Source organism: Papaver somniferum, chromosome 3 (assembly GCF_003573695.1).
Source record: "Papaver somniferum cultivar HN1 chromosome 3, ASM357369v1, whole genome shotgun sequence".
Lineage (NCBI taxonomy): Eukaryota > Viridiplantae > Streptophyta > Magnoliopsida > Ranunculales > Papaveraceae > Papaver > Papaver somniferum.
In genome coordinates, this window is record NC_039360.1 from 107,833,889 (window position 1) to 107,905,977 (window position 72,089).

General features: G+C 38.4%; 1 long non-coding RNA gene and 1 pseudogene across 3 annotated transcripts; one reads left to right on the forward strand and one right to left on the reverse strand.

The window, feature by feature from the left end:
• The first annotated feature begins 14,594 nt into the window (after nt 1–14,594).
• Nucleotides 14,595–18,245, forward strand: LOC113357041 (annotated as a pseudogene).
• Nucleotides 18,246–24,026: 5,781 nt separating this feature from the next.
• LOC113357042 lies at nt 24,027–29,867 on the reverse strand. 3 transcript variants are annotated; one of them, XR_003363376.1, is made up of 5 exons: nt 29,729–29,867; nt 29,427–29,623; nt 27,559–28,223; nt 26,017–26,170; nt 24,027–24,279 (listed from the first exon to the last, which is right to left on the reverse strand). It is a non-coding gene; the product is annotated as an uncharacterized LOC113357042 (long non-coding RNA). The 3 variants fall into 3 exon arrangements; XR_003363377.1 differs by having other exon boundaries at nt 24,031–24,279; nt 27,559–27,703; nt 28,039–28,223; nt 29,427–29,848; XR_003363375.1 differs by having other exon boundaries at nt 24,028–24,279; nt 29,427–29,852.
• Nucleotides 29,868–72,089: the final 42,222 nt, after the last annotated feature.

Sequence of the window (72,089 nt, forward strand, 5' to 3'; positions counted from 1 at the left end):
TCCAAGTTTCCAACAAATGATCTATGCAATTGGTGAATATGGTAAAGCTATGCCCCCGCCATCTTACCATCAGATTCGCACAAATCTTTTCAAGGACCAGTTCGCAGAAACAAAGAAGTTTGTTGATACATTTAGGATACATTGGAAGAGGTATGGATGTTCTATTATGTCCGATGGTTGGACAGATGGGAAAAAGCGACATCTTATTAACTTTTTGGTGAATTGTCCGAAAGGGTCAGTTTTCTTGAAGTCTGTAGATGCGTCAAACAGAACCAATGATGCTGATTTCATACGTGAGCTTGTAAAGGAGGTAATTGAAGATTTCGGGAAAGAAAATGTGGTTCAATTCATTACTGACAATGGTTCGAATTTTAAAAAGGCTGGGAAAGATTTAATGCTTGAATACCCGAATCTATTTTGGACTCCTTGTGGTGCTCATTGTGTCCAGTTGATGCTAGAAGAACTTGGTGACAAGCTTATGCGAATCAAGACAGCCGTCATTCTAGGTAAAAGACTTGTTACGTACATTTATGCTCATTTTCAAGTATTGTGCTTGATGAGGGAGTTGACACGTGCAGACTTACATAGGTCTACAAAGACTAGATTTGCAACTCAGTATTACACACTAAAAAGTCTTCAAAAGTATAAAACTCCTTTACAAATGGTGTTTGTGAATGATAGGTGGGAAAAAACTAGATTTTCAAAAGAAACTCTTGGAATTAATGCACTTAAAATTGTTACAAGTAGCACATTTTGGGAAGATGTTGATTATGCTTGTAGTGTGCTGAAGCCTTTAGTTAAGGTTGTAAGGTTGGTGGACATCGAGCGCAAACCTACAATGCCTTCTTTTTATGATGCAATGAGGATAGCAAGGAATCAACTAGAGGAGAAATTCAGTGAAGATGATGATACGTGGGGTGTAATTAAGGCTTTCTTTGAGAAAAGATGGAAGAATAACTTTAATCATGCTCTACATTGTGCGGCATACTATTTGAATCCTTCCATATTCTACACTATTGAAGCTTATGAAATGGATAGTGATCCAAAGTACATAGAAATCAAAAGGGGACTTCATACAGAAATGCAAAGGCCTATACCCAATGAAGATGAACTTGATGTTGCTACGGGTGAATTGAGAAAGTATACTGATGTTGTTGGGATCTTGGGAACTCCGCCTTGCAAAAGAAGAAGAAATAAGGATCAACCTCGTAAGCTTGTTTGTTCTTTAAGTTTAAAGTTTGACTACATTTGTGTTAGATAGATTTTATAACTACTTTGTTTATATTTATAACAGATGAATGGTGGATTACATTTGGAGGAATCGATGCGCCAAACCTACAAAAATTTGCAATCAGAGTATTGAGTCTTACTTATTCTGCTTCCCCATGTGAGCGAAACTGGAGCACATTTCAAAATGTAAGTATTCTAATCTTTTACACTGATTAGTAATATTCTGAATATGCACGAACCATGCAATTCCAGTACCTATATTTTGAATTAATTGATTGTGGAGTGTTGTATTACTGTTAAGACTTGACCATAACTCATTTCCCTTAAATGCTCTGTATAGTCGGTCGATTGAACTAGGAACATAACATTCCTGTATACCCCTATGTTCTTATGACAACAAGAAACAAAAAAATTAGCATGTGCTTACTATTAAGTATTTTAGTTGAATTACTTACTTATCTTATGTATTTCAGCTGCACTCGAAAAAACAAAATCGCATAACGCAACAGAAATTGAATGATAGTGTTTTTATCCAGTATAATAAGAAATCGCAGCGTCGTTACCTAGAAATCCAACAATATAACAATAATGATAAAGCTAATGATCCTATTTTTCTGGAGGAGCGTGATGAAAATGATGAATGGTTGGAGTCACGAAATTTGAATGACTTGGAGGTTCATGGTGATTATGTAACTTTTGATGATTTGCAAGAGATAGTTAGTGAAGAACGTGGGACTGTTGGTAGTAAAGGTGCCAGTAGTTCTCTAAGTAAGTCTACGTATCCAACTAACTCGGAGTATGATGGATATGATACTGATGACTTGATGTTGGACACTCAAAATGGGCTACTCGGTGGTGTCGGGAATGATGGACTTACTTTAGATGATGATATCTATGATGAATCAAATTATATTGATTAGAATTGTAATATCCTTGTTGTTCCTTTACTTTGTACACATTTTGTAACGTTTACTTAGAGCGTGAGACTACTTTTCTTGGTTGTGCAATCATGATACATTCTTGATAACCTCTGGAACTGGCTGTGGATGTGAAATGCTTCCAATTTTATTTGTGAATGGAATTAATTGTTACTAATAGTCTTTCAGAATTCTGGCCTCAGCACAATTTCTCATCAATCCATATGAGAGTTACTATTTACGCCTGGTAAGCTCAATTTTAATCTAGCTGGATCCTCGCCAAACGGGATTTTAGTTTGCATTACGGGCGGAATGTTTTGGAATTAACGCTCCATCCCCATGAAATTGAATCTGGAAATAAACACTTCTTATTATAAAAGTTGGAACCGAAATTACATCGAAATTTGAAAACGGAATCTCCCCGAGACAACGTTGTACCAGTGTCTCGCTCGGAACCGAGATAAACCGGAATCCGAAATTAACTACCTTGCTTGAGATAGCAACGCATGCGAGTTCGACCGAGCAATGCTCCAACAATCTCCCCCTTTGTCAATTTTAGTGACAAAACTATCAAAACATATGGATTACAAAATAAATAAAACTTTGTAGCTTCTCGTCCACATGCTTTATCTCCTCGGTGCTTCAACGTTACTTGAAAACTTCGTCTTTTCCAAGTACTCCCATGATTCCATAGATGTTCAATTCAGCATCATAGTTGTTGAAGTTCCGTAGTGAGAAAACAAAAGCTCTCGATCATTGTTATACAATGTCATAGTATTATTACACATCATCAAAGTTCTCATATCACAACTTAGACAACAATATTATGGTGATATGTGTCACTCCCTCTTAGTCAATACTTTCGTCTCAACATGAAAACCACCCCCCTTACATAATGACCCGTAAAGCACGTAAATCATATATATTTGTAGTGTGAACTACACATTAATTCTCTCCCTTTTTGTCAATAAAATTGGCAAAGGTACGAAAACGGGATCCTAATAAAATTTCCACGAAGACGCTTCAAGACCAAAAAAAAGTACATATCAACTTGTTTAGATGCAATCATAAAGTCGAGGCTAAATGCATTCATCAAGGAGTTTATAAAGATACAAGATAACCCCTAAATAATTCCACAGCCGCACTCCCCACAAAGATATGGAAATTAAGCGCAAGTTCAAAAGAACTCTCCCCCATTTGATATCATTCCCAAGAGAACAACAAGAGTGACCTTACTTTTACAAGAAAAGAAGGATTTTATTGGACACCAAAAACCATAAAGAAATGATTTTCTATATCCAAAATTCTCAATTAACTAACCACAAGAGAACCCATGATTAATTTAGTCGGAATACACAAACAAAATAACCACAAACGAATCTATGATTAATCTAGTTGGAAATGCTCGACATAAGAGAGCTTACGGAGCTACGACTAAGTTCACCATAAAAGAATGATTAACTCAATCGTCTTATGCTCAACACAAGAAAAACTTATGGAGCATTGCAGTATACACATAAAATATGGATCAGGGAATGATCAATACTGCGGCATATACAAGGATTCATTCTATTTTCCATCACTATTTGCACAATGACATACAATATACATAATCCTTGTAAACAAAAGATTTTAACCTATCTTCCATGAATAATTGACATAATAGGCTTAACTTTTGTTTGCCAAAAGTTCATCGATCTTGTATCAATACTTGCATATCGACATATAAAAGAGATAACTTTTGACATCATATGGGACAATAATAGTTCACGGACGCAAACACACATATCCCATAACATATGTTTTAACTCCACGCGTGAATGGTGAGGGTAGGCTAGTAATTTCATATGCTTTTAAACCTTTTTGGACTACCGGATAAAAATTGTATCATGTTGGACTAGCCATTAACCCGGGTCGGGTTTAGTGGACTAAACAACAAATTTCTCTTGTTTTTATTTTCCAGAAAAAATGCAACGTGGCATGCTGCATGTAAGGGTATTTAAGCACCCTAGATAATGATTAAAGGTACCAGTTCCCCTCCAAGAACTCATGTTTTGATTTTGGGCAAACTCATACCCTTTAAAGTACAGTCTATCTTATGTTTTTAGGACACTTTCAGAAAAATATTATAATGGGTTGAATTAAACCCGAAAAAAATTTTGGGGTCTTACATAACTCATATGTGTTGCACATGTCCATAGGGTCGGTTCCACTTTGCCTAAAAACGTGTTGCACATGTCCATAGGATCGGTTCCCCTTTCTGTTATAAACCTTGTTGCACCCCATACAAGGATCGATTCCCCTTTGTGGCGTGTTGAACCTCTTACTAGGATCGGTTCCCCTTTACCCAGTGTTAGGTCTTACAAACTACACAAACTCGATCATACCATCAGGTGATTACTTAAGATCGGTTTCACTAATTAAAGTCATACAAATACAAAAGTCAGATCTCATGTGAATAGTTTTACCAAGAACACAAACAAGTAATGAGCGGTTATACTAATCACACATATTGGTCGTTCATAAGATATGCAATGAAGAACAATCCCAATAAACGCTTGGCGATTTCCTTTTCGATTCACAAACAAAGTTCATGAACTTACTTCCTTAAAACACATGTAAAAACATTGTTTCCTAGGATGAAATCCTCACCTCATACCCATACATAATCACAATAGCATTCAAACGATTATTTCGATGTCTTATCTACAAAGTTTAATGGTTAAGCAATAAACCTTGTATTGTATTCCTTAATACTATGTCTATCTAGAGAGTTCATGCTTCGTAGTTTTGTTTTCAATATGCACGACTTGAAAGATACGTTAGGGAATGAAACAGTTCAAGTCAAATATCACTAACCTCAAGTGGAAGGATGATGTTGTGGTTGTAGCTTCTTACTTCTTCACTTCTTCAAGTCTTCGCAATACTTATAATGTCTCAAATCCTAATACTTTCAAACTAACCTATACGAAGTTGACTCTAGTAATTTAATCAAGCGACTCTTAAATGAGTTTTGGTTCACTAAAATATGACAACCAAACTTGACATATCAACGCTTGGTGGGTTCAACCGAGCTATGCTCTAACAAATATATCAATACGAAACATTCCGAGTCTACATCAAATGACTGTCTCACAAAAATCATGTAAGATGCTACCAGGCGATTCTCACAAGATCATCTTTTGACTTTCGTCAAGAATAAAGATGAACTTGGTTAAAGCGAAAGCTTACCAACACATATTTCGATAAATATGTAAGCGATTTAAACTCATCTCGAAATATCAAATGTGTATAATATAAAGTCTATATAGCTATACGACTTTTGTCTCAATAGGAGATAAAATAAAAATAGACTTCTGAGTGATAGCTGAGTTCAAGTCTCCACATACCTTTTGTTGATGAATTTCCACAAGTTCCCCTTAGTAGTTCTTCGTCTTCAATTGATGAACGGCGTGAAGTCTAATTCTCAACTACACATTCTATCCTAATCCGAGACATAGCTAGAAGTAGACTAGAAATCAAGACTTATAGTTTTGGCAACTAAACTTGACAACAAGCTTGAGATAGCAACGCTTGCGAATTTGACCGAGCAGTGCTCTAACACCAGTAACTATCACAAATCTGTAATATTTTCTCCTTAATGTTCTGACACTTTCGGAGCACAAGATCTATAGACTAAAGGTAAGGATCTAAGTCCCAGCCAACACAAGTAGATCAATTTACAAAAAAAAAAAAACCTAAGACAACACAATGTATGGGTTTCTATGATTATTTGTTTACACTTTATCGTGTGACTTTGTGAAATTTATTAAATTTCGATGATTAAAACCAAGTTATAGGTTAGTACTCCAACGACAAAACTGGATTTCTGAGGTGAAAAATCCGTGTTCATAATAATACATGTACATAACACAAATATACGTCGACTTTGTTGAGTTGGTTGCTAAAACATTATGGTTCCAGACCAATCGGACACATTAATTCCAAAATACCTAAAAAGTATAAAAATGAATTAAACAATCTATACGGTTTCCTAAAACTATATTATTTCTAAAATTAATTAGAACTCCTTATATACTCAAGCATACGAATCACAAACGCGGATCAAAAATAGGCTATACAAACCAACAAAATAACAAGGTTTACTGCTACATAAACCGGGAATATAACAGGGTTTTCATATTACAACATCTGAAGTTTGAGAACAATAAAAGGTATGGTTTTGGACAACATTAGAAAGAGAAAATATCTCTCCAAAACAAGATAGTTTATACTTCGGATTAAAATAGTTCAAAAGATGAAGAACATATCGTTATCAAACAACCAATTTTAAGTACGGCATAACAAAATAAACCCTACACCCTATGCCCTTATTTCTTTAATAGAAAGTCGATGGATTCCAACGACAAATAATATGAGTTGGAAGAGTATATACATGGAGAAAGGTATGGGTACGAGATTACGTTTTTGCAGCATTATCCGATTGAGTTTTGTGAATTTAAAAAAGATTGGATTAAAGATCATTACAATATGATCATATATATGTACAGTGAAAGAAAAAGGACAAAAACACGAGCTGACAAAGTTTATACAGTATCAAAAAATTTAAAAAAGGCTGGATTTACATCTCATTTAGCCAATTTTTAAAATTGAATGACACTGACGAAATAAACAATGCAGGAAAAACTTAACAACTCAGTAATTGTCGCGTGACATTAAAATGCTTGAAGCTTATTTACTAGGGAAAATTTTCAGAAAGATTAAGAGTTTAATGAGGGGCCGGATACAAAAGAACTACAAAGACATGTTCACAACTTTAAAAAAAATAGACAATTTATGTTTTCCGGATATTGTTTTGAAGAATAAAATACTAAACAATGACAAAGTTACATGGTACACAAGGCACAAATTATATATATTTTTACCTAACTTTAACTTGGGTGGCACAGTTTGTCGCAAAATATCATCTAAATGTTTCATGCGTCTTTCGGCCGCCATATTGTGTGGTGATTCTATTTATGATTGTGTTTATATGTACCCCCAACTTAATATTCTTGGCTCCATCATTGACAGTAAAAGATAAAGAAGGAGAAATGATTTCATCTCTCCGAAAACAAGTAACATGACAGATGTCTAGATGGCATGATAATAGGAGTCTTTTTCCGAATCATGGTTCTGAAGAGCAAATAAAAAAAAATGGGAAATATTATTACAAAGATGAACAGAAAATAAAAAAAGAAAAAAAAAGAAAAAAGAACACATGATGTTTCAAAAAGCATCTAAAATAGAAATATAATGTAAACATGGATAGAATTTGGGATCGAAGAACAATAAAGATATGCAAAAAAGGGTCTACAGTGTATATAACTGAACAAAGAAGACGGTTTAAATGACCAACATAAGTCAAATAAGATTAAAAGATAATATCATATTACATTTTACGTTAAACTTTATGATTATTTTCATGTCGTTTTAATTAGCATATATCACTGCTTTCTTATTTTAATATGGTCACCAACTATTTGTGTAAATGCTATCACCCTTTCCTCATAAAATTGATAATTTATACTAAATTTGTTTTAATATGAAACAAAAATAAAAAAAACACATGACCATCATTACCAACTCAATTTTACCAATGAGTAAATCAAATACATAAATTAAGCAATTGAAGAAGCAAAATGAACCCTTATTTAAAACTAAGGAAATCATTAATTTTGAGTTCGGTAGAACATGAATTATATTGCATCCACATGTAAGCATGCATTTTGGGGTAGTTGTGTAGGTCGATGACTCAGTGGCCCTACTGTAGATTCGCCTCTGATATAAGTTTACTGTATACTAGACTAAGATGTAATACTTTTAAAGTAATTTAACACTATAAGGAGAGGTTGAGCCTGGGCCGTAAGGCCCGGTGATGCATAGTTTATAAAATAAAATAAGGATAAAAAAGAAAATCAAGCATTAAATTTAGGTGGGACGAAAGCTTATGCATTTGTAGATTTTAAAACCTCTTTTTACCAGCTTTTAAAAGTTGGGTAATTTAGGAAGTATTTTGGATAAAAAACACTTTTACCAAACCCAACCTTAGCTTAGCTTTTTAACTTTTTTAGCCTTTATGATTGCAAATGCGCCCAATAACGAGTTAAATAACATCATAAAACGCCACATGTTTGGCCTTTGTGTTGTTAGATCATATTAGCAGTGCTGCAGTATGCTGGAGCAAAACATTTTCTGCGAGAAGTATAATCTTTCGCCGTGATCGAATGAGAATGGATAAGCGGCTCGTGCGAATGACGTGAGGGGATAGGGATAGCTATATTTGTGGGAGCGAACTCCAGGAGAATATGAAGCGCATGGATACAAGTTATGCCTTGGAATGAAAGAAAATTCTGAATTCACTTTGTATATGAACAAGGAAGCTATAAGTAATGCAATTATGAATCTCATGGAGAGTTCGATCCTGGCTCATCAAATGAATCTTCATAAACCATATGAAGGTTTTACCAATCAGAGCATAGGTTTTGAAGCCTAGTTTATTTCTCAGAGGAATTTCCTTCGAAAACAATTTTTAAGATATCCCAGGCTTCTTTAGACTTAGTGCACGTAGTCACATGGTGCTGAAGATCTGGGGTAGTAGCATGTATGATGGCATTTAGGCCGTCAGAATTTTGCTTTGTAGCAAGGATATCGTTAGGCAGATACTCACCAATATCCTTCGGAAACGTTATATCACCTTCTGTAACAACTGGAGGATCATAGCCATTAACAACACGAACCCATGTTTGAAAATCACGAGCTTGTAGAAAAGAACGCATAGCAATTTTCCACCATGAGTAATTCGAGTCATCGAAGACTAGTAGTACGTTTATAGAGATAACACTTCTGTCCATAGAGTCAGGTTGCTACAAACTCAGACTTATGAGGTCTAAAATGTGTTTGCCTGCTCTGATACCAATTGAAAAACTAGGGGTCTAACAACCACACCCAATATTTCATTTAGGCAATCTGTATGGAAAAACTCCAATATATTTCCAAGAGAATCAACTAGACAGTCAGACTCAATCAAGGGAAATACATCCAAGAGTTATACCTCAGTTTCTCAAACAAATCTGCAATCGAACATATAGAAATCTGTGAACCAAATTAATATGAGAAATAACTTGGATGGTACCAAAGACCAATATCCAAGTATCAATCAATTTATATCAACAACCAAAGGTTGGACTATCTAATTGATTGAACCACGCACAACCTGTGATATTTCAATTATATAAAAATATAATGCGGAAAAGAAATAACACAGACACCAGAAATTTTGTTAACGAGGAAACCGCAAATGCAGAAAAACCCCGGGACCTAGTCCAGATTTGAACACCACATTGTATTAAGCCGATACAGACTCTAGCATACTACCAATTAACTTCGGATTGGAATGTAGTTGAGCCCTAACCAATCTCACACTGATTAAGCTACAGCCGCGTTCCTTACGCCTCTTGAACCACACAGGATTCTGCGCACTTGATTCCCTTAGCTGATCTCACCCACAACTAAGAGTTGCTACGACCCAAAGTCGAAGACTTGATAAACAAATTTGTCTCACACAAAAAAGTCTATTGAATATATAAATCTGTCTCCCACAGAAATACCTACGAGTTTCGTTCCGTCTTTTGATAAATCAAGGTGAACAAGAACCAATTGATACAACGAACTTATATTCCCGAAGAACAACCTAGTAATATCAATCACCTCACAATAATCTTAATCGTATGGAAGTGAAACAAGATATTGTGGAATCACAAACAACGGGACGAAGATGTTTGTGACTACTTTATATTTTACCTATCGGAGATTAAATCTCGATAAAATCATAGAGAAGATAGTACTCAACACGATAGAACAAAGTAAGATCAGAACACGCAACTACAGAGAAAATAGTTGGGTATGGCTTCAGAATCCCAATGAAGTTTTTAAGTCGTTAACCTATAATGGTTTTAGGAAAAACCTAGGTTAAAGGAGAATCGACTCTAGTCGCAACTAGTATCACACATGAGGTGTGAGGATTAGGTTTCCCAGTTGCTAGAGTTCTCCCTTATATAGTCTTCAAATCAGGGTTTGCAATCAATGCTACCTTGGTAACAAAGCATTCAATATTCACCGTTATATGAAAACCTGATTAGAGTCAAGCTAATATATTTTAACCGTTAGATGGAACTTATCTTGTTATACAAAAATGAAATGTGACTTCATTTAGGTATGAGTAACCGTATCCAAACGTGTGCACATAGTTGGCTCAAACCGAAGTTAGCCATATGAACATTTTCATATCAACCTTGCTCATCTTAATCACAACTAGTTCAAATGACTCAAATGTAACTAGTTATGGAGTTGTACAATTGTTTATATTCTCATAGAAGTATACAGGAAACAATTGAAGCAAAATCGATTTTGATTCACTTGAATCAATTCATGAACACTATAGCCATGGTTTGCAAAAGATTGCATTCCTTAATATATAAATGTATTAGATCATGAACGAACCGATTTTAGAACTTAACCCACTCAAGTATGCAAGCGGGTACGCATACTTAAAGTTCCGGACTTGGTCTGGGTTCGCCAGTATGCGAACGGGTACGCATACTGTCGTACACCACCAAACTCAGTTGAATTCCCAGACTTGAACTATTACGGAGGTACGCATACGAGTATGCATACTAAGTTCTCGGACTTCAACTTCCAAACCAGTACGCATACGGGTATGCATACTATGGTTCCCGGAATTTGAATAACTTGCAACAGTTAGCATACAAGTACTCATACTGTGCTATATTCAATCAATGGTTAATCGTTCTAAACACCATCTTAATCATTGAAACATTCTTGGAAGACGGGAATAGCTGTCTTACACAAACTATTAGCTTCAAAGCAATTTTCAAGTGATCAAAAGGTCAATACGAAACATTTCGAGTCTACATCAAATGACTGTCTCACACAAATCATGTAAGATGTTACCAGGCGATCTTCACATGATCATCTTTTGACTTTCGTAAAGAATAAAGATGAACTTGGTTAAAGCGAAAGCTTACCAACACATATTTCGAGAAATATGTAAGCGAGTTAAACCCAGCTCGAAATATCAAATGTGCATAATTGAAGTCTATAGCTACACGACTTTTGTCTCAATGGGAAATAGAATAGAAATAAACTTCTGAGTGATAGATGAGTTTAAGTCTCCACATACCTTTTGTTGATGAAGTTTCACAAGCTCCCGTTAATAGTTCTTCGTCTTCAATTGATAAACGCCGTGAAGTCTAATGCTCAACTACACATTCTATCCTAATCTGAGACATATCTATAAGTAGACTAGAAATCAAGACTTATAGTTTTGGCAACTAAACTTGACAACAAGATTGAGATAGCAACGCTTGCGAGTTCGACCGAGCAGTGCTCTAACACCAGTAACTATCACAAATCTGTAATATTTTCTCCTTAATGTTCCGACACTTTCGGGGCACAAGATCTATAAACTAATGGTAAGGATCTAATTCCTAGTCAACACAACTAGATCAATTTATAAAAAAAATTTAACCCTAAGACAACACAATGTATGGGTTTCGATGAATATCTGTTTATATTTTATCGTGTGACTTTGTGAAATTTGTTAAATTTCGACGATTAAAATCAAGTTATAGGTTAGTACTCCAACGACAAGACTGGATTTCTGAGGTGAAAAATTCGTGTTCATAATAATACACGTATATAACACAAATATACGTCGAGTTTTTTGGGTTGGTTGCTAAAATATTAGGGTTCCATACCAATCGGACACACTAATTCTAAAATACCTAAAAAATATAAAAATGAATCAAACAATCTATAAGGTTTCCTAAAATTATATGATTTCTAAAATCAATTAGAACTTCGTATATACTCAAGCATACGAATCACAAACGCGGATCAAAAATAGGCTATACAAACCAACAAACTAACAAGGTTTATTGCTACATAGACCGGGAAAATAACATGGTTTTCATGTTACAACAGCTGAAGTTTGAGAACAATAAAAGGTATGGTTTTGGACAACAATAGAAAGAGAAAATATCTCTCCATAACAAGATAGTTCAAACTCCAGATCAAAATAGTTCAATAGATGAAGAACATTTCGTTATCAAACAACCAATGTTAATTACGGCATAATAAAATAAACCCTACACCCGACTCCCTTATTTTTTTAATAAAAATTCGATGGATTCCAATGACAAATAATATGAGTTGGAAGAGTATATACATGGAGAACGGTATGGGTACGAGATTACGTTTTTGCAGTATTATCCGATTGAGTTTTATGAATTTAAAAAATATTGGATTAAAGATCATTACAATATGATCATATATATGTATAGTGGAAAAAATAAAAGACAAAAACACGAGCCGACAAAGTTTATACGATATCAAAAATTAAAACAAGGCTGGAATTACATCCCGTTTAGCCAATTTTTAAAATTGAGTAACACTGACGAAATAAACAATGCAGGAAAAACTTAATAACTCATTAATTGTCGCTTGACATTAAAATGCTTGAAGCATATTTACTAGGGAAAATTTTCAGAAAGAATAAGAGTTTAATGAGGGGCCAGATGCAAAATAACTACAAAGACATGTTCACAACTTTAAAAAAATAGACAAATTCTATTTTCCAGATATTGTTTTGAAGAATAAAATACTAAACAGTGACAGAGTTACATGGTACACAAGGCATAAATTATATATAATTTTACCTAACTTTAACTCGGGTGGCACAATTTGTCGCGAAATATCATCTAAACATTTCATGCGTCTTTCGGCCGTCATATTGTGCGGTGATTTTATTTATGATCGTGTTTATATGTACCCCTAACTTGATATTCTTGGCTCCATCATTGACACTAAAAGAAATAGATGGAAAAATGATTTCATCTCTCGGAAAACAAGTAACATGACAGATGTCTAAATGGCATGATAATATGAGTATTTTTTCAAATCATGGTTCTGAAGAGCAAATTGAAAAATTTCGGAAATGTTATTACAAACATAAATATAAAGTAAAAAAAGAAAAAAAAAAAAGAAAAGAAACAAGAACGCATGATGTTTCAAAGAACATCTAAAGTAGAAATATAATGTAAACATGGATAGAATTTGGGATCGAAAAACAATAAAGATATGCAAAAAAAGGTCATACAGTGTATATAACTGCACAAAGAATATGGGAACTCGAGATGGTTTAAATGACCAGCATAAGTCAAATAAGATTAAAAGGTAATATCATATTGCATTTTACGTTAAATTTTATGATTATTTTCGTGTCGTTTTAATTAGCATATATCACTGCTTTCTTATTTTAATATGGTCACCAGCTATTTGTGTAAATGCTATCACCCTTTCCTCATAAAATTGATAATTTATACTCAATTTGTTTTAATCTGAAACAAAAATAAAAAAAAACACATGACCATCGTCACAAACTCAATTTCATCAATGAGTAAAACAAATACAGAAATTAAGCAATTGAAGAAGCAAAACGAACCCTTATTTAGAAATGTAATCGATGTGGACGAAAATTTATTTCTTTAGTTTTTCATATTTAAATATTAAAACTAAGAAAATCATTCATTTTATGTTCGGAAGAATAGGAATTATATTGCATCCACATGTAACCATGAGTTTTTGGGTAGTTGTGTAGGTCGTGGAAGTGGATTTAGGAAACAAGCTAAAGTTAGTTTCAGAAAATTATTATGTACTATACTAGGTAGGTGGTTGTCGTAAATACTAAGGAGGCCGATGACTCAGTGGCCCTACCGTAAATTCGCCTATGATATAATTTATTGTATACTAGACTAAGATGTAGTACTTTTAAAGTATCTTAACACTATAAGGAAAGGTTGAGCCAGGGTCGTAAGGCCCCAGTGATACCTAGTTTATAAAATAAAATAAGGATAAAAAAAAAATCAAGCATTAAATTTAGGTGGGACCAAAGCTTATGCTTTTGTAGTTTTTAAAAGCTCTTCTTCCCCAACTTTTAAAAGTTGGAGAATCTATGAAGTACTTTGGATAAAAAGCACTTTTACCAAAACTAACCTTAGCTTGGCTTTTTTAATTTTTTTAGCCTTTATGGCTGCATATGCGCCCAATAACGAGTTAAATGACATCACAAAACGCCACATGTTTGACCTTTGTATTGTTAGATCATATTAGCAGTGCTGCAGTATGCTGGAGCAAAACATTTTCTGTGAGAAATATAGAGAAGTATAATCTTTCTCCGTGATCGAATAAAAATGGATAAGAGGCTCGTGTGACTGACTTGAGGGGATAGGGATGGCTATACTTGTGGGAGCGAACTCCAGGCGATTATGAAATGCAAGGATACAAGTTATGCCTTGGAATAAAAGACAATTCCGAAATCACTTTGTCAATGAACAAGGAAGCTATAAGTAATGCAATTATGAATCTCATGGAGAGTTCGATCCTGGCTCAGGATGAACGTTGGCGGCATGTTGAACACATTGTGAGTCGGACGGGAAGTGGTGTTTCCAGTGGCGGACGGGTGAGGAGCAAAAGGAGGAATCCGCCCGGGGGGAGTTGTATCCGGGTGTAAGTAGAAAAAGGGTGGTTGTAGATATCAATGTTATCCCTTTAGTCCACTTATACTCTAGTTTGAGCAAACAATTGTTCATGCGGAGATTGATCTGTAAAGTAGGGTTTTTACCTGATTGACTGACTCCGAAAGTGTTTCTGTTGATTGCTGAAGACGTTTGGTGCTAATCCTAAACCTTAATACTCCTTCGTTTCATAAAATTTAAGTTCTTTATTTTTGCTTACGTTCGTTCATATTCCTTTTTAAGCTGAAATAAATTGAGTAACAGAAGCATGAGAACCCCTGCCAAGTTTTTCATTTGTTAGGTGGAATTGATTGAATGAATTTTCCTCGTTTTTTGTTCCGTTCCATATCCAAATTGGGCATGAAATCGTTTTTAGAACTGATTAGTGTATGTGAAATTGTGAATTAGGAATAGTTTAGGCAAGAAAGTTAAATGGAGAATAGTGTGTGGAGGCGATTAAATACATTCCTTCGTCATCTACGGATAGAAAATGAAACTAATCAAGCTCTTCAGTTGGTAAGTCACAATTTACTGATGTGCATTCAACATTGAGCAACAAAATACTAATCTGAGAGATTAAGCTTGTTTTTGGTATTCTCAGAATTGTTCGAGTGCAGTGGATGGAATCTCAGACCCTGTAATTATAGGTGCAATGATAATGGATATTCATGCTACACCTTCTATACCAGCACAACCTCGAACAACAACTCCTGGCATGGTAATCATTTAGTTTTCTGTTGTAGTTTAAGTATCTCATGTTATGTTTGTGCTGAACCTGTTGCATAAAGTGGAATTGATATTCAAGTCACTTGCTCAATAGAAAAAAAATCATAAAAAGCATTTACATGGAGAAATTCTTTTTCAGGTTCACTATATATATCAGGAGGAGTAGCTAGGAATATTGCTGAATGTATGACCAAACTTGGAAATAAACCTTTTATGATTAGCATGATTGGAGATGATATGGCAGGTGATTAATTTTGACACAGTTACTCAATTCAATATCTTTGCAAACCTGCAGGTCTTCATTTGAGCTAGTGGAAGCATTTGAAAACTGGATTGACTTTGTATTTTCTGTAGGAAATTTGCTTTTTGGATATTGGAAATCAGCTGGGTTAGCCATAGAAGGTAACTTTAAAAGTGATCACTTGGACTCACATAGCCAAATTTTTTGCATCTAATTCTTTTACGTTCCTAGTTTCTTTCTGCTCCTTTTCTTTCTATAGGAATTCAAAGACGTCAAGATGTTGGGACTCCTGTAGTGTGCAATGTCTTTGATGCCAATGGAGAGTTGGCCGCTGCAGTTGCAAGTGTTGAAGCAATTCTAAGATTTAACTGATTCTACTACATCAGTGTGACCAGTTAAAGATGTTTGGCTAATTGTGGATTTGGAACAGGAGAAATTTCTAACAGAAGAATGGATTCAGCGATTTAAAGGCAATATTTTATCTGCTCCAATAGTGATGATTGATGCAAACTTGAACCCTTTTTCACTCGAATCTTCTTGCCAAAGTACATACTACTGTTTCCCTTTAGCTTTCTCATTCTTTAGTCTATGAAGGTTTTTTCTTTCTATCGGTCGCTTTGGAAGCTTTATGTCATTTTTGCCTGAGAGCTAGGCTTGAAAGTAAAGGGGTGATTATATATAGATTGAAATGGTATTTTTTCAGCTTAGCTAATACAGGTTTTTATGTTTCTATTTCATTTTCCTTTACTGGCCCTCAGTAGCGGCAGAATCTGGGGTTCCTGTATGGTTCGAGCCTGTCTCTGTTACAAAGTCCAAAAGAGTTGTTTCAGTTGCTAAGCATGTGAGTCAATACTCACTAGCAGTTAAAACATTAATCTCAAAGATCATTTATACCTTATAATGATCATTAAATTGGTTTGTTGTTTAAACTAAAAGTGAGTTAATCTGGTGTTTCTGTTTGGACCCATCTGGTGATTCTTGCAGATAACCTTTGCCTCTCCAAATGAAGATGAACTCATTGCAATGGCAAATGCTTTGTCATGTAACGATCGTTTTTCTCCAATTCAGATGGAAGCTAATGTTGGAAGCAAGTCAGTGGAGTACTTATTTCAAATGCCTAAACCAGCAATGCGGGTTTTGATTGATAAGGGTATCAAGTTGGTGATAGTGACTCTCGGACCAAATGGGGTACTCTTAGGCTCTGTGGCTGGGCAAAACTTGACGAATTACCACCTGAAGAACATAAACCGAAGTTGCTACAAGAAACAACTATACGAAATTGTTACTTCAAGATGTCCGCTGTGGGACCCTTGCATCTTTGTGTGCTGGTTTAGATGTGATGCAGAGTATTGCAGTAGGTATGGCCGCTGCAAAAGCAGCAGTGGAGGTCGAAACTAACATACCTTCAGAATATGTTCTGGCTACAATTGCTGGTATGTTTCAATTTATCTAAATTTCTTAATTTTCCCCGTATCGTTTATATTTTCCATGCCTAAAACCAGTCATTATCCAGCCATATGGTATTGGGTTTCTCAAGTGTCAATATATGGTGGGTCGGCCACCTAATACAGGTGGTGAATGGGGAAACGTTGGAAGCTTTTAAGCTGTATTTATTAAGGAATATATACATCTCCAAGTTTGGATTATGACCTATCCAAGCTGATGTCATGTTTTGTAAGAAACTCATCCAGTTGACAATGTTTAGTATCCTGTTTATTATATGAGAATTAAACTATGGTAATTTGAGCACGCAGATGATGCCCAATGGATACACTCCTCCGCGAAAGTTCTAAGCGATCAAGAATCCATGTGAAGATGAAGTTTACTGGAACTCATTCTCTCTCGAATGTGACAGGTCAGTGTGTTTCTTTTGTTATCTTATGGACTTTGCCTTTTTGATCAGTAAAAGGATATTGTAAGACTTGACTACAGAGATTACAAATCATGAAATGCAAATTCAAAAATGGAACCACAGCTCTAAGAAGAAAATGCCTAATAAACAAATTGGTGCAAGCTTCAGCATAGAGTTCTAATACATCTTTGACAGGTCCCACTTCACCTTGACCTACATTCTCGAGGATCAGAGAGTAAAATATCCCGACCATTGAATTTCCTCTGTATTCCTTTTGCAAGGCAAAAATCTTCTTGCTAAATCTATGGATCAAAAATTTAATAGGAAATAATATGCATCTTAAATATGTTTTGTCGACAGTGAAAGCATGGCGACAGAATCATGTTTTGGACGTTGGATAGGATCAAGGGTTCTAGATATATTCTGCGAGAAATGGCGACGTGGTCAGAGGCATATTTGACACTTATTAAGAAGAAAAAACGAAAAACCTTTTCAAGGAAACAACCCCTACATAATGGTTTTCTAGTTTGTTCTTGCAGTTGAGTTACGTTTCAGCTGAAGTTGAGGTTGTACAAATGCCTTCCTCATGTTATCATTTTTAAAATAAATTGTCGGTAGCGTGATCAATCTATAATTCTTTTTCAGCCTGATTCATTTCATATTCTGTAGAAAAAAGTATTTGACAATTATGAAGTCTCTTTCCCTTGTCGATGATCACCATCATCTCTAACTATTATATGTAAACGACTCAAAAATTGAACCGTTACATGTCTGTGTTACATTTTTTTTAATTGGGTGATACAGGGTTACTGACTCATCGCCTGGTTGAACGGGCAAGCAAGTCTTTATGTCTTATTTGTCAGCTCTTTGTGGAATAGAATTTTTCCTTTTTCATTGTGTATTAGTGAGGACTTTTGTTAGAGGGTGATCAAAAAGGGATTCGAGGAGAGCGAAAATCGTAGTTGATTCGGTGATTTAGGCCTAGTCAATATAATTTTATAACTCTGACAAAACTACCCACAATAATTACACCCATTAACCTTAAAAAATTTACACCGAGTCTCAAAAGACACCACCACCTGCACCACTCATCTCAGAAATTTGATACAGCACCATCGAATGCCTCCTCCTTTTCGGGAATTTATACTTGAAACACCTGCTTGCTCATAAAAAACAATGTACAATCTTTTTCTAAAAAAAAGTTCAGGTTTACATTATGCTCTGATTTCCGAATCAACAACTGTATCAACATCATTACTATAATTTATAGAAAAGACCTTGCTTGCAGAGAAGTTTTAATGGTTCCCCATTATACTTAACTTCCCTAATTGATGATGCAGAAATTTTTTTTAAAAAAATGTCTTTTGAAGAATCAATATCTTACGGGTTTTAGATAGATTCATGATTAGAGGGTACCAAGGAGAAGAATCTTTAATGGGAATTGATCTTTTTGTTTTTGTTTTTTTCATTGTGATCGTCAAAGGCAACATCATGCTTTTTTGTGTGTGGTAAAATCGATATCAGATTAATCTCTCATATTCATCTGTCCAAATCCAAAACCACAGGAAGAACTCATATTGAATTACACATCAATCACTGGAGGAACCCCATGTTCTTAGAGAACCATACCAAAAGAACATAGTAAATATCAATGGAGGAAGAAAAACATCGGTGTAGATTTAGTCGGCTCGAATTATCAGTTTTGGTGGTATGGGGAATGGGTGTGTGACTATGGGTAGGGGTGTAAATAATACCCGAAAATACTCGGCCTGCCTGTATCCGCCCGAGCCCACCTGTACCCGAAGTAGCCCAAAGCCTGTTATGGCCCGTCATGGACCACCCGGCCTGGCCTGGATTAATTTATTGGGCGGTTTCGGGCTTTGCGATTAATTATGATGCCCGGCCTGATACCCGGCCTGGTGTTCGGCCTGAAAGCCTTCTATGTGCCATTAATCATTTAATATCCTCTTAAAAGACTTAAAAGTTACAATTTTATAATTGTCAATTTTGTGTCAAGAAAAATAAAATATATAATTGCTTTTTTACTTATAATTAACCTTTTCAAAACATTAATGGTAATATATTTTCTTATTAGAAAATTTATTGTACTCTAATTAATTATTTATTATAGGCTAAAATTAAATATTTGTCAGTGTAATTTAGATATAAAATAATACTATCACTTATGATATGCGATGTTGGAAAGGAAAGGATATTGTATTTAATACCGTTCATTTGAAAATTTAAACTTAAAAAAAAAAAATCAAAATAGTGGCCTGTCCGGCCCGATCTGGCCTGCCCGTATAAAAAGCGGGCTTTGGGCGGTCTTTGGGTAGCAAATTATCTATTTGTGCCCGGCCTGTCCGGCCTGAATTTGTTTACGGGCTCACAAATATTAAGCCTGGCCTGCCCGGCATGTCTTAGTTTTTGGATCGGGCGGCCCGACCTGCCCGAATTTACACCCCTAACTATGGGTTGTTGAACGGGATAGTTTGGTCCAAAGTGGAAAAATATTTCAATTAGGTCCTAGTTGGCGAGTCGACAACGATTTATTTTTGCACTTCTCGAATCATTTTTTTGCACTCCCTCTAACAAAAGACTTGGTCGGTGAGATGTCATTTCTTTTATTGTTTATATGGAGTGAATAGCGTCCTTAGACTCTCCTATAATTGACAAGACAAGAAACGAACTTTCGTTCACAAAAATAGCATGTATAATCAATTCATCCAATCAACATCGAAAGTTCAACGCTTTGATCAAGATGATCCATTAAATATCTTCTCGAAAACAAATCAAACTATTATTGGCTCCCACTTGATGGGGACAAGTTTCACTAAACAGGTGACAAAAAGATGAAGTCCTAAAGAAGCTGCATACAACTTCAATCTTAATTTGCAAATTGGAAACACAAATTAGTGGACCTAGTCCAATTTTGAAACTGTCAAAGGCAAAAAGAGCAGTGAATATTTGATGTTCATCGCACATTGCAATTTATTTAGAGGTTTGGTGAGCCAGAATTTGGCTCTTGGTTTGTTGGGATCGAAGTGGTCGATCAGGTACAGGGTTTTCATTTTTCAATCGTACATGATAGAGGGTGTGATAAGTCAAACAGGGCAATTTGTAGAATATAATGGCGTTATGCCCAACAAAGTAACGAGTGATGACTTTTAAATACCGAATGGTACAAACTATCTATAGGCCTTTTGAATATGGGTGTGTGAGTGTGATAGTGGAAGAAGATGCACCAGCAACATCTTGTTACCGAACAACGTATAAATTTCAAGGCTTAATTGGGGCCTGGAAAATAATCGGGGGCCTCGCCAATTTTGTTTGCACCCCAAAATTTTCAGGGGCGTATTAATAGTAAAGTGAAAATACAGTTTTATCCCTTATTTTTTAATCAAAATTTTAAAATCAAAATCTATTTATTCTTTTTTTTGAATTTTATGTTTGCAAAAAAAAAAGTTTCGGCTCAAATTTGTATGAAAAGTCGTCATGAAATTTTTAAAATATTAACGACTCTCAAGAGTCGTCACTGAAACAATGACGACTCTTGAGGGTCGTTAATATTTTAAAAATTTCATGACGACTTTTCATACAAATTTGAGCCGAAACTTTTTTGTTTTGCAAATATAAAATTCGAAAAAAAATAAATTGATTTTGATTTTGATTTTAAAATTTTGATTAAAATCAAAACTTTAATTTTTAAAAATTTCATGACGACTCTTGAGGGTCGTTAATTTTTTAAAAATTTCATGATAACTTTTCATACAAATTTGAATAGAATTTTTTTTTTTGCAAACATAAAATGTGGGAAAAAAAGTGATTTTAAAATTGTCCCTACTTTTAACTCCCTACAAATATATCCTTATGCAACAATAAATATATCCCTCCTTTTTTAATAACCTTATCCATTTAATATTAGATTACCTTAATACCCTCACCCATATAATATTTTTTCTTTATTTTAAAATGGAACAAATTTCTTCCACTACCACTAGCACCACCACCTACCAACCGCCACCACCACTAACATTAAACCACCACTCCTTCACCGCCACCATTACACCACCACTAGTCCTCCACCACCACTAGTCTGTTGCCGCCACCACCACAAGTTCGTCGTCGCCGTCGCCGCCACCACCGTCACCGCCGCCGCCGCCGCCACTGGTTCAAATATTTTTGTATCAACAACAATAGTTGATCCAAATAAAAATAGAACCAACAGTAGAAGTTTATCTAGTTTAGGGGATCAACAACGATAATTGATCCAAGAAAAAAGGATCAACAATAGAAGTTGATCCAATTTTAGTGGATCAACAATGGAAGTTGATTCATGTAAAATGGAGTGAACTTGGTGTGAGTCGAACACGCATCATCTGACATGGAGTCAGTCATGCTACCATTGCACCACAAGTTCAACATTGGAAGAAATTTACATGATTTAAACTACAAAACATGAGTTCAAAGGATCAACAACAGTAATTGATCCCATATAGATAGATCAACAACCATAATTGATCCAAAATATATGGATCAACAACCATAGTTGATCCAATATCACTTCCTGCTTCAACCCAGATAACCACCATATTTCATTACCTGTAGCTTCATAAACACCAACAGCTCCAAGACCAGCTTCAAAACCAATCTCGACAACTACAACAACCGGAACCATCATTCTACTACTATTTACATGACTAATTTCTCATTCGTACCTCTCCACCATTACTGCCACCAACAAATCACACATCTCCAGCACCACCACCACCACCAAAACAACCAGAACCAAAATCCAACACCAACTTCATCATTCCAACCAAAACCACCATAGTTGATCCAATAAAAAATTGGGTCAACAACAGGAGTTGATCCAATATCACTGCCTGCTTCAACCCAGATAACCACCATATTTCATTCAGCAACATGCTTCAATCTCTGTAACAACAACTCATACCAACACTGCCACCAACAAAATCACACATTTCCAGCACCACCACCACCGCCAAAACAACCAAAACCAAAATCCAACACCAATTTTATCATTCCAACCAAAACCACCTCCATTTACATCACCATTACCGAAAGAAACATACCTCATCCGCCGTCAATGCTACACCACCACCATAAATTGTAACCTGAAACATATCGCTATCTATAATTTCAACATAAAAACAGATCTCGATCTATTTGAATCCGATTCCAAACTCAGTTTTTAGAAAAAGAAGAAGAAGAAGGTGTCGTATGTTGATGATAGTTCGATTAAATCCTGAATCCATTAGCGGCGGAGAAGGTGGTCGTAGTTGCAAAGGTGGTGGTGGAGCGATCTGATTTTAGGTTACGAATTACCGGCGGAGAAGATGGTTAAGGTGGTGTAACGACGGACTAGAAACGAAGATGGTGACGATGGAGATGCTGCTGGTGTTAGTTGCGTTCGTTATGGTGGCGACGGAGATGAAGATGATGGTGGCAACGAAGATAAAAATGGTGGTGAGCTCGATAGTTTTTCTCTGGATGAGAAATAAAGAAGATAAGAAGAAGTCCCTACTTTCAATACGGTATAAAGGTTGGGGTGTATTTGGAAGTCCCTAAATTGTTGATGGGCCCCTGATGGGCTTATAGATAAAGAGGGACAAAATTATTATGTGATAAGGATATTTGTATAGACCATCAAAAGTAGGGACAAAAATTCAATTACCACTTTAAAATTTTGCACTAATTAAGTGAGATTACCACTAATTAAGTGAGATTATCACTAATTAGATAAGGGGTAGATTAGGCATTACCATAATATTTGGATAAGGGGTGACCCAAATTAGGATTGGGTGACCTTTTTTGTCCTCTAGTGGGAGGCCCCAATTACTTTCCAGGGCCCCAGTTAAATCCTCATAAATTGGGAAAAATACGGTTTAGTCCAAAAACGCGTTAAAAAGTATAATTTAGTCCAGACCGAGTCAACTAGGTACAAAATAGTCCAAAAGTTATTTAAAATATGGAAAATACATAAATAACCTTCATGATTTACAATTTAGTCCAAATATATACACTTTAGTCCAAAATGGGGTCCAGATCGTCTGTGCCACTGCTTGGGTGTGCCCTATGTGCCACACCAATAGAAACACGGTATTTTCTCTTGGATTTGTAATATCTTCTTTAACTAATTAATTATCTTTCCTAATCGATTAGTGTTGTATAAATAGAAAATCTATTTAGTTAGTCATGGTTAATGAGAGGAATGATGTGGCGTGTTTCTATTGGTATGGCACATAGGGCACACACAAGCAGTGGCACAGACGATCTCGACCCTCCAAAATGACTCAGGATGATGTCATCAACTTTAAATAATATAAAAATAATTAAAAACCAATTTATCTTTTGAACCATTTATCCAAAATTCACAAACTTTATATATTCGGAAAGCTCTTTCCGAGATCTACAAAAAGAATACCCATATGACTATATAATTTTCTTTTTTTAAAAATCTTAATTTACACTGTTATACAAGCACACTTCTACAAAAAAATCCAAAAAATTCAAAAACAAGACAAGATGCGTCAGTTTGAACACCATATACAACTTGAATCCTCCACGTAAGGACCATGCAAAACTTTTCCATCCTCGATCTACAAAACTTTTCCATTGTTCTTCTCCACTTTTTTAAGCTCTCTCGAAAAGTACCTAAACACATAACAAGCATGCATTAAAATCATCTCATGATATCGAAAAACAACAACTTAGGTTTCATCAAGAATTAGTTTTTTTATACTTGCAAAAATCTATCTTGGAAACCGAAATCCAAAAAAGTTTTATTAAATTTCTTTAAAAGAAAAACACAAATCTAACAACTAACATCTTGATTTGATCAATCGATATGAAATGAAGACGTTAAACGTTGTTGATTTATACCTTAACAGGCAATAAATTCATGAGACAAACAATAGTCTATAACTATGTATACATCTACAAAAATTCTGAAACCTAACATCCATACCCGCAAAACAGACAATCCACTCATGAGATGAGACAATGGCTTACATCTATGTACAAATATATAACAAAAACCTAGCAAATCCAACGTTTATACCATTAAATACGCCAAATATCAATAAGACATGAAAATGGTGTACAATTATGCATACATCTACAAATTACAGAAAATCCACCCACAAAACATGTCATATATTCAAGAGACAGAACAAGGTGCACCACCGTGTACACTCTAGTTTTTAACGCAAGCTTACGGAGTTATTTATCCACATGTGTACTAGTTTATACACCCTAGTTATTTATGCAATTATAAGCTTACAAAGTCATTATTTTCACAAGTGCACTAGTTAGTATGTCCTATTTATTTATACAAGTATAAGCTTAAGAAGTCATTCTTTTTCACAAGTGTACTAATTTGTACACCCTAGTTATTTGCGCAAGCATAAGCTTAATGAGTCATTGCTTTCGCATGTTTACTAGTTTGTACACCCTAGTCTTGCATAAATAAGCTTATGGAGTCATAATTTTCACATGTGTACTAGTTTGTACACCCTAGTTATTTATGCAAGTGTACTAGTTGAATGAAGATCTAGTTTTATTGCAATGTCAAATACAGTCTTCACATTCTGCATTTTAAGACCAAAATCAAATTACATTGACGCCCCAACGAAACTGATGTAAAATTCATGCTTTTGTTGATCACACAAAAGATATACAAAAATTACTTGAATTTTTCAGGCCACAACAAACGATAGAGAAAAATTAATATATTCATAGGGTACCTGTTGGTTCTTAGAACTATATTCTACATATGCTAATGCACCAATCTGTTTCTTCAGTTCCTCACCCTGATATTCTTTTTATGTACCAATCAGTTAACATTGAATTTCGAATGCATTCTTAAGTAACTCGGAAATGCACGAAAGGATAATAAACACTCTACATCTAGAATGTTGGATATAGAGATACTATTGCATAAAATGACGGCTCGAACTATTCATATTTCATTTTATTTTTTGCGAGACTCATTCGATATTAGGTAGATACCCTAGTTATTTATGCAAGTGTAATAGGTAGATACCCTTGAGGCTGTTCATTTCTCTCGTTATGTCAATGATACACTAGTACCATGTGCAACTTCTTCCAATTCAAATGTGTTTAAATCTAACCAGGGAGTATACAACAAAGACAAACGTGATACCGTGTGATCTGTGCTACTAAGTTATAACTTCATATTGATGCAGATGCCTCTTCGTTAGGATCTAGATTTTGCACATAATACTGCAACATTTCTTTCCTACTAATAAGTTTCGTAATAGATGGTACTTCTGATTACATTAACTTGATTACACACGGTTTCAGTTATTTATTACTTCGGATAAATAACCAAAATATTTGCATACAGGGAAAGCAAAAAAAAAAACTAACCTTTCTTGACTAGAGGTGTCCCAAATATGAGCTTTGGTGACTTTAACTTCAACTTCCAAACTCCTAGTAGCCAATGCAACAACAACAATAGACTTGGTTTCGAGACTGAACTCATTCCTAGTCGCATCAAAAGAGTAGATTCGAATTACCAAACCTGAAACACAAATGGCCATTCAGATTAAGTTAATATTATCTTACTCACTGTACAACTCCCTGAAAAATATATCATACCAAATTTTAGAACCTGAAAACAACAATTTTTTAACAATCCACAGGTGTACAATTATGTGCACATTAAGAGTCAACATGTGTACAATTATGTACGCATTACCAATTCAATATCAAAACAGATGAAAATCATATTATTGGCAAGAACTCACCTCATTTCCTAAACAAATCTGTACCCAGCTCTTCCGTTCTTACCAATCGCGAAAACACATCTCAATCTATCCAATACGGCTACCAGAACTCATGGCAAATACCCACACAAAAAAATTTGGCAACAACTTCTTTTGACTGATTCTCATCTCAAGAAAATCCAACACAAATTCAAACCCAATCATACCAGATGCTAAAGCTACAAACAACTTTGTTCTTCTCAGCTAAAACCACTTCAAATCCTAAGTGAATAAGATATTAGGGATTTTTAACATTTCTTAATATTGACTTGTGCCCTCATTAACAGATAAAACTGGTGTACAAGCATATACACCTCATACTAGTGTACAACAAGCACACGAAAATACAATGTACTTTTATGTGCACCGTGTATAACTAGTGTACAAAAAAATACACCTATCTTGTTGAAACTGCAAGCACAGCAAGTCTATCACTACTTGACCCTCCCCAGATGAACATAAAGCTCATAAGCAAGTCTAACACCAGTTGGTCCTCCTCAAATTATTAAGATTCAAACTGCAAACTCTACTTGTACTCTATCTTGTTGTACTCTTCTAAATGTGGCCTAAACCTAGTTATTTGATTCCAAAATTTCACAGTAGAATGTAAATTCAATCTCTAATCTGGAAATACAACTCTGAAGTCATAATGTTGATGAATATCAAGCAAATTCACTAGTGCAATTCCTCACTAATTCATTCATTTCCACAACGTAACATTAATGTAAATTAAGGGATTTACTTACTTATTGATTGACATCAATTTCCCTATTCATTAACAAGCTATATTAATAAATTACTAACCTGCAAAACATAATAAATAATGACGAAGAATCAACATGTGTACAATTATGTACACATCAAGAATCAACATATGTACAACTATGTACACATTAACAGTCGATGAATCTTAAACCCGTAACACTCGGGTGAAGCATCAATTTCTTATTGGAACAGGAATGTCTGCAATCAACTAAAAGTGCTAAGGAAGCTCATGAGGCTATACATAAGGAGGATAAGCAAACTCAACAAAGTTGATGAGAACATTATTTTTGCACTTTACTGTAATCCCAAACAGCTACTGTCAGTAAACAACGTAACAAAGGTAGTAGATTAGCACAAGGAAAAAATGATAAACTAATACCTGTTGATTCTTAGTCATAGGGAATCTTTGGCTATTGAGAAACCGTTATTAACCCTCCTTGTCAGATTAAAATGTGATCTGTTTCAATCTCTTCCACGTGGGTCTTCTCCATGATATTGTCGACATGATCACAAAGTCATATCAACTACTCAACCGAACACATGAATAAAAAAAATCAAAATAAAAAAAGATGCAAAAATTAGAGAAAATTAAGAAATGCTACCAGCAAAGAATCTAAAAAAAACAAGGGTAAAGAACAACCATGAACAATAACACCTAATGTACCAATCGCCATTAAAACATAATCCAAATTATCACCAACTCTGAAAATCTCTATAACCCAACTGAATTTGGAGAATTAATGGATTCCTTTTCCTCATCTTCAATAATTGCTTATTTCTTTCTCATCCAATTTAAGATAGAAGTAAGCTTATTTTATAGCCATTCGGTATCTTAATTCAGTAATAAATAATGACATACCTTCGCGTCCGACTGATAAGCCTTGAGAAACTTATGATGAAAATGTTAGGAGTTGGTGCATTTAATATATGTAAATTGGGGCTGATATGAATGTATATACAAGGAGAGTTTTAAGATCCACATCACTGAAAGTATTTGATCTCTAGTGTATATGAGTCGACAGCACCGCTAACTAACTCCTTAACCTGCGTTAAAATTATCGATTTCTTTGAGAAAATAGATGACAAAATAATATGCGGAAGAGTACCTCTAATTATAACTTTTTGACGAAACACTTCGGATGCCAAAAATCTCATATTTTGATGCCAATAAGAGGGTCGTAAGACCAACCAACTACATGACGTTACTTTATTGCAAAAAAAAAAAGAAATCTGTCAAATAACATGACCATGAGATACAAAGCGTTAATCTAACAAAATTGAAATCAAGGGACACCAATGTAATCTGGAAACCTGTATTCGAGCTCATCCCCGACCACCCCTCCTCTAATCCTCTTATAGAAAGGCAATGACTGCACTCTATTGTATGGTCCCAGTTCCCACTCCCACTCTTAATTAGTGTGCTTATGCATGGTTTTAGCTAACCTAACTACTCTAGCTAGTGATGTTTATTCCTGCTAATGGTATTATTAGGCCAGTTGTTGTAATCGAAAATTCCAATAACTCATTTAATTGGTTATACCGGGGAAACAGTCTCTGGTTTCATCAGAGCCATCTGAATGTCATCACTAACTCCTTCTCCTGACATTTGGTTTTCCCACTCTATGATTCTTAAGTTGAAACAGTCAAGCTTAAATAAAACTTCGTTCGAGTACAGGGTAGCATCCCACAAGGTGTGATTGATCAAATTTATAGGCATAATCACAATAAATAGAGGATTCAAAATTAGCTATTAACAAAATCTAATTATAATCCCAAGTAGTCACTAATAATCCAGAAAATTTAATATCCTTGGTATGCTCCATCTCCACTGCATTTATTGGAGATACATGGACAAATCAAAGATGAAACTGGACACCGTTGCATGACCAAAATTTCTCTGAAACTGAAGTAGTTTAGAAACGCCTACAACCAAAAACATAAAAAAAAAAAAAAAAAAAAAAAAAAATCTAACCCTTCTGTGTGATACTTATTCGGTTTTGAGAGCCTCAGCTTCCCTTAATTACTTCATCATAGTTATTGAATCACACTCATGTCCAATCAAAACAATACCATTTTCTTAGTATCATGCACCTTAGATAGGGATTACACAACAACCGATTCTACAACTCGCTCAAATATTTAAAAAAAAAATCGTGGATTTTTTTTTTTTTTTCATTTTGTATCAATTGAATTCCCCAATGGAAATCTAACAATAAGCATAATTAAATTAAAGATAGATCAAATTACCTTAAAGTTAAGAACTCTTGATCAGCAGATCCTTTGAGTAGAAAATCACATCTAACTATCTTCCTCATAAGAAGATCCAAAGCTCTTGATATCAATCTCAAATGAACACTGAATCTCCCGTACAGAGTTCTGAATCTTCTGCTTTATATCTGATGTAGACATAAACCTTACCACCAATCTGGTGCCATCTCTCATTTCTAGGATTTCAGAGAATAATTAGATCGAGAAGAACAAGACATTAGGAGAGAAATCAAAGATATTTGAAAAGAACAATTGAGCTAAAACTTGATGAATAACTAAACCTTTTTTTTTTTCGTTGCAGAGCTCTGGGCGATAAAGAACAACGAAGAAATGATCTAATCCCAAATCAGTGTATACTGTTTCCAAACAAGTGTCCTTCTCGTCGTGATAGAAATACGGTTTGGACTAAATCGTACATGGAAGGACTAACTCGTTTTAAAATATGCAAATTTGGACCTCCTAGTAGTAGGCTTGAGGAGACAGGAATAAAGAATCTAAATCCCAATTAGTTTGGGACTAAACGTCAATTTCTACTCATAAATTTGACTTTCTGTAGAAATTGAAACTGAAACTCTTGTAATACGGAGTAAAAGTAAGTTTTTTCTTCTATTACATGATTATGACCTGTTCAGTTTTTTTTGTTGACTTGTATAAATCACGTGCCAAATAAAATGTAACTTATTCGTTAAAGTACCTCCAGGGCCAGTCGTTGCTATCATAGATAACATCGGAGTCAAAGAGCATCTTCTCGGTTTTGAGGTTTAACCGTACATGGAGAATCGAAAATGAAAATATAGTATAGTGAAGGATTGTTTTTTTACTGATGTAGCAAGATAATGTGCTCCTTGATGAGGTGATTCAGAAAAAAAAAAAAAAACAAGCAATGCCTCAAATTTCGTTCATATGAAATATTGCTTCCATTGCGATCGATTACATATGAAAAGGAGAAAAAATAATCAGCTCTAAATTTATAAGTATCGAAACTTAAAAAAACAAAAAGCGAAAAATATATTAAATTTTTACATTTTTGTTGAAAAAATTCCACGTCTTGAGATATTTTTGTTTATAACTGGGATAATGGTCTGGATATGTGTTTGGATGTTACCGGTGTCTTTCCTTTTACTGGGGGGTGTACGCTCTTTTGTTCCTGGTCATGCAATCTGCAATGCTGTCGCTCGGAAGTGTAATAAATATGTGGAAAAATGCACTGCTCAGGGATTGGGTTTTGGGGTCCTTGCTTTCACTACTTTAGGGGAGCTTGGTGGTGACACTGTAGATTTTATGAAAAGGCTGCGAAATTACATGGCGAGTCATGATGCGAATGTCTGAGTAGGAGACTTCCTTTTCCATAGACTAGGAGTAGTCATTTAGAAGGGGATTGGAGCGCAGCTTGTTGTTCGACTCCCATCTAATTTCTCGTAATTTTCTTCTTGTTATTGTTTTATCTTGATATTAACCGTTTCAAACCATTTTGATTCTTGATATTTTGTTTCTTGATCACTAACATCATACATGCCAGAAGCTTCCATAAAAGAAAAGTAATATGTTTAAACTGATATTGTCGCGATCAAAATACGATTTATTTTTCGAAGTAGATCGTCTTCTTCCAAACATACTTGATGATAATGCAGTAAGATAACACAGATAAGCCATCAGACTTATAAGAATTTTTTTTTAAAACAAACCTTAAAACTTGTAGGAACAACAAAAAAAAATTGTTGAAAATTATACAAACTAGGAAGACTTATTCAAATCTTCCTGATAAATCTGGATTATAAGATGAAGGTTCTTTTCCTATTTTTCGTTCAGTTTCTAGAAAGAGGAGAGATAAGGGAGAGGAATTTTTAAGCGAATGAACATTGTGGTCAGGAGAAATTCTAATACACGCTACTAAAAGTTGTAAATAAAATGATTCACATGTTGAATGCTTTCGCCTTAGAGCATTAGGATATCCCGTAATATTCAAGGGTGATGGTATAACCCCTATGAGACGAATATTTCCCCAACAAGCACTTTTTTACACCCGCTACTAGCCTTTGCAACAAATGTTAGGCTCAAACTTAACAATTTTAGATTACTTTTTCTAAGAAAAAAAAAAAGAAAATGACAGTGCTATCAGTTTTAGATGATCGTAGAAAACGTGGATTAGCATTATATCCTTCTTATAAGGAATTCCCCGTACATGATTGATATTAATATTGTATGAATACTTAAAGATCAAATAAAAGACGTTTTTTTTCCCATTTCTTCTCAGTTACCGATCTTTACGAAGAAAAAAAACAACCTTGTTATCCCCTATTTTCCCACTAAGTCCGTAGAACGACATCATTGAGAGGCTTCTGATAAGCTTGAGTTCATGTAGGATAAACCGATGCTAAAAAATTTGTTAGAGATCCCCTACCTATGTAGTTTGAGAATCATGTTGATCCCTATAAACCCATTAGAATCATTAGTTATGGGAGCATAAAAACTCAAGAGGATAAAGCATGACTAGAGGAATTGTATGTAATAAGTAAATTGATCTAATTGAGGCATGATTGATAAAAAATCGAATAATTCCCTCTAGATAGACATCTATAGGTGTTGTAAGGAAAAAATTGTCTATTTTTGTTGGTTGTTGACCAACAAAAGGTTGGGAGCCTACTGACTTGGAAAGATATGGATCAATGTGCACCGATGATATATGAAAATTGGATACTTAATGTAGATATATAACTGTTTGGGTAAAATGGATCTATCTTCACTGCAAACAATCTCGATGACATTTATGATGGATCTCCTCCTTCTTGTAATAAGATGGGAAGTACCTACAAAAAAAGTGTTGGAAAACGATTAATAAAAAAATAATTTTTTAAAGTTTTAATAAAAAATTATAATTTATTGTTTTATTTTGTGAATGAAACTTTTTAGTCCCACATCGTGGAGTTTCCAATTTTTAGTAGTTTTAAGAAACCATATAAAGCTTTTAGTCCCACATCGGGGAGTTTTTCTTCTTAAGTTGTATTTGTCAATTATATAAAGAAATTCACTACTTTTGTAAAATCTATGGGAAAGGGGTTGCTCTATATTTTAGAGGGACCCCTAAGGAAAAATACTTTATAGCGGTTTTTAAGCATTCGCGATTTTCCTTAACGGTTTTTTCGGAGTTGCCAAGCTCAAGTTGAGCATCTACTACATATGCTAGTAGTAGGTGTATTAGGGTGTTTTATCCTGGAGATATCCGTCCTGTGAGGGCTATAGCATCACTCTTGAGTGTAGCCGGGCGCTAATGTCTTAAGGACAGCGTGTTGAACACGTGACTCACTCTATTTTCCAAAGTTTTGCCTTGTTGCTGTTGCGGAGATACGGGGAGCTTGTTCGTTTCGTCAAAGCAATCACTTCCATTATAAAGGAGCTAAGTATCAATAACTTTTGCTTATTTGATTTTTCTTTGTTTTTGATTATTGCACCCAACAATCTTAAGACATTATATTTGTAATAATCGAAAACGATTTATTGGTTTGTGAATCATGGATGTTAATTGTGGAGTGAAAAACAAAAACGAATTTCTGGTCAGCTGTAGAGTTTCAATTTTATCTTTTAATATAGAAGGAATTTCGATGAACCCTTTTGACACAACGTAGTAGACATCCTGATAGTTACCCGCGTAAAATTTCAGAATTTTGGAGTTGTACAAGTATTTGTTTGATATTTTACAAAACAGAAAAACGTTTCTGAAAAATTCTGACGAGAGAAAATTGTTGTTAACTAAATTAATTTTTGTGGGGTAACCATGAGTTTTTTGAAACGCTGATTCAAACGAAGTTTGTATATATAGATGTTATCTTCAAAACTCATATTTTACTTTCTGATTTGGAATTGTGATTTGTTAATAAAGGTGTCATCTCCGAGGGACATGGCTAATAGCCGCATGTGGTTGGAAACAAATCTTCCAAAGATGGCAAAGGTGAGAACATCGAACGCAACTATAAGCATGGTCTTCATGATAAAGGTATATTTCGTAAACCTGAATCCAGAATTACTTTAGTTAAGGGTGAGTGTTATGTTTGTAAAATTCCTGGCCACGCGGCAGTAAATTGTAGACAACATAAAAACCTTAATAAGTAGAAAGTTAATGCTAATTTAGTTGAAACAAACTAGAACGAGTTTGGTGGCGTGATGTCGGAAGTTATTTTAATAACCAATGTGAGAGACCAGTAGGTGGACTCTGGAGCCACCAAGAATGTTTGTTGAAACAGAGACCTGTTCACCTCCTATCATAGGATAGGGGATGTCGAGAAACTCTTATTGAGTAACTCATATGCAATAGAGGTTGCATAAAAGGAAAAGGTCGAGCAGAAGCTCATATCTGTAATATTCTCACATTGAATGAAGTTTTCATGTTCCGAGCATATGCGAAAATCTTGTATCTTGTTCTGTTGTAGATGGAAAAATATTTAAGATCTTAATTGAATCTGGAAAACTTGTTGTAACTAGGCAGTGATTTTTAAGCAAGAGTTATAGGACTTTGGGTCTATATAAGCTTAACGGAAAAACTGATGATGTGAACGTAATTGATTCTTGTGATATCTTTGTGTGATTGATTGTTTTACGTGGTAGACTTGGAACCGTAAACTTATAAGTCAATGCTTAACTGGCTAGCATAGGCTTCGTACCCAAATTTAGTTTGGATTTTGAACACAAAAGTGAAATCTGTGAAGAATCAAAATATGCTATAAAATCTTTTAGCACAAATGTTCAGAGTAATTATAAGCCTTTAAAATAATTCAGTTAGGCCTAGTTGACATGAGTTCAACCCAAAACCACTGTGGTAAAAGATGGTTATAACTTCCGTAGATGATTGTACGAGGTACTATCTTGTATACTTGCTTAGGATAAGGATGACGCCTTAGAAGCCTTAAGATGTATAAACTTGAAGTTGGAAACCAATTAGAAGCCTTGAACATAACAACCGTATCCTTAAGGAGATGATAATTTCCATGTTGATTAGTTCAGGATTACCTGCGGCCTTGTGGGGGGAGGCAGTCCTCTTAACTAGTATATCCTGAATAAAGTACCCTTTTAAGAATCAGATGAAACTCCATATGGTTTATGGAACGGTAGATGACCTTCTTATGAATGTGTCAAAGTGTGGGGGCGTTTGACTAAGATTGTAATTCCTCTTCCTAAAAGAACTAGATTGAAACCAAAAATGTTGATTGTGTTTTCGTATAGGGTATATTGAGTATACTTCTACAAATAGATTTTTGGTTGTGTGTTCTGATTTTTTCTGACATTGGTGTGAATATTATTACGGAATCTAGGGATGCTGAGTTCTTTGAACATGTTTATTCTAAACCTGTACCTCATTAGAGATGTGTTGTTGATCCCCTAGATTTATTTCAAATAGTCAGAACTTATTTTAAAGGAAGATGAAGTTGATGTTGAGCCTAAGAGAAGTAAAATAATTAGACTTGAGACTTCTTATGAAACCGACTTCATAACATGCCTAGCTTAGTCGAGCCACAGACTTGTAAAGAAGCCTTGATATCTACTGAAACCCCATTCTGGTAAGAAGCTTCATTTAGTGAAATGGACTCAGTCCGTTGGAACCAGACTTGGGAGCTTGCTAGTTTACCTCCAGGTTGTAAGACCATGGGATGTAAATGAGTCTTTAAGAGGAAACGATAGGTAGATGAAACTGTGGAAAAATATTAAGCTAAGTTGGTAGCTAAAGGCTATAAACTAAAAATAAGGTGTAGATTTCCTTGATTCTAATTCAATTGTGACGGAAATTACTTCCGTTGAGATACTAATTGTTATTGCCCATAAAGAACGTAGAGATACATCAGATGGATGTTAAGAGCTTTTTCTAAAACCGTGAATTAGGTAAAGAAATTTACATAGATCAACCTGAAGACTTTGTAGTGAAAGGTTGTGAATACAAAGTTTGTAATTTGAAAAATCTTTGTATGGTTTTCAAATAAGCACGTAAACAGTGACATGGAAAATTTAATCATGTGATAATGGATAGTGGATTTAAATTAATGAATCTGACAAGTATGTTACAAGTAACTTGTTAAGGATGTCTGTGTAATTGTATGCTTGTATGTTGATGATATGCTTGATACAAACATAGATGTGATCAATTCCACTAAAAACATGCACTGAATGAGAACATTGACTTGAAAGACTTGGGCCCTTTTGATGTAATCTTAGGGATGAGGATTAGAAGATAATCAAACATTTATAAGTCTTAGTCGTTCTCATTATGTTGAGTTGTGCTTAAGAGATACAATCAGTCTGATTGTAAACCTGCTTGTACTTCGTACGATTATTCTTGTAGTCTCAAGAAAAATAAGGGTAGTGGAGTATCTTAACTTGAATACTCAAAAGTTATAGGATGTCTGATGAATTTAATGAACTGTAAGAGTCCAGACATTGCCTATATTATGAGTAAGTTAAGTGGATATAATTGTAGTCCAGAGCAAGAGAATTCAGATGCACTGAGTAGAGTATTATGGTACCTAAAATACTCTTTTGATTTATGAAAGGTATCTTGTTGTCCTTGGGACTTTATGATGCAAACTGGATAGTTGACTCAGAGGAGTCTAAGTCTACGAGTGGATATGGTTTCACTCTAACATGTGGGTTTGTTGTTGGAAGATTTCCAAACAAACATATCGCTCAATTCATTATGGAATCTGAGAGTATTGCGTTAGATAAAGCATGAGAGGGGGCCGAGTGCCTAAGATGATTTTTAGAAGACATTCCTCTTTGGCATAGGCCTGTGCCAGCTATATCTATACATTGTGTTAGCCAAGCTATAATAGTTAAAGCTAAGAAATAACTAATCTCAATCGGCGTTATTTCCATTGATTGGATAAAGTCCAAGGAGAATATCGCGCAATCTTTGACGAAAGGTTTGTACAAAGAGATAGTTAAAAATGCATCGAGGGGGTTGGGGCTTAAGCTCATATATTAAACTTGCCATGAAGGATACTCAACCTTGCTGACTGGAGATCCCATGATCAAGGTTTCGAATGAGACAACTAATTTGTGGTGGGTAAAGGTAAACACTATCAGAGATTTTCATTCTCTGTCCCTTCCCTATGGTGTAGACGTGATAGTGTGACTGCATGTGGAGGATGACTTTTTAATAAGTCTTAATGAGTTCTATAGTTTCAATTTAAGATTGAAGTGGGGTGTAGCAGTAACACTCTTTATGGAAACTCACCTATCTGAATGAGGAAGTGGGTCGCTTCCTGTGAGAATATGAGCTGATTCTCTAGAGCATTCTGAGAAACAGGATACGTCCAGGGCCAAAACGGACAAAACGGCACGAGCTTGGCAGCAATCTTGGAGATATCACCCGTGGTTGTTATCACGAATTACATCAAATGCTAGCAGTTCAAGACATAGTTCACTGTCTCTAGCAAGTAATTCTGGTAATATCTCACTAAGCAAAGGTTCAAGACCTCATGGACACCTCTGCCTAAAATGGTATTTCCTGCGTTTTTTATGTGATTTTCATTTTGATGGTTTTGGTATTACTGGAACTTAGGACCTAAAGGTCACTAAGGGTTCACTAGTTCATGCTTTTTCACTTTGGTGAAAGATACCTATAGTCTCACCATGTGAGAATTAAAGATGAAAGCTCTCAATACTATTATGATTTATGCAATCCATAGTATGACCCTGGGGTCAACACACTTTTGTGTGAGGGAGAGGACGTAGAAATGACTAGTATGATTTCAACACTTGCACGATCAGTCTGTTTGGATCGTGAGGTTGGGATGTTTATTTACCAAGATCTATCTGTGTTTTCATGTTTTATTGAGTTTTCATTCATGTGGGGGATTGTTGGAAAACGATTAATAAAAAAATAATTTTTTAAAGTTTTAATAAAAAATTATAATTTATTGTTTTATTTTGTGAATGAAACTTTTTAGTCCCACATCGTGGAGTTTCCAATTTTTAGTAGTTTTAAGAAACTATATAAAGCTTTTAGTCCCACATCGGGGAGTTTTTCTTCTTAAGTTGTATTTGTCAATTATATAAAGAAATTCACTACTTTTGTAAAATCTATGGGAAAGGGGTTGCTCTATATTTTAGAGGGACCCCTAAGGAAAAATACTTTATAGCGGTTTTTAAGCATTCGCGATTTTCCTTAACGGTTTTTTCGGAGTTGCCAAGCTCAAGTTGAGCATCTACTACATATGCTAGTAGTAGGTGTATTAGGGTGTTTTATCCTGGAGATATCCGTCCTGTGAGGGCTATAGCATCACTCTTGAGTGTAGCCGGGCGCTAATGTCTTAAGGACAGCGTGTTGAACACGTGACTCACTCTATTTTCCAAAGTTTTGCCTTGTTGCTGTTGCGGAGATACGGGGAGCTTGTTCGTTTCGTCAAAACAATCACTTCCATTATAAAGGAGCTAAGTATCAATAACTTTTGCTTATTTGATTTTTCTTTGTTTTTGATTATTGCACCCAACAAAAAGTAATAAAGAGGTTTTCACACCCAAGTCAGTAATTGTACAAGAGTTTTTGGGATTAAATGCGTACCTTTTAGGATTTAGGTTCCCCATTTATATATTATTGTCCAAACTTGTTTGTCAAGTAACCTGGAATGCTCCAGAACCTTCTTCCAAAGTTTTCAAAATGGGTAGGCAGAAAGGGAAGGTGCAAACGGGCGAGAAGATTGGCCAGTTGTAGCCGATATTATTATCAAAATATCAGGGTACACATAATAACATAATTCAAGTAGATACATATCAAGATCGAAGAAACATAAGCCATGAAGTAGCTACTCCTAATACCAGACATGTCAATGCGAGAACTATGGATAATGGGCTTAGATCACATACGAAGAACAAGAGGTCATTCACACATAGTGTTGTCCAAGAAAATACACTTAAGAGCTTAACAAGGCTACGATCGATCTCGTATTAGCCAATAATATGATTTACAATATCAACAAGTTCCAGATTATTTTCCTTCAGTAGCGTTTCTAACTATTTATTAATAGAATATTCCTGGCTAGGGTTTAGGTAACAATCCAGTTATTTGGTGCGAATATTCTAAACTATTAAGTAATTTTAAAAAGTTGGAAGGTTTCCCATACCAACTCCGAAGAGATACAATTGATTAAAGTATCAGAAATTTATAAAAGTGGCTAGGTTAAGACTTCACAAGCTATAAGAACCTGAAGTTGAGCCTGACCTAGTTATCATATATCCATATAGTCTAGAGCCTAAAGCCTAAAGACAACTTTTAATTAAAAGTGAAAATACTTCTTGCATATGGTGAGAAGTTTTCTAGCTTTCTTGTCTATAATGAGAACAAAAAATTTGGGTCAAACTAACATATGAATCGAGCAAGCTCCAATTTGAAATAAATCTATATCAAAAAGAAAGAATAAAAAAAGTTCATTGGAGTTAAGGCCTTGCTTGCTAACTAATAAACCCTGACAAGCTCCGCCAGTTAATTTTTTTACTTAATTAACTTATTATTATAAAAAATACTCGTTAACCAAATGATATACGACTGATTATCTACACAAGAAGATATAGAGTCCCACATACGAGAAAAAAATGTAACAAATGAAATTGAACAAAGTAATAATGCAAATGCATAATGATAAACAAATCCACTTTGAAGTTGACTGATTTGCTCAGTCAATCGTTGGAATATGTATGGATACCGTAAGGGACCAAGATCTCCAATTACACATTTGTCCAAAGCTTGAAATGAGACTTTATATCTGAAATGCAAAATCGGTCTAACCAGAAAGTTATTCAAAAAGTTGTTGGAATAACCAATACAGTAAAAACTCCATATATTGATACTCTATATATTAATAAACTCTATATATTAATAAAAAATCATAGTCCCAATTTGGACCAGTTATAAATAATAATAACCTTCACATTTTAATATTAATAGATTTTTTTAGTCCCGCTATAAGGAATTTACCTCCATACCGTAAAAACTCTTTTAATTAATACTCGATTATTTAGTAAACTCTGTTAAATAATATCTTTGGCCGGTCTCGAGTCGGGGACAACGTGCCAAATTAATAATTCGCTAAAATTACAAAATAATACTTTTTGTGGAAATTTCTGATTTTTTTTTTGATAAGTCAAAAATTGTATTAATAGATAACAAAATTACAAGAGATAGTTTACAAGAAAAGAGGTCACAGCAACCCCAAAAACTTGCAAACTACTTGAATCTATAATAATTTGTGGAAATTTTTGAGGAACCCAAGTTTGAGTCCTCTCTCTTCCAGTAACCTATCATTACAATTGTACATATGTGTAGCCCAAAATACAAAATTTACGGTTAAGATTGACGGATTTAGATTCAGTTTAAATTTTTCTATTTTATGTAGGACAAAATTAGCCTTTTATTTAACTAACTAAACTAATTTATTTAAAAAAATAGTCCAATTTTTACAGTCAATATTGATGGCCATAATTATCTCCGATATATCTCCTCATAAATAAAATATTTACCAACATTTACTGCTAATTAGTTTCATACCATAAAAACCTTACTCTAGATCTAAGAAGAAGAAAAAATCGTTTCATTTCTCTTATTCTTTCACGGGAATTCTTCTTCTTTCTTTTTTCTCCAATTGCAGTAGCAGTTCGGTGGGTTTGGGATGATATAATGGTTTCTTCGCTGAGTGCTTTCCAAACTTTTTTTATTTGGTCAATGTGTACTACCACCGTAAACCACCGTCCCTTACTACCCTTCAGTCCTTACTGGATCCATAGAGTTTGTGGTTCAACATGTGGGATCACCATCTTCCTAGTACTCATACATGTTTCATTGGTTTTTGAGATCAAAGGTTTATTAATGGCCTACTTTTACTCGTATCTTTTATGATAATTACGTTTTCCTTTGCTTTGTTTTGGAAGTTATGACCCATAATAAGAAACCATAACAAAGCAGTATGACATGGTACTGTCAAGGCGATACCAAGTTGTCTGCTTTCACGGTCTAAAATAATTATGTTGAAGTGTTTTTGTTTATGACCTCCGAAGATAGGTAGAAAAATTGCAATTTTCACTTAATGTTAAAACTAGAATTTCGAGAACGCATGTGATAATTTGGATTTTTACTAGGGCTGCACAATGTGTAGGGTGCGTAGGATATGGCCTATACCCGCCACCCTACCCGTTTATCGGCGGTTAAGAAAATCTTTACCCGTCACCCTACCCACCAAATAGTGGATAGGGTAGGATACGGTTAAAAAACTGGCGGGTAGGGTAGGGTTGGCGGGTATGGGTAGGATATGTGCACCCCTAGTAGGAATTGCTCGAAGACCAGTAGGGTAGGATAATTTCGAGCTTTACCCGCCACCCTACCCGTTTATTGGCGGTTAAGAAAATCTTCACCCGCCACCCTACCCGCCAAATAGTGGATAGGGTAGGATAGGGTTAAAAAACTGGCGGATAGGGTAGGGTTGGCGGGTATGGATAGGGTATGTGCACCCCTAATTTTTACACAACAAAGTTGATTTCGTCATGTGAAAATCACAATTATCAACTTTTAGGAAGCTAATGATAATTTCTATTTTCAGAAATGTAAAGTGTGAAAACAAAAATAGTTACAATTATCAATTTTCAAAAAGCTAATGATAATTTCTATTTTCACAAAATACAAATTGTGAAAAAACAAAATTCTCACGGTTATATGGGCGGCAAAGCTAAGCTACTTAAATTTAATAGTTTTTATCACCATCAAAATTAGTTAGAGAAGGAGAAAATAAGGAGTGATAAGTGATAACCAAAATTTAAAACGGATTTCTTGGGAGATTTTTTAGGAAGATTTTGTGGGGACACCTTTATCCATAACTGTTTTTAAAAGAAGAATTTAAGTTTTTTTTGGTTAACAAAATAATTAGAATTAGTTTCTTTATTTATATAGAAGGTTAATTTTGTAACTAGCTCCTATTTAAAAATAATTATGGGTTGTTCATATACGTGATCTTAATAGTGGGTTTGTAAGAAACAAAAAAATAGAAATGGGCTAGACATATTTTTCCTGGTATTTTTAGGGGCGACCCCGAAAGAATTAGGGACGATTTTTTTGTTCCCCACCCATAGACAAGGTTAAGGGATGTCCAAAAGATACGTTAATGCCCTTCCATAATCGGAAGTTATTTTGTGTCTGATTGCTAATATTAAATCGGTAGTTAAGTAACACAAAGATACTACCGATTGATATAAATTTATGCTAAATGCGCATTTGGGGCTACTATTAATCGGATGTTAACGATAAATTCATTTACTACCGATAATAGGCTCAATTAAAATTCAAAAAAAAAAGGGATTTCTGTAAAATCTTATTTTGGGGCTACTCTGTATTCGGTAGTTATATAAACTATTTTGACTACCGAATATGCTTGAATATTTGCAAAGAGAGCCATGTACAGTCGGATTTCAGGATTTTACCTCATCTACTACCGATTATAGGCTCAACCAAAATTCAAAAAATAGATGATTTTGACAAAATCACATTTTGGGGCAACTTTATATTCGGTAGTTATACGAACTATCTTGACTACTGATTATGGTAGGAGTCACTGTATAATCGGAAGTCAGGATAACTTCATTTACTACCGATTATAGGCTCAACCAAAATTCAAAAAATTGAGGATTTTTGCAAAATCACATTTTGGGGAAACTCTATATTCGGTAGTTATATGAACTACCTTGACTGCCGATTATGGTAGGATATTTGCAAAGAGATCTACTGTATAATCGGAGGTCAGGATAACTTCATTTACTACCGATTACAGGCTCAACCAAAATTCAAAAAATTGAGGATTTTTGCAAAATCACATTTCGGGGCAAATCTATATTCGGTAGTTATATGAACTACCTTGACTACCGATTATGGTAGGATATTTGCAAAGAGAGTCACTGTATAATCGGAAGTCAGGCTAACTTCATTTACTACCGATTATAGGCTCAACCAAAATTCAAAAAATTGAGGATTTTTGCAAAATCGCATTTTGGGGCAACTCTATATTCGGTAGTTATATGAACTACCTTGACTACCGATTATGGTAGGATTTCGGTAAAGAGATCTACTGTATAATCGGAGGTCAGGATAACTTCATTTACTACCGATTATAGGCTCAACCAAAATTCAAAAAATTGAGGATTTTTGCAAAATCACATTTTGGGGCAACTCTATATTCGGTAGTTATATGAACTATCTTGACTGCCGATTATGGTAGGATTTCGGTAAAGAGATCTACTGTATAATCGGAGGTCAGGATAACTTCATTTACTACCGATTATAGGCTCAACCAAAATTCAAAAAATTGAGAATTTTTGCAAAATCTTATTTTGGGGCTACTCTATATTCGGGAGTTAAATAAACTAAATTCACTACCTATTATGGTAGCATTTTAGCCAAAGGTCTACTTTAATAGGGAGTCAAGATAAAAAAATTTACTACCGATTATAGGATAATCAAAATTCAAAAAATGGAGGATTTTATTTTGGCATACTTTATATTCGTAAGTTATATAAACTAAATTGACTCCCGATTGTGGATTAACTTCCCGATTGTGAAGTTATCTACTGATTGTAAAGGGTAGTTTGACCATTAAAAAAACGGGAGATAAGGGATGGCTACATTTTACGTTTGGGTGACTTTTTTTGTCTTTTTGTGTCGCCCCTAATTCTTTCGGGGTCGCCCCTAAAAATGCCAGGATATTTTTCCCCATACTTTTTTGATTACCTATGTAGGTCCCATATGAAATATAAATTAATAATGTATTATATATATATTCAATACATTAATGATTTACGAAGACTTTTTGAAAAATGATTTAATTGTCTTCTGTTTTTTGCTAAAATCAACATGGCATTGAATTTCATCTCTATTTTTTTTTTTTTTATCATTGTAAGAATTTTTGGTGTTGTTGGATTATCCTTGTTGTGCTTGCATAATGCTCTACGAATTTCATCGGTCATTGTTGATTTTTTAACACCTTTAAGATGAGAAGTCATATTGTGTGTATGATTTGTTTGTGTTAGTAGTATGATTTCATATTGTAATTATACAAAATATTTTTTTATTTGATAATAAATAAAATTTATTTAGAAATAAAAAAACATGATTTGATATTGATATTGTGTTTATATAAGAAATAAAAAATATGATTGGATATTATGTTTATAAAAATATGATTTGATATTGATATTGTATTTATATAAGGAATATAAAAGATATGATATGGTATGGTATTTGTATAGAACCTAATTATTTGATATGAAAACTTATCTATAAATTAATAAGGTATTAATTAATATATATAAATTAATACTGTATTAATTAATATATATAATTAATAATTATTAATTTATCGGTTAATTAATATCTCGCTTAATTAATAAATTTTGATGGTACTGACATCATTAATTTAGAACGCGCGATTGGGGGATAGAGGAAAAGGACAAAAACTGGATTTAAATATCAAATCAGGGTCACCTCTTATCTAAGTATTTTACCTAATACCTATCTACCCCTCACTAATCATGCTTAGTACTTAATTATAATTAGTAAATTCATAAGATTATTTGATAAATGATTAGTGTGTATTTTTATTTGTATTTGGGTGAGTGAGGTGAGAGTAGAATGAGGGAAAAAATTTAGAGGGAACTTTTTTTGGTGAAAATAGAGGATGATTGTGAAGAGAGAATTGCTGCTGAATCTTTAGCTCAACTACAACAAGAAGCATATCTTCAATCTTCTGCTAATGACAACAACTCACAATTGCAAGTATTTGTGGAACGAACAACCTTAGATCATGATTTTTATGAGCATGGACAGTTTCTTGAAGAACCAACCAAGAGAGTACACTAGTTCAACATACAAGCACTCCTAATACTCAGGTAAAGGTGCCAATGTGTTGAAAATTTGATTTTTTTTCTTTGAATCCACAATTGTTGCAGTTGAAATAGCTCGGTGCCGGCATGGACATAGTATGAATACAATGCCGGCAGCACCATTACCGGCATGGTATTCATACTATGACCATGACGGCCTAAAATATCCCCTATTTTGAAAGACAAGCCGACATTGTATTCAACCGAAAAAAACATGTCGGTAAAGAAGTTACTTTTTACCTACCACAGAATATTCTACGGAATATGCTACCGGCATGGTTCAATTCTAACGTTACCATGTCGGTACCTCCAAAAAAACATACAGGAAGCACTGTCTTCCAAAGCTAAATACCAGAATGGTACATTAATTATCGACCATGCCGGAACTTTGTACCGGCGTTGAACCATAGAGAACGAGCATGCCGACACCTATGTTTCCGGCGTTGATTTCAAATGAAATTTGTATGCCGGAAAACGTTTCAAATTTGGTCTTCAGTTTCAGTACAGTTCGACCATGCCGGGACCTTGGTCGAGCATGCCGGAACTGTGGTCCGGCATAGTATTTTAAATTCTTTTTGGAACTAATTTATTTTCTTTTCATTCGATCCTTAGGTTGTGACATATATCAATCCAACAAATGTAAGACCACTTGGTCGAGATACGTCGGAATACTATAAAATGTCTCCCGTATTGTAAAACCCCGTGTCCAAAATAGGCGTTAATAGGTAGCCACTCTAGTGTTAGGCGTAATTACCCCTGTCCTAGACATCCGACCACATAATTACGGTAGGATTTCTGATCCTAAACATATAGTTAGGAATTAGGGTTTGCACTTATAGTTTCTTTGGCAAAAAAAAAAAAACAAAAAAAAAACAACCGCACTAAACCCTTTCTCTTTGAAAACCTAGTTTTGAAATAAGCGGAAAGAAGAGGAGGACTTTGAAAGAAGCGGAAAGAAGAGGAGGACGATTGCTTTGACACAGAGGACATTGTTTCTGATCTGGGGTTGTTCTTGCTTCATATCAGGTAGGTTTTCTAACTGTTATAATCTTTGTAGTATGGTCTAATAAATCTAAAGTAGTATTATGGAACCCTTCCCTGTTAAAAAGAAAGAAAGGAAAAGGATCTGAGGTCATAGATTTTTAATAGCTTAATACTGACTTTCAGCGAAGAATAAGAGGAAGATGGGCTTATGACAATTTGGTGTAGCATCCTTTGTGTTCTCTTTGATTTGTACAAATCAATTAATCATCATGTTTTGCTAATTTAACCGTGCTGGAATTGCGCTCGTTTAGATGAGCTAGTTCCTCAGGATTAACTGCTTCTTGTATACACACAAAATGTTTCCCTTGTGAATGCTTTGGTACACAGATGGTGTATAGTTATTAGTTTTGTACCCAATTAGGCTTGGTAGAAATAGTCAAGCCCTTGATGTATTTTTGCTCGATCTGTGTACTACTAGTGATTAATCATCTTGTGGTTGTAGCCTTTGAATGGAGTACACAGTACAATAGCAATACTAAGTGTTATTTTGTTTATTTTATGGGTGGGTTCAAACCTGTAGTAGTATCGTGAGGTAAACATGGTTGTTGACACTATTCTGAGTACTAGAAGAATACTGATTACTGAGTACTACTTGTTTTAGATTTTTAGGGAAATATCCTAAGATCATTCAAAATTCTGGCAGGGTGGTGATGATAACTATTCGTAATTAAATGGTTATACCAGTGATAAATTTGAGCCCAGTGGCTTTTGGTGCTGATGTACTTTTGGGTGATTTACTTTTGATTGTGTGAGGACAACATATAAGAATGTCATGCGAAAATGAATAGAATTTGTTATTCGTTGCCTGTAGTTGGTTTGATTCCCATGGAGTATTATGGGAATGACCAAGGGGTCGCCTAATAAAAGATATGGATCTATTATCTTTGATTGGGATCGACAACATTTAATTTCTACGACGCAAGATATTATTTGGACTACTTAGGGGTTGTTCCGGTTCTTACTACAATTAGAGTAAGGAGTAAAGAGAGAGGAAGTCTTAATTTGTCTTGTTTTAAACAACGTCTTTTCTTTTATTCAGTATTTAAACCTTGAGTTGCGGACAGTACAACATTTTCTAAAAATGATTAATTAGCTCATAAATTGTCTTTTACTTTGCTACATATTTCTACAAGAAATTTCGGGCTTGTTAGATTATCTATAAAGAATATAAGGGTGCGAAAGCCTACTGTTTTAGTTGGGGTCTGGCCCAACTTAATTTCTTTTTCCAGGAAACTGTGACCTTGGAGCAACCGAGCTTGTAGATTGCGAATCTTATTCCAAATAGCTATTTATTCATTACTATTTTAAGGTGCTTAGATAAATGCTTTATTAATTTGTAAGATTAGACTGTTATTTCATTTTATAAATACTTAACTTTTATTTTGGAGACCGACCTACGAGTCGAGGATTACAATTATTTCTAAAAGATTCATTTTGATTTATAATTTTTTTCTTATCAACTTCATTTAAAATAAATTCATTTATTTTTGGATTATTGTCAATGTGCTCCATACAATAACCCGATTTCCATTTGTTGGCTTGACGATTGGAGTGTGTAAAGTGATCCATTAGTATGCTACACTTGAGTTTTAGGGCGGCCGACCTAGAATTCAAAGTGGGGATGTTACAAAGTGGTATCAGAGCATGGTAACATAAATCCATGGGAACGGGTGCAGTGTCTTGTTTGAACACGTAGGCACATTTTTAGGGGCACATTGATCGTTTGTTGTATGAAATTTGTTATTGATTACTTCTTGTTTCCCATTTTTAGAGATTGATACTGATGAGTGTCATCCTTGGTTCGAATAATGTAGGTTTTTTTATCTCCTATACCTTTTAAATTTGATCTAGTTAGTTTAAAGAAGTTCTAAGAAAATTAGATTAAATAGAGAAAAGGTCTGTAGTATTATGATTTTTCCTATCAGTCTAGGCTTATGATCAAGCTAAGAGAGTGGCTAAGGGTCGACTGCGTAAAACTTTTGCCTAAGATCTGTGCGTGTACAACGGGAAACGACTACTCATGTCGTTTAAAATGTGGTATCGATAGTCCGAGTAGAGTACGTATGGCTGAGATGGATGCTTTCATTTTTACTTATGTTGTATACCTATGGGTATAATCATGGTCCTGCTAAAACTTATCCTGATAAGTCGTTTTATATTAGCATTTGAATAATGGTCTACGGTACAAGAGGTGCTAGTATCTCATGATTTGTTTTTTTTTTTGTTGACCAAACTAAATAGCATTAGTCACTGCCGTCAGGGAATTAGTGCACCTAGTCTTAGATATTAAATCCCCATAAATAAGTACGATGTATTAGTGTTGTTAGTAATGGTCAATTAATGCTTGGATCGAGCATCTACGATACGGTAAAAGTAATTGTACCAACCTGGGATATAACTACCAATGAGTTCAGGGAACAGTGAGGTGTGGGACCTGTTTTTCTGACTAAATTGTTTTGTAGAGTCAATTTGTACACTTAGTGTTGAGCAAGGAATGAAATGCACTATTTTTACTGTCATGTTGACTAGATGGTTTAAGCCTTTAAGGAATGAGGGTAGCATTGTTAGTGACTGCAATGAGGTGGTACATGCAGTCGCACTAAAACCATTTAGCGTGTATGAATGGCATGCTTATTTATGTGTTCTTTTTTCCATCACCTGTAGTTGGCTCGAGTCCCATAGTTTATAAACGGCGATACCGCGGGGTCGTCTAAAAGATATGGCTCTATTATCTTGGATGGGATCGACAACACTTAGTCCTCTGGCGCATGGTAGAAGGATAAGGTGGACTACTTGAGGGCTAATGCAGCATAGGATGGGAGAGTAAACCATGTTGTATGTTGTTTGTGTTTGTATGTGGTTGGCTCGAATTCCATAACTTATTAATATGATGACTGACGAGTCGCATATATATTACTATGCATGGGGACTTGCGATGACCAAGGGGTTGCATTTGTATTGCTTAGCTGGTTGGATATTTTGGAAATGTCGATGCGAACATTTAGTGTGCCAATGCAGGGTTTAGATTGTGAATCGTAACGGTAAACATGGTTATTAGTTTCTTTGATGTTGATCGATTCCGAGGACGTAATCTTTTTCTTGTAGGGGGAAGATTGTAAAACCCCTTGTCCTAAATAGGTGTTAATAGGTAGCCACTCTAGTGTTAGGCGTAATTACCCCTGTCCTAGACATCCGACCACATAATTACGGTAGGATTTCTGATCCTAAACATATAATTAGGAATTAGGGTTTGCACTTATAATTTCTTTGGCAAAAAAAAAAGAAAAAAAAAACAGCCGCACTAAACCCTTTCTCTTTGAAAACCTAGTTTTGAAAGAAGCGGAAAGAAGAGGAGGACGATTGCTTTGAGACAGAAGACATTGTTTCTGATTTGGGGTTGTTCTTGCTTCATATCAGGTAGGTTTTCTAACTGTTATAATCTTTGTAGTATGGTCTAATAAATCTAAAGTAATATTATGGAACCCTTCCCCGTTAAAAAAAAAAGAAAGAAAAAGGAACCAAGGTCATAGATTTTTAATAGCTTAATACTGACTTTCAACGAAGAATAAGAGGAAGATGGGCTTACGACAATTCGGTGTAGCATCCTTTGTGTTCTCTTTGATTTGTACAAATCAATTAATCATCATGTTTTGCTAATTTAACTGTGCTGGAATTGCGCTCGTTTAGATGAGCTAGTTCCTTAGGATTAACTGCTTCTTGTATACACACAAAATGTTTCCCTTGTGAATGCTTTGGTACACAGATGGTGTATAGTTATTAGTTTTGTAGGCTTGGTAGAAATAGTCAAGCCCTTGATGTATTTTTGCTCGATCTGTGTACTATTAGTGATTAATCATCTTGTGGTTGTAGCCTTTGAATGGAGTACACAGTACACAGTACAATAACAATATTAAGTGTTATTTTGTTTATTTTATGGGTGGGTTCAAACCTGTCGTAGTATCGTGAGGTAAACATGGTTGTTGACACTATTCCGTTCAAACCTGTAGTAGTATCGTGAGGTAAACATGGCTGTTGACACTATTCCGAGTACTAGAAGGATACTGATTACTGAGTACTACTTGTTTTAGATTTTTAGGGAACTATCCTAAGATCATTCAAAGTTCTGGCAGGGTGGTGATGATAACTATTCTTAATTAAATGGTTATACCAGTGATAAATGAGAGCCCAGTGGCTTTTGGTTCTGATGTACTTTTGGGTGATTTTCTGTTGATTGTGTGAGGACAACATATAAGAATGTCATGCGAAAATTAATAGGATTTGTTGTTCGTTTCCTGTAGTTGGTTTGATTCCCATGGAGTATTATGGCGATGACCGAGGGATTGCCTGATAAAAGATATGGATCTATTATCTTTGATTGGGATGGACAACATTTAATTTCTCCGGCGCACGGTAGGGGAATTATTTGGACTACTTAGGGGTTGTTCCGGTTCGTACTACAATTAGAGTAAGGAATAAAGAGAGAGAGGAAGTCATAATTTGTCTTGTTTTAAACAACGACTTTTCTTTTATTCAATGTTTAAACCTTGAGTTGCGGACAGTACAACATTTTCTAAAAATGATTAATTAGTTCATAAATTGTCTTTTACTTTGCTACATATTTCTACAAGAAATTTCGGGCTTGTTAGATTATCTATAAAGAATATAAGGGTGCGAAAGCCTACTGTTTTAGTTGGGGTCTGACCCAACTTAATTTTTTTTCCAGGAAACTGTGACCTTGGAGCAACCGAGCTTGTAGATTGCGAATCTTATTCGAAATAGCTATTTATTCATTACTATTTTAAGGTGCTTAGATAAATGCTTTATTAATTTTTAAGATCAGACTCTTATTTCATTTTTATTTCATTTTATAAATTCTTAATTTTTATTTTGGAGACCGACCTGCGAGTCGAGGATTACAATTAATTCTAAAAGATCCATTTTAATTTATAATTTTTTCTTATCAACTTCATTTAAAATAAATTCATTTATTTTTGGATTATTGTCAATGTGCTCCATACAATAGCCCGATCTCCATTTGTTGGCTTGACGGTTGGAGTGTGTAAAGTGATCCATTAGTATGCCACACTTGAGTTTTAGGGAGGCCGACCTAGAATTCGAAGAGGGGATGTTACATGTATGTTACCAAAGAATACTTTTCACCTAGTATCTTGAACTTTACTAATGGATTGCTTGTAATGAACCTTATAATCTCCTATTGTTGTCCTTATGTAGGGAATAAAATCTAAAATGGAAGCAATTGTCTGGGCTAAAGAGACGGCTCTTAAGAACATGTGTGTGTTGGTGAAGAATACCCAAGGTTCAAAGATTCGTTTTGAGATGGCTTGCGAGAGAAGTGGGGTATACAAGGAGAAGAATAGTCACAAGAGAAAGGGTTATGTATATCCAAAGACGACTAATAGGGTATACAAGACTCGTACGAGGAAGGATGATTACCCATTTTAAGCTTGTATTCTATTTAAGAGACAAGGTTAAGGAATGGGATTGTACGTTGTGGTTCGGCCGTCATAACCACCCGGATCTGGAAGATTTTGTTGGTCACTCCCTAGTTGCGAAGCTAAAACCTCATGAAATGGAGGATGTAAAGAGATTGATTGACCAAAGCATGTATCAAACCAAGACAAATTCTCAGAGGCTTCAAGGAAAAGGTCGGACGAACGTGTCTTTTCTAAGTACGATTTATAGCGAACAAGCAAGTATTAGAAGGGTGGAATGGGAAGGGAGTAGCGTTTTTCAAGAATTTGAGAAGATAGTTTGGGATCATAACTACACACGTATCATTAAAAGAGGGCCGGACAACAAGCCCCTTCAAATATTTATTTTGCATCCTTTTCTTGCAAAATTGGCTCATACATGTTATGGTGTTCTTATGATGGATTGCACCTACAAGACAAACAAATACAATATGTCGTTGTTCAACATCGTTGGGCAAACATCAGACAAGGTATCATTCACATTGGCTTGGTGTTTAATGGAAAACGAGAGGGATTATAATTATAATTGGGCATTACGAAAATTGAAATTATTCTTCCGGGAAAATCAGCTTCCGAGGGTCATCATAACCAATCAAGATGACGCATTAATGAATGCAATATCCGACGTCTTCCCGGATGCACAAAATTTCCTATGTACATATCATATACGTATGTTGATGGTGGTTTTTAGCTTAGGGTTAAAATCGTAAAACCATACATATGACATGACGTCACTATGACCACTAGCGCATTTATTGAATCAATCAGCATGCCTATGTAAGAATTACCAGGGTACCTTTTTTTTATACATGTGTCATGTTCCACGGCAGAACCCTTAGTATTGACCGCCATCATCTTCGTACATACCAAACCCTAATTCTCACGCCACCGTGCCAATGGAAAACCATGCCAGCCACGTCTCCGCGCCAAGGCATGCCAACCATGCAAGCCGCACCACCGTGCCAATGGCAAACCATGCCATCCACGTCTCCGCGCCAAGGCATGCCAACCATGCCAGCCCCACCACCGTGCCAATGGCAAACCATGCCAGCCACGTCTCCGCGCCAAGGCATGCCAACCATGCCAGCCGCACCACCGTGCCAATGGCAAACCATGCCATCCACGTCTCCGCGCCAAGGCATGCCAACCATGCCAGCCGCACCACCGTGCCAATGGCAAACCATGCCAGCCACGTCTCGCGCCAAGGCATGCCAACCATGTCAGCCGCACCACTGTGTCAATGGCATGCCATGCCAGCCACATCACCGCGCCAAGGCATGAAAACCATGCCAGCCGCACCACTGTGCCAATGACAAACCATGCCAGCCACATCTTCGCGCCAAGGCATGCCGACCATGCCAGCCGCACCACTGTGCCAATGGCAAACCATGCCAGCCACGTTTACCGCGCCAAGGCATGCCAGCCATGCTGGACGCACCATGCGCCAATGGCATGCCAAACCCTTGGCCCTAGCCATGCTGGCCGAACCATGCGCCAATGGCATGCCAAACCCTTGGCCCTACCATGCCAAGCCGTCCAAACCATTGGCCCCTACCATGCCAAGCCAACCGCACCTTGCCTTGGCCCTACCATGCCAAGCCGTCCAAACCCTTGGTCCCACCATGCCAAGCCAACCGCACCTTGCCTTGGCCCTAGCCATGCTGGCCGCACCATGCGCCAATGGCATGCCAAACCCTTGGCCCCACTATGCCAAGCCATCTGCACCATTCTGCCTTGGCCCCACTATGCCAAGCCATCCGCACCATTCTTCCTTGGCCCCACTATGCCAAGCCGTCCGCACCATTCTGCCTTGTCCCCAATATGCCAAGCCGTCCGCACCATTATTCCTTGGCCCCACTATGCCAAGCCGTCCGCACCATTCTGTCTTGGCCCCACTATGCCAAGCCGTCCAAACCCTTCGACCCACTATGCAAGCCGTCCGCGCCATTTGCCTTGGCCCTACCATGACGACCTTCCCTATGCGGCTACCAAAATGAAGGCGTGCGACGATCAACGACCACCCTTCAATCCTTGATGCAAATCTTAGCCGTCCAAGGTCGCCAGACAACGCATGGTAACCTTTGGCCCAAAACCCTAGTTTTGGCCACGCCAAACCGCGCCAAGGCATGCCATGCCACATGTGTCAATGGCATGCCAACCACCTTGCCGCGCCATACCATGTCATCCTTCCCTATGCGGCTACCAAAACGAATTCGTGCAACGATCAACGACTACCCTTCAAGCCGTCCAAGGTTGCCAAACAACGCACGGTAACCGTTGGCCCCAAACCCTAGTTTTGGCCACGACAAACCGTGCCAAGGCATGCCATGCCACATGTGCCAATGGCATGCCAACCACCTTGTCGCGCCACGCCATACCGGCCTTCCTTATGCAGATGCCAAAACGAAGGCCTGCAACGATCAACGACCACCTTTTATCCTAAGATGCAGATCTTAGCCGTCCAAGGTTACCAGCTAACGCATGACAACTTTTGGCCCTAGTTTGGTTGCGCCTAAACAAAGGCAAAACCCTAACTTTTGGCCGCGCCTAAACCAGGCCATATTAAAGCCACACCGAGCATGCTTTCATGCCACTGGCTACCAAACGAAGGGTTGCAATAATCAACGGCTACCTTTCCTCTTAAGATGCAAAATCTCGACCGTCGAAGGTCACCGAGCCGGAAAGTCTCCCAAGCTCGACTTGCCAGATGACAACAACATGCTACATGTTTTCCACGAAAACACTCGAGACATCAACGCATATCACAAACTAGGGGATGCTCATTGGGTATTGGTTTGGCGGTTTACAGCGTGCGGCATACACTACGCCCGTTATAAGAAAGTGTCATAAGGATGAAGCGGTTAGTAAATACAGGGAGTAATGGTATAACACTTTCTTTTATGGAACATCAATTCCAGGCGTTACCCGTTACCACCTCCTCCCATTTACTCACCCTTTTTCCATTTCTTAATGAGACCAGAGTACGTTTCACTTCGACTTGTATAAATAGGTATTACCTATTTCCACCGAAAAACAAGTTCAGGCCAGGAGCATAAAACACTCAGAAAATATTTGCTAGCTTTCCACCCGTTAGCTTCCCACTTTCTGATACAATTCGTGAAACAACTACTCTTCCAGAATCAACTATTCTGGTCTCAACACTCTCTTCGCTTCCCTCCCCAGAACCAACCCTTCTCCTTCACTTTGTGACCGAAGCAAGTCTGGAACGGCCATTTCTTGGTTTAGGCCGGATTTGTACAGATTGATCTCTCGAATCTAAAGTACTTCCTTGCAGTACATTGTTTAGGGTTTAAACTCGTTTCTCACCCACACACCCGAAATTACCAAAATCAACAAAAATCGTTTTCACCCTCAAACAATTGGCGACCACAGTGGGAGATTGATCTTTCGGTTACAATGTCAATTTTCAATCCTCGATCTCATACTTCGACCCAGACGTCAGGACGGTAGAGGCAAACGATCCGCTCAGGGATCGACGACTCAGCTACCAGACGGCCCGATACAATCCGCTCAGGGATCGATGACTCAGCTACCAGACGACCCGATACGATCCGCTCAGGGATCGATGGCTCAGTTACCAGACGACCCGATTACCAGTCATGACACCTCAAAGGGTGACTGGGGACTTCCCAGAGGTTGAAAGAAAACGATCCGCCCAAGGATCGACGACTCGATTATCAAGTGACTCAGGGACGACTGAGGACTTTTCACAATCGCGGTGCTTCCCACAAAACTCGTACTTGCACCTGACCCCTTTTTCCTTAGCACATCCAAAAAACCGAGTAAGTCTTGCCTAGACAAAATACATGGTTTACTATTTCAAGTTTTCACGGGAATGATAAAACTGATAGCCATGTTATGTTTCATCCCATGTCATCTACCGACACGCAACGTTCACGGTTCCATATCTTCCCTGGGATGTTTGTGTCATTTACAATCATAACCAAAAACGACATCATCCTAAAAGAGTTCATCCCAAATAATAATCCAAAACCTTCATAGGTAACACTTGTGTATCAACCCAAAAATCCAGAAAATCAAACCATAAACCAGGCGCTTGACTTACAAAAAAACAAAACAAAATAAAATAAAATAGGAAAACCCTAACGCCCGGTTCTTCGTGGAATCAGTCACCTACCCGTACGTACCCACTTTGCATAATAATGATTACCCGTCACTATTCATGAGGTAGCCGACGCTACTACGGTGATATTCGAAGAGGAATTGTTTACGATGAATTATTTCCACAAGTTTATGAAAGGAATCCCTACGGCTAGGGTTTACACTAGTTCAAAAGAACAATATTTCTACAGATTTATGGAAGGCATACCTATGGCTAAGGTTTGCACCAACACAATAAAAGCAAGAAAACAAATTGAAAGAGAAACGCTGGAGTACATACCTGGAATATGCTTTCCCACTTTATTGCTTCCGCGCCACGCCAAGCCAGTGTCATGCCAAGTTAGCGCCTTGCCAAGCCAGCGCCCATTCTAAGCCGACCTAGCGCTAACAGCTTGCATCCATCCAGCGGTAACAACTTTCATCTTTCCAGCGCCATCATCTTGCATCTCTTCCAGCGCTAACAACTTGCATCTTCCCAGCGCCAGCAGCTTGCATCCCTCCAGCGTTGCTCTTGAACGCTCAGTAGAAGGGAATCAACGATCCAATTTCATCACACGTAGATATCAGGAACGACTTCTCCAAAATCGAGGCAAGGAGATCAGCAACCCCCCTGAGTTCACAAAGACTCTCTTCCCATTAGGAGATGCATGATTTCGGGGGACTTCGCCCACAAAATTGTGTAGTCTATGGTGGAACATTTATGAGAGATTTTATATTATACCAAGGTGCAACGTCAAGACATATTTGCAGCCCTCAACCGCGCTGTGTCAGGAAAACATCTATTTCCAGCCAAGAAGTCGTTCCCAAAAACATCTATTTCAAGCCAAGAAGCCGTTCCCAAACCCCTACCTCTCTTTGAAAGCACGATAGATGGAACTGGGGAATTCTAACCACCGTCCGCTTGAAGGGTGTCCAGTTTGACAACACACTGATTGACGCAGCCTCTCCGCTTCAATGTCCTCCAGCAGTGGCTCTGCTTCAACGTTCACTTCAGCAGCCGCTCCGCTTCAATATTATCTCCATAAGCTATTCCAGGATCGAAGCCGAAGCTTCATCGTTTGTCTTCTTAAGTTTCAACATCCTCTCCAAGAGCCGAAGCCGCCTTAACGCCGCTCCTTCCTGCAAAGAGTCGTACATCCACGCTCCCCATGTCAAGGATCATGATCGCAGCCAGCCAATCTTCGTAGTCATGATCGTCTTTTGATCCATCCCGCCAAAATTCATGATCATGGACAGTTTGCTCGCTTACGCATCCAGCTAATCCTTTTACTTCCATGGATGCCCATACAATTCCATCCAACCTACTCTGTTACCACGACAATGTAGTCTCTTCTGATTATATCTGCTACCAAGAACTATTAACACTCATTTGTTGATACCATCCAGAGCTTCATCACAACAACAATCGCTACAAAGATGAAAACATGTAAACCATACTTGGGGACTGAGGATATACACGGAATCCCTTCACTTTCAAAGCTCAGAAGACACAATCAACCAAAAGCCCATAGCCACAACAAGGTCATCTACTCTTCAAGGGTGCAGCGCAAGAATATCATCACCTCTCTGTCTAGAAGACGCCTTCAACACTTTGCGAGGCCGCGGAGGATCCCAAGCCTGCTTAGAGGAAAACAACTTCAGAAACTAAAGAAAAATGCGACTGGGGACTGCTCATCGCACTCGACGACCATCAAAAACTCATGAGATAACTCCAAAGACGCGGCTGAAACATTTTCTTGAAGAAATTTAGGAAGCCACGATAAACAACATAACTCTCTCATTTCTACCTCTTCGCTATCCAGAATACTTCGTCCATGTGATATTCTGAACATTCCAGCTTCGCATCCAAAAGAATACAATAAGCTTGTATCAAACCCCGTGGACGTGGAGTCAAGACGATGCAATGAAAGTAGGCTATACATGGGGACTACCAGCATGGGACGCTTTCACTCCCCTCAACCAGGTTATTTCTAATTTTAACATCATCACTGTCGAAGTTTTACGAGCCACGGGAATTTCTCAACACAAAGCCGTACATGTGCATCGAAGACTCCAAAAGCACGCCACAGAGATACATTCACATGTTCGGCCGTGCCATCGGATCTAACAGAAATATAACTGGGGACTGCTCACGGCATCTCATTCCATATGATAGTCCAAGATTCAGAAGATAGTTCGAAGGATGTCTCTTGGAACAATTTCCTTGAAGACTTGATAGCATCACGTCGGTAACGAAACGTCTCCCAACTCATCTATTTCATCCAGTGGCTCCGGAAGATTTCGACCATACAAGCATCCACATCATACTGTCATCGCGATCAGAAGGTCCAGGACTGAACAACGTAAAATCAAGGATGAACCGACAACGCGACCACATCCATCCATCCCAAGAATGCAATGGAGTTTGGTAAATTTTGGAATCCACTGGAGAGACACTGCAGACGAAAGCACGGATCCGTACGAGCGACAGAAAAAAGAATAAGGTTAATACCTCTTTTCATACGGACGGAGTTTCTAGAGTTTGCACAAAATAAAATTTCTTCTTGCTCCATGAACGGGAATAGATGCCTCGGCGCCACTATGTTACCCCGGGCCGCAACATCCCTCCTGAATTCTTCTTGAGTTTCACTGTCGGGACGTTTTCACCTCCTAAATGAGCTCAAAACCTAAATATTCCCTCGGAGGGAGATAGGAAATTATTTTCCGGTCAGAAGGAGGGGCGGACCGTCAAAATCCGAGTTCGTACAAGAATTCTACAACGATTTTAGTAAGGAGATCTAATTAGGGTTTCGGCATCCCAAACCCTGATTTCGACAAAGTTGCCAGGCGTCATCACCACCGTTTGGTGGCCGAAGTTCCAGCGCTATCACCACCGTTTGGTATCCGAAGTTCCAAAACCAGTTCTCTTCCTTCCACGGAACTGAAGCCAGTCGTCATCCTTCCACAGAACTGAAGCCAGTCGACATCATTCCATGGGCCCGCAACATCCTCCTGAATTCTTCCTGAGTTTCACTGTCGGGCCGTTTTCACCTCCTAAACGAGCTCAAAACCTAAATATTCCCTCGGAAGGTGATAGAAAATTCTTTTCCGGTCAGATTGATGGGCGGGCCGTCAAAATCCGAGTTTGTACGAGAATTCTACAACGATTCTAGTAAGGGGCGCTAATTAGGGTTTCGGCATGCCAAACCCTAATTTAGACAAAGTTGCCAGGCGCCATCACTACCATTTGATAATCGAAGTTCCAGCGTCATCACCATCGTTTGGTATCCGAAGTTCTGAAACCAGTTTACACCATTTTGCGGACTGAAGACAGTTTCCACCATTCCACGGACCGAAGCCAGTTTCCTCCCATTCCAAGCCGACCGACGCGTGCGGCTCCCATTCCAAGCCGACCAACGCGTGCGGCTCCTATTCCAAGACGACCGACACGTGCAACTCCCATTCCTAGCCGACCGACGCCTGCGACTCCCATTCCAATTCGACCGACGCGTGCGGCTCCCATTCCGAGCCGACCGACGCCTATGGCTCCCATTCCAAGCCGACCGATGCCTGCGGCTCTCATTCCAAGCCGGCCAACGCGTGCGGCTCCCATTCCAAGACGACCGACGCGTGCGGCTCCCATTCCAAGCCGACCGACGTGTGCGGCTCCCTTTCCAAGCCGACCTACGCGTGCGGCTCCCATTCCAAGCCGACCGACGCGTGCGGCTCCCATACCAAGCCGACCAACGCATGCAGCTTCCATTCCAAGCTGACAATCTACATATCACCACTTCACGGTCTAGCCAGCAACACCACAAGTAGAATCTATGCAAGGCCTCCAACACGAGAATCACTAACTCTCCTTACCTCTCGAAAAAGGTTAGTCGGGTTTTCTTGACCATCTTTTCACGACTTGTCATTTCGATTTTGTCCTCTCCTGTCACCATCTTATGCTTACCTCGCAATAATGCTCCTGTTCCGAGCTAAGCAGGGGATTTAATGTTGATGGTGGTTTTTAGCTTAGGGTTAAAATCGTAAAACCATACATCTGACATGACGTCACTATGACCACTAGCGCATTTATTGAATCAATCAGCATGCCTACGTAAGAATTACCAGGGTACCTTTTTTTATACATGTGTCATGTTCCATGACAGAAGCCTTAGTATTGACCGACATCATCTTCGTACATACCAAACCCAAATTCTCACGCCAGCGTGCCAATGGCGAACCATGCCAGCCACGTCTCCGCGCCAAGGCATCCCAACCATGCCAGCCCCACCACCGTGCCAATGGAAAACCATGCCATCCACGTCTCCGCGCCAAGGCATGCCAACAATGCTAGCCGCACTATCGTGCCAATAACAAACCACGCCAGCCACGTCTCCGCGCCAAGGCATGCCGACCATGCCAGCCGCACCACCGTGCCAATGGAAAACCATGCCATTCACGTCTCTGCGCCAAGGCATGCCAACCATGCCAGCCGCACCACCGTGCCAATGGAAAACCATGCCAGCCATCCGCACCAAGGCATGCCAACCATGCCAACCGCACCACTGTGCCAATGGCATGCCATGCCAGCCACATCACCGCGCCAAGGCATGCCAACCATGCCAGCCACACCACTATGCCAATGGAAAACCATGCCAGCCACATCTTTGCGCCAAGGCATGCCGACCATGCCAGCCGCACCGCAGTGCCAATGGCAAACCATGCCAGCCACGTTTACCGCGCCAAGGCATGCCAGCAATGCTGGCCGCACCATGCGCCAATGGCATGCCAAACTCTTGGCCCTACCATGCCAAGCCGTCCAAACCCTTGGCCCCACCATGCCAAGCCAACCGCACCTTGCCTTGGCCCTAGCCATGCTGGCCGCACCATGCGCCAATTGCATGCCAAACCCTTGGTGCCACAATGCCAATCCATCCGCACTATTCTACCTTGTCCCCACTATGCCAAGCCATCCTCACCATTCTACCTTGGCCCCACTATGCCAAGCCATCCGCACCATTCTGCCTTGGCCCCACTATGCCAAGCCATCCGCACCATTCTGTCTTGGCCCCACTATGCCAAGCCGTCCGCACCATTCTGCCTTGGCCCCAAAATGCCTAGACATCCGCACCATTCTGCCTTGGCCCCACTATGCCAAGCCGTCCAAACCCTTGGCCCCACTATGCTAAGCCGTCTGCGCCATTTTACTTGGCCCTACCATGTCGGCCTTCCCTATGCGGCTACCAAAATGAAGGCGTGCGACGATAAGCGGCCACCCTTCAATCCTTGATGCAAATCCTAGCCGTCCAAGGTCGCCAGACAACGCATGGTAACTTTGGACCAAAACCCTAGTTTTGGCCACGCCAAACCGCGCCAAGGCATGCCATGCCACATGTGCCAATGGCATACCAACCACCTTGCCGCGCCATACCATGCCAGTCTTCTCTATGCGTCTACCAAAACGAAGGTGTGCGACGATCAACGACCACCCTTCACTAGATGCAAATCCTAGCCGTCCAAGGTTGCCAAAAAACGCACGGTAACCTTTGGCTCCAAACCCTAGTTTTGGCCACGCCAAACCGTGCCAAGGCATGCCATGCCACATGTGCCAAGGGCATGCCAACCACCTTTTCGCGCCATGCCATACCGTCCTTCCCTATGCGGATGCCAAAACGAAGGCCTGCAACGATCAACGACCACCTTTTCATCTAAGATGCAGATCTTAGACGTCCAAGGTTACCAGCTAACGCATGACAACTTTTGGCCCTAGTTTGGTCGCGCCTAAACAAAGCAAAGACCCTAACTTTTGGCCGCGCCTAAACCAGGCCATATCAAAGCCATACCGAGCATGCTTTCATGCCACTGGCTACCAAACGAAGGGTTGCAATAATCAACGGCTACCTTTCCTCTTAAGATGCAAAATCTCGACCATCGAAGGTCACCGAGCCGGCAAGTCTCCCAAGCTCGACTTTCCAGATGACAACAACATGCTACATGTTTTCCACGAAAACACTCGAGACATCAACGCATATCACAAATGCACATTAGGTATTGGTTTGGCAGTTCACAGCGTGCGGCGTACACTACGCCCGTTATAAGAAAGTGTCATAAGGATGAGGCGGTTAGTAAATACAGGGAGTAATGGTGACACACTTTCTTTTATGGATCATCAATTCCAGGCGTTACCGGTTACCACCTTCTCCCATTTACTCACCCGTTTTCCATTTCTTAATGAGACCAGAGTACGTTTCACTTCGACCTGTATAAATAGGTATTACCTATTTTCACCGAACAACAAGTTTAGGTCAGGAGCATACAACACTCCGAAAATATTTGCTAGCTTTCCATCTGTTAGCTTCCCACTTTCTGATACAAGTCATGAAACAACTACTCTTCCAGAATCAACTATTCTGGTCTCAACACTCTCTTCGCTTCCCTCCCCAATACCAACCCTTCTCCTTCACTTTGTGACCGAAGCAAGTCTGGAACGGCCATTTCTTGGTTTAGGCCGGATTTGTACAGATTGATCTCTCAAATCTAAGTACTCCCTTGCAATACATTGTTTAGGGTTTAAACTAGTTTCTCACCCACATACCCGAAATTACCAAAATCAACAGAAATCGTTTTCGCCCTCAAACAATTGGCGACCACAGTGGGAGATTGATCTTTTGGTTACAATGTCAATTTTCAATCCTCGATCTCATACTTCGACCCAGACGTCAGGACAATAGAGGCAAACGATCCGCTCAAGGATCGACGACTCAACTACCAGACGGCCCGATACGATCCGCTCAGGGATTGATGACTCAACTACCAGACGACCCGATACGATCCGCTCAGGGATCGACGACTCAGTTACCAGACGACCCGATTACAAGTCATGACACCGCAAGGGGCGACTGGGGACTTCCCAGAGGTTAAAAGCAAACGATCCGCCCAGAGATCGACGACTCGATTATCAAGTGACTCAGGGACGACTGGGGACTTTCCGCAATCGCGATGCTTCCCAAAAAACTCGGACTTGCACCTGACTCATTTTTCGTTAACACATCCAAAAAAATCGAGTAAGTCTTTCCTAGACAAAATACATGGTTTACTATTTCAAGTTTTCACGGGAATGATAAAACTGATAGCCATGTTATGTTTCATCCCATGTCATCTACCGACACACAACGTTCACGGTTCCATATCTTCCCTGGGATGTTTGTGTCAGTTACAATCATAACCAAAAACGACATCATCCTAAAAGAGTTCATCCCGAATAATAATCCAAAACCACCATAGGTAACACTTGTCTATCAACCCAAAAATCCAGAAAATCAAACCATAAACCAGGCGCTTGACTTACAAAAAAATAAAATAAAATAAAAAAGGAAAACCCTAACGCCCGGTTCTTCGTGGAATCAGTCACCTACTCGTACGTACCCACTTTGCATAATAATGATTACCCGTCACTATTCATGAGGTAGCCGACGCTACTACGGTGATATTCGAAGAGGAATTGTTTACGATGAATTATTTCTACAAGTTTATGAAAGGCATCCTACGGCTAGGGCTTACACTAGTTCAGGAGAACAATATTTCTACAGATTTATGGAAGGCATACCTATGGCTAAGGTTTGCACCAACACAAGAAAAAAATTTGAAAGAGAAACGCTGGAGTACATACCTGGAATATGCTTTCCCACTTTATTTCTACCGCGCCACGCCAAGCCAGCGCCATGCCAAGTTAGCGTCTGGCCAATCCAGCGTCCACGCCAGGCCAGCGCCCATGCCAAGCCAGCGCCCATTCCAAGCTGACCTAGCGCTAACAACTTGCATCCATCCAGCGCTAACATCTTTCATCTTTCCAGCGCCAGCATCTTGCATCTCTTCCAGCGCTAACAACTTGCATCTTCCCAGCGCCAGCAACTTGCATCCTTCCAGTGTGGCTCTTGAACGCTCAGTAGAAGGGAATCAACAATCCAATTTCATCACACGTAGATATCAGGAACGACTTCTCCAAAATCGAGGCAAGGAGATCAGCAACCCCCTGAGTTCACAAAGACTCTCTTCCCGTCAGGAGATGCATGATTTCGGGGGACTTCGCCCACAAAATTGTGCAGTCTATGGTGGAACATTTATGAGAGATTTTATATTATATCAAGGCGCAACGTCAAGACATATTTGCATCCCTCAACCACGCTGTGTCAGGAAAACATCTATTTCCATCCAAGAAGTCGTTCCCAAAAACATCTATTTCCAGCCAAGAAGCCGTTCCCAAACCCCTACCTCTCTTGGAAAGCACGATAGATGGAACTGGGGACTTCTAAACACCGCTCGCTTGAAGGGTGTCCAGTTTCACAACACACTGATTGACGTAGCCTCTCCGCTTCAATGTCCTCCAGCAGCGGCTCCACTTCAACGTTCACTTCAGCAGCCGCTCCGCTTCAGCATTCTTTCCATATGCTGCTCCAGGATCGAAACCGAAGCTTCAGCGTTTGTCTTCTTAAGTTTCAACATCCTCTCTAAGAGACGAAGCCGCCTCAACGCCGCTCCTTCCTGCAAAGGGTCGTACATCCACGCTCCCCATGTCAAGGATCATGATCGCAGCCAGCCAATATTCGTAGTCATGACCGCCTTTTGATCCATCCCGCCAAAATTCATGATCATTGACAGTTTTCTCGCTTACGCATCCAACCAATCCTTTTACTTCCATGGATGCCCATACAATTCCAGCCAACCTACTTTGTTAGAACGACAATGTAGTATCTTCTGATTATATCTGCTACCAAGAACTATTAGCACTACAAAGATGAAAACATGTAAACCATACTTGGGGACTGAGGATATACACGGAATCCCTTCACTGTCAAAGCTCAGAAGACACAGTCAACCAAAAGGCCATAGCCACAACAACGTCATCTACTCTTCAAGGGTGCAGCGCAAGAATATCATCACCTCTATGTCTAAAAGACGCCTTCAACACTTTGCGAGGCCGCGGAGGATCCCAAGCCTGCTTAGAGGAAAACAACTTCAGAAACTAAAGAAAAATGCGACTGGGGACTGCTCATCGCACTCGACGACCATCAAAAACTCATGAGATGACTCCAGAGACGCGACTGAAATATTTTCTTTAAGAAATAGATGAAGCCACGATAAACAACATAACTCTGTCATTTCTACCTCTTCGCTATCCAGAATACTTCGTCCATGTGATATTTTGAACATCCCAGCGTCGCATCCAAAAGAATACAATAAGCTTGTATCAAACCCCGTGGACGTGGAGTCAAGACGATGCAATGAAAGTAGCTACACATGTGGACTACCAGCATGGGACGCTTTCAATCCCCTCAACTAGGTTATTTCTGATTTCAACATCATCACTGTCGAAGTTTTATGAGCCACAGGAATTTCTCAACACAAAGCCGTACATGTGCATAGAAGACTCCAAAAGCACGCCACAGAGATACATTCACATGCTCGGCCATGCCATCGGATCTAACAGAAATATAACTGGGGACTGCTCACCGCATCTCATTCCATATGATAGTCCAAGATTCAAGATGGTTCGAAGGATGTCTCTTAGAAAAAAGTCCTTGAAGACTTGATAGCATCACGTCGATAACGAAACGTCTCCCAACTCATCTATTTCATCCAGTGGCTCCGGAAGATTTCGACCATACAAGCATCCACAGCATACTGTCATTGCGATCAGAAGGTCCAGGACTGAACAATGTAAAATCAAGGATGAACCGAAAACTCGACCACATCCATCCGTCCCAAGAATGAAATGGAGTTTGGTAAATTTTGGAATCCACTGTAGAGACACTGCAGACGAAAGCACGGATCCGGACGAGCGACAGAAAGAAGAAGAAGGTTAATACCTCTTTTCATACGGACGGAGTTTCTAGAGTTTGCACATAATAAAGTTTCCTTCTTGCTCCATGAACGGGAATAGATGACTCGGCGCGACTATGTTACCCCGGGCCGCAACATCCCTCCTGAATTCTTCCTGAGTTTCACTGTCGGGACGTTTTCACCTCCTAACCGAGCTCAAAACCTAAATATTCACTCGTAAGGAGATAGGAAATTCTTTTCCGGTCATAAGGAGGGGCGGACCGTCAAAATCCGAGTTCGTACGAGAATTTTATAATGATTTTAGTAAGGAGCGCTAATTAGGGTTTCGGCATCCCAAACCCTGATTTCGACAAAGTTGCCAGGCGTCATCACCACCGTTTGGTGGCCGAAGTTCTAGCGCCATCACCACAGTTTGGTATCCGAAGTTCCAAAACCAGTTCCCATCCTTCCACGGAACTGAAGCCAGTCGTCATCCTTCCACGGATCTGAAGCCAGTCGACATCATTCCATGGGCCCGCAACATCCCTCCTGAATTCTTCCTGTGATTCACTGTCGGGCCGTTTTCACCTCCTAAACGATCTCAAAACCTAAATATTCCAGCAAAAGGTGATAGAAAATTCTTTTCCGGTAAGATTGATGGGTGGACCGTCAAAATACGAGTTCGTACAAGAATTATACAACGATTCTAGTAAGGGGCTCTAATTAGGGTTCCGGCATGCCAAACCCTAATTTAGACAAAGTTGTCAGTCGCCATCACTACCATTTGATAACCGAAGTTCCAGCATCATCACCATAGTTTGGTAGCCGAAGTTCTGAAACCAGTTTACACCATTCTGCGGACTGAAGACAGTTTCCACCAGTCCGCAAACCGAAGCCAGTTTCCTCCCATTCCAAGACGATCGACACCTGCGGCTCCCATTCCAAGCCGACCGACGCGTGCGGCTCCCATTCCAAGCCGACCGACGCGTGTGGCTCCCATTCCAATCCGAACGACGCCTGCGGATCCCATTCCAAGCCAACCAACGCCTGCGGCTCCCATTCCAAGATGAAAATCTACATCTCACCACTTCACGGTCTAGCCAGCAACACCACAAATAGAATCTATGCAAGGCCTCCAACATGAGAATCACGAACTCTCCTTACCTCTCGAAAAAGGTTAGCGGGGTCTTCTTGACCATCTTTTCACGACTTGTCATTTCGATTTTGTCCTCTCCTATCACCATCTTATGCTTACCTCGCAACAATGCTCCTGTTCCGATCTAAGCAGGGGACTTAATGTTGATGGTGGTTTTTAGCTTAGGGTTAAAATCGTAAAACCATACATCTGACATGACGTCACTATGACCACTAGCGCATTTATTGAATCAATCAGCATGCCTTCGTAAGAATTACCAGGGTACCTTTTTTTTATACATGTGTCATGTTCCACGGCAGAACCCTTAGTATTGACCGACATCATCTTCGTACATGCCAAACCCTAATTCTCACGCCACCGTGCCAATGGCAAACCATGCCATCCACTTCTCCGCGCCAAGGCATGCCAACCATGCCAGCCGCACCACCGTGCCAATGGCAAACCATGCCATCCACGTCTTCGCGCCAAGGCATACCAACCATGCCAGCCGCACCACTGTGCCAATGGCAAACCATGCCAGCCACGTCTCCGCGCCAAGGCATGCCAACCATGCCATCCACGTCTCCGCGCCATGGCATGCCAACCATGCCATCCGCACCACCGTGCCAATGGCAAACCATGCCAGTCACATCTCCGCGCCAAGGCATGCCAACCATGCCAGCCGCACCACCGTGCTAATGGCAAACCATGCCATCCACGTCTTCGCGCCAAGGCATGCCAACCACGTCTTCGCGCCAAGGCATGCCAACCATGCCAGCCGCACCACTGTGCCAATGGTATGCCATGCCAGCCACATCACCGCGCCAAGGCATGCCAACTATGCCAGCCACACAACTATGCCAATGGCAATCCATGCCAGCCACATCTTCGCGCCAAGGCATGCCTACCATGCCATCCACGTTTACCTCGCCAAGGCATGCCAGACCCTTGGCCCTAGCCATGCTGGCCGCACCATGCACCAATGGCATGCCAAACCCTTGGACCTACCATGCCAAGCCGTCCAAACCCTTGGCCTCACCATGCGAAGCCAACCTCACCTTGCCTTGGCCCTACCATGCCAAGCCGTCCAAACCCTTGGTCCCACCATGCCAAACCAACCGCACCTTTCCTTGGCCCTAGCCATGCTGGCCGCACCATGCGCCAATGGCTTGCCAAACCCTTGGTCGTAGCCATGTTGGCCGCACCATGCGCCAATGGCATGCCAAACCCTTGTCCCTAGCCATGCTGGCCGCTCCATGCGCCAATGGCATGCCAAACCTGTGGCCCTACTATGCCAAGCCATCCACACCATTCTACCTTGGCCCCACTATGCCAAGCCATCCGCACCATTCTGCCTTGGCCCCACTATGCCAAGCCATCCGCACCATTCATCAATGGCCCACTATGCCAAGCCATCCGCACCATTCTGCCTTGGCCCCACTATGCCAAGCCGTCCGCACCATTCTGCCTTGGCCCCACTATGCCAAGCCGTCCGCACCATTCTGCCTTGGCCCCACTATGCCAAGCCGTCCAAACCCTTGGCCCCACTATGCCAAGCCGTCCGCGTCATTTGACTTGGCCCTACCATGCCGGCCTTCCCTATGCGGCTATTAAAACGAAGGCATGCGACGATCAACGACCACCCTTCAATCCTTGATGCAAATCCTAGCCGTCCAAGGTCGCCAGACAATGCATGATAACCTTTGTCCCAAAACCCTAGTTTTGGCCACGCCAAACCGCGCCAAGGCATGCCATGCCACATGTGCCCATGCCATGCCAACCACCTTGTCGCCCCATACCATGCCAGCCTTCCCTATGCGGCTACCAAAATGAAGGCGTGCGACGATCAACAGCCACCCTTCAATCCTAGATGCAAATCCTAGCCGTCCAAGGTTTCCAAACAACACACGGTAACCTTTGGCCCCAAACCCTAGTTTTGGACACGCCAAACCGTGCCAAGGAATGCCATGCCACATGTGCCAATGACATGGCAACCATCCGTGGATGGGGAAAAACGGGTCGACGGTTTTTTGGGAAGTGGAGAGACGAGCGTGCTGTCGAGACTCCTCAGTCGGGCAAAATGTTAATCCTCACATAGATGCACCACTTCAAAGGGGGTGCTTAGATTCGAGAGATCAATCTGTATGACTCCGGCCTAAATCAAGACAATGGCCGTTCCAGAGTCAATTCGGTCGCAAAGAGGGAGATGGGTTGTTCTGTAGGAGGGAAGCTGAGAATTGTGTGGGATCAGTGATAATCAAGGATTGTGGGTGTGTTGAAGGTTTCTGCAATAATTGGTGAATTGGTGAGTTCGAATAAGTTCTGATGGATTGATGAATTCTTGAGAGTTATTACTCGTAGAATTCTTGTTAGACGTATGATAGACGCATTTATGTGTCTAATTTGTCCTTAGTGTTTCGTATTGTTAGTGCTCGTTTTTGTCCTTATTATGGTCTTTTGTGTGTTTGTAGGTATTTTTTTGGAAATAAATATTGTTGGAAAATTCGTCTCGAAAAGTTCCTCAGTGCACCCCCGGAGGACATTTGCTATACGGACCCTCACTTGGATAAGTGGTAACCTAATTACTAAGGGGAACCCCATTTCTAGGCAGCTTCTAATCGCACCCCCTGACTGGATAAGGGGCACTCATCTTCTACAATTTGAATTTTTGTTTTGGCGGGAAGCTGATTTCTCACCTGCAACATATTCTGCTTCGGATTTGGAGGAGCTGCAGTGAGACTCAATGGCTGAATTTGCACGGGAAGAGTTGATTGAGCTTAACAGGCATGGTAACGAGTTTGGAATCGATTAAAATTGGTTGTAATGTCCGTTGGAAGGAAACAGAGGTTCACGGGAAAAATATTGCACGAGATTTTCTGGATTTCGTTTGGAGAGCTTCTGGTAAGATTTAATCGTTGGATTTAGTTGGATTGGGCTTTATGGAGTTAAACATGACTGGTAAGGTCCTTAGAATCGACCAGATATGGCTAGATGATTGGAGTTTAATCCAAAACAGGGAGAGAGTATTCACAGATAAAAATACTCGAGAGTTAACTCTATGTGGCATGTTTACAACGTGTCTCACCTCTTCTAAGACATGTTTTCAATAACATGGAATGTGCTGAGCTGCAAAAGATGCGTGAGAATCAAAAACAGAGAAGAAAAAGGGAAGTTTTCTTCGTGTGATGACAGTGGAGAATAACGAATTAAAGAGAGAATATTCTGCATTAAACAAGGAGATTTGGAGGTTTTCTAGTATAAATAAGATGATGGGATGTCAGAGAGAGGAGGATAGAGAGTTAGGGGAAGAAAAGAGAGGAGTTTGATCGAGTTGCAGAGTTGGTTCTGCTGCTGCAGAACCCTAGAAGACGAAGAACATTGACCCACACAAGCAGTCGTTTATGCTACAGTGAACACGACAGTCGCAAGACAGTCTTATATGCTACAGTGGTAACGACCCACAGCCGAGGGTCGTAGTTCTCTGGTTTGTAACAAATATAATTGTTACAAACCCGGTTTTGAATTATTTCTCCCTTTTCATCATTTGTAAACACCCTTTGAGCAATAATAATGATTTTTGAGCGTGTTTCCAACAACATGATGAGCTAGACCCCATCACTGGGACAACGGAGGAAGCAACTTTTCATGATTGTGTTAAATGAATTAATTCTTTTATTGACTTTTTGCATAGATTTAATTTCTTTATGATTTCTATTAATTATTTGTTATTTTGTTAGATGTCGCATGCTTAGTTCTAAATACTTTAGATGCGTCATGCTTTTAACTTACAAATAATATTTTACGAAATCTATTTTTGGCAAAGAACTAGAGTCACAACTTCTTTTGTTTGAGCTATATTGTCTAGAGTTAATGACTGAACCATAGCAATATGAAAAGTAGTGGAATCCTGAGTCCCGGTCTCTCTTCATCCTGTGACATAATTTGTATATTTTTAGTGTTTTTCCTTTATTAATCCTAAAATTTTTTTCAACAAGTCTGAGTGAACGAATCATCTTACTACAACTCAATTGAAATAAAAACACATCAATTTTTGGCGCCGCCGACGCGGATTTGTTTTTAGGTTTTATTTATTTTGTTCTTTTTTACGCGTTTTGGTACTTTCGTTTGCTTTCAGATTTGGAGCTAAGCTAAAGAAAAAGAGAAGTGCTGAAAAGAAAGGCGAAGCCCAAAAAAGGAAAGAAAAGAGAAATCCAAAAGGAGTGAAGAAGAAGATTATGTAAATAATTTTTATTTTATTTTTTTAGAAACTGTAATTAAGTTTTTTTTTTTTTTTGTTAAATTTTTTTTTTGGACATTGGACATTTTTTTTTAAAATCCTATGGAAGGGTACTTTTAAATAAACTGTTTGCAGAGAAGGACGGCGATTACGATATCGCCTCGGCCCCTCGGGTTCGTACATGACATAGGAGTCGTGGCCCGAGTCGACTTCAACGGTTTATCCCCCGTCTGGAACGGGAGGTAAGAATTCTAAACACCCGCGAATCTCCTGTCAGCGGGTTTACTGGATGATTTTGTATGCATATATGTTGAGGACCTGAAATCAGATTTAATTTTCTAGTAAAGGGCAAGGCCTGGCCAAATCAAGATAAGGACTCGGATTTCATCACCGTTTCCTTCTTGCCCGTCTTAGGAACACGTAACCTACGCGAACCTAAGCTTTAAATACTGACTAGAACGAGACTGATAGGGTAACGAGCTTAATAGGAAAGTCATTCGAAAAATATTGGTTACTCTTTTAAGCATACTTCAAATTTCATGATGGTTTCTGTGAGTTGAATGCGTGACTGCACCGCCTTGTAATGCGGTGAGGCCTTGGGTATCAAAGCTCCACGCAGCTTCCCTCACCTCTATTCAACTTACTTTGACTCGGATTGATTCCAGAGGGGTTTGCTTAAATTGTAACGAATTCCCTTTCGAAGGATTAGAAGCTGGTCTAGAAACAATCTAAGTGGAGCCATCATGCTTTTTGTTTGCTAGATAAATTAGGCTTGTTGTGGTCGAGTCAGCCTTCTTTGTGTTTGTTTAGAATTCCCTTGCAGTTAGGATGTCGAACTGGTATTATAATAGACAATACAATGAGTATCCGACTGAGCAGTATGAACATTATTCCTATTATGACCAGAGTGTGAATAGTGGTTGGGAACGCCATCCTTTTGAAGGATATGGGTCATACCATGGTGAGCCAAATTACTATCCACATGCATACCAGTCATGCGAGCAAGATTCTTATAATTCCTCTCCTCTAGAAGAAGCACGCAAGATACTTGAGTCAACGCGTAAGTTACTTGAGTCGACACATAAGTTAGCGGACACAGATGACTTAGTTATGGACGAAAGAACTTTAACGGTGAGCGAACCTTCTTTAGAAGATAACCTCAGGAAGTTAGCTGAGTCAACATGTAAGTTAACTGAGTCAACACGTGAGTTTGCTGAGTTAACATGTATGCATAAATTAGAGACGCAAGAAAGAACTGCTCGAATTACTCGTGATTGCTAATATATTATTTCCTATCTCACCCGTGAAAATGAGGATAATTTTTATAATAATGAATATAAATAGGTTAGAATTGGTGACACAACTTGTTTAGATGAGGTTCGATTATTTTCATGTTATAATAATGATGACTATGATGAGGATAGTATTGATGAAGAACATGAAATATGTAGGCATAGTGATCAGGAATTTGTTACTCCAATTGAGCTTTATAATGATAGTGTTGTTTCTAGTTCAAATCCAAATAATTTTAATAATTATTCACCTATTCAAAAGGATGAGGATTTGACTAGAGATACCACTGTTTTAGACGATACAGTACATGATCCTTTAGCCTGCTGTGTGTTGGATAATCCATTATTTGATGTGCCTATCAGTGAATCAGATGAAGTTATTATGATTAACACCTTAGTTAATGAACCTTTACTAGAAAATTCCGCTGATAATCTTTTATATGATTGTGATGAGGTTTAGAGGAAAGAGTTTACCCTGAGAATACTGTTTTAGAATCTAGCGATTTAGAAACACTAGTCTTAGAAGATGATAAACTCGTAGAAATGAGTGAGGATGAACCCAACTTAGAAGAATCAATTGACCATTTCCAGGAATCTGATGACCTAGAAATTAGG